This window comes from Ciconia boyciana, chromosome 1, assembly GCF_034638445.1.
Source record: "Ciconia boyciana chromosome 1, ASM3463844v1, whole genome shotgun sequence".
NCBI lineage: Eukaryota > Metazoa > Chordata > Aves > Ciconiiformes > Ciconiidae > Ciconia > Ciconia boyciana.
Window position 1 is genome coordinate 198,341,411 of NC_132934.1, and position 71,305 is coordinate 198,412,715.

The following is a 71,305-nucleotide window of genomic DNA, read 5'->3' on the forward strand; positions in this document are numbered from 1 at the left end:
GCTGTGGCTGCTGAAGACTATGGATGGCTGACATATCATTTACTGAAAAGATCTTTGAGATTATTTACGGGTGACTGGATTGCTGTCCTTAACACAAGGCAGAGCTTCAGACATATAGTTAAATGTAATTTGTGATTTTTAGTCCATGTTTACTTACATATTGCATGCACATGCCTATATTTGAACATCTTAAAAAAATGAAAGCCCCAAAATTGTGAAAATTTTAAATGGCATGTATAGAGTGATTTCTATCAAGTCATTTGTCAACAAGTTCTTCTGATCCAACAGGCCACAAAGTGACAAGATATATTGGCGTATCAGGAAAACAGGACTTGTCAAGGAAAGAGTGATGCCTTCGTAGTATGATTTTAATAACTCATGATGGTCTATGAATGTCACCACTTGAAAACTTTAAGTTCAAGACCATGAAGTCTGCATGTTAGTAAAAGAGGTTAATTTTTTATAAAAACTGTCCTACTGAACCATTTCGAATTTAGATAATAGTCATGAAAACAGCAAGACTTATATAGCCCATTCTGCAACCTTTAAGCTAAGTTTCATCACGACTCTGAACTACTGTGCAGCACACGCAAGATTTTTGTGCGCTAGCACCCACACAACTACAATACGGATGAGTCACTGCATGTGCAGCTTGTTACTTCGTTCTTGTACAGCCTAAAACTCTAACCCCCAACACGCTTTTACCAGCAAGTTCTTACTTCAGTAAGGCCTTTGACACAATTTCCTGTAAGATCTCCACAGAGAAGCTGTCGATGTACAGGCGGGATGAGCAGTGAGGTGGATTGAAACCTGGCTGAACGGCTGGGCCCACAGGGAGGTGATCAGTGGCACAAAGTCTAGTTGGAGGCCAGTAGTGACCCAGGGGTCAATACTGGGTCCAGTCCTGTTTAACATCTTCATTAGTGACCTGGATGATGGGGCAGTTTACCCTCAGCACGTTTGCTGATGACACCAAACTGGGAGGAGTGGCTGATACACCAGAGTGTTGTGCTGCCATCCAGAGGGACCTTGACAGGATGAAGAAATGGGTTGACAGGAACCTCATGAAGTTCAACAAGAAGTACGAAGTCCTGCACCTGGGGAGGAACAATCCCAGGCACCAGTATATGCTGGGGGCCAAGCAGCCAGAAAGCAGCTTGTCCAAAAAGGACCTGGGGGTCCTGGTGGACACGAAGTTGAACATGAGCCAGCAGTGGGCCCTTGCCACAAAGAAGGCGAATGGTACCCCAGGCTGCATTAGGCAAAGTATTGCCAGCAGGTCAAGGCAGGTGATCCTTCCCCTCTACTCAGCACCGGTGAGGCCACGCCTTTGCATACTTGACTGGAGCAGCTCTCCTATGAGGAAAGGCTGAGAGAGTTGGGACTGTTCAGCCAAGGGAAGAGAAGGCTCAGGGGGATCTTATCAATGAATACCTGAAGGGAGGGTGCAAAGAGGATGGAGCCAGAGTCTTCCCAGTGGAAAGCTTCCTGTCACCCAGTAAGAGGACATGAGGCAATGGGTACCAACTGAAACATAGGAGGCTCTGTCTGAACATCAGGAAACACTTTTTTACTGTTGAGAGTGCCCGAGCACTTAACAGGTTGCCCAGAGGTGGTGGTCTCCATCCTTGGTGATATTCAAAAGCTTCCTGGACATGGTCCTGAGCAACTGGCTCTGGGTGGCCCTGCTTAATTAAGCAGGGGGATTGGACTACATATTTCCAGAGGTTCCCTCCCACCTCAACCCCTCTGTGATACTACAACAAAAAGGACCATCTTCCAGAAATTTCCTCATTCACGAGACTCTGGAAGACCAAAACTCTCCGTGCCATGAACAGAGGCCTGGGTAACCAGGGAATGCCTTTTATTTTCCGCACACCTACTGCCATCCACCGCGGGGCCCAGGACAGCTCCCTCCTCAGGGCCAGCTGCCAGGCAAGCTTTCACGTCCAGCACTGAGCTCCGTGACTCCCAGCACGACAACCACAGCCCCGTCCTCCTCCCCGAACCTCACAGAGAATCCCTGGGGCACTGCGGGACACAGCGTGGCCCGGTCCGTACCCCTCCCGCCAGTCCCCGCCAGCCCCGCGGTCCGCCCCTCAGCCCGCCCGCAGCCACCCCCGCCCCGCGCACCGCCCCGCCTCCCTGCGAGAGCGCCTACGCGCCCGACTGCGCATGCGCGCTGCCCGCAGTGCGGCGGAGACGTAGTGTCCCCCGCCCGCCGCGAGGGGGCGCTGCAGGGAGTCAGCTCCGGCTTTGCCCCGCCCCAGCGGCTGTCCCGCCCCGCCCCGCCCCGGAAGCGTTTCTAGGTGACGGCCGCCCCGGCCCGGCAGCACCACGGCGGGCGGCGGCCGCAGCTGAGCGGGCACCGCTATGGAGCACATCCGTACCACCAAGGTACCCTGGCCTCTCGGGCGAGGCGGTCATTCGGCGCGGGGGGGCCGGTGGCGTTGCGACGGCGTTGTTGCCGGTGCTGCACCGGTAACTGGGGGGGTGGGGAGGGCCTGTTCGGCTCGGCGAGTCCCTGCCCCGCCGCTGTCAGCTGTGGGCGAGGGCGTTGTTGTCCTCCTTCTTCCATTTTGTAGCTGGTGCCTTCCCGCGAGGGGCTCTGGGGCGGTTCGTGCCGCTCGGGGTGTTCCTGGGCCCCAGTGGGGGCAGCCGGCAGCGGGGGTGCCTGGCTCAGGTGCTTCCCCCCGGACCCGGCCGCCGCAGGGCGCCTAGCCGGGGGTGTGGGGCCCGCCCCGGCCCGCTGCGGCGGGCACTGCCCTTCTCGGAGACTTCTCGGCTGGACTCCCTCTGAGCCGCGGGGCTGGAAGGGGTAAAAGCTCCCGTGGGGAGCTCGGTGCGTGCTGCACCGGTGGGACTCCGCTGGAATGAACTCTCTCGTTAATAAGGGGAACAGCTAAAAATTCTTCTGGTGTAGCAAGGGCTGTAATGCAGGGTGGGGAACAGAAGAAGCCAGCTGGGAGGACTGCAATTGGTGTTTGTACTTGGGACGTGGTTCCATGCAGCTCTTCCTAATTTTGGAGACAAATAAGTTGTGAAAACAACACTTTTTTTTTTTCTTCCTTCCTTTTAAAGACTGTGTTGTTAGGAATGCAAGCTATCAGTATATGTGTAATGTGTTAAGCTATTAAAAAAAATTAGGTAAGCTGCATTTGACATTTTAGACTTCTGATTTTTTTTTTCTAGTTTTAGTTTGTTAGTTTGTCTTTCCTCTGTAATTAAGATGTTAAAAAAAAAGACATAAGTTGTCTTTTTGTAAATAATTTTTAGGTAAGTTTTTAAGTCACAGCTCTTACAGAATTAAATTTCTAACAGTATTTTTCTCATCTTGCTCATCAGCCCTGACTGCAAGGGCTACTGAAAACACTGTCTGTCTCTGTTGGGTCCTGGAAATTGTCAAGTGATTAGTTCCCTAACCTGGCAGTCTGACTTTAAACTAGATTTATAGATGTGTGCAGAAAAGGAGTGGTTATATTTCAGCTCCAAATAGTAGGTTTATAACCAATAATTATATAAAGGAGCAGGCTTTTAATTTTTTTTAGTAACAGCTTATATAATTTTTATATAAAATGTATATAGCTAGTTTTATTTTTCATATATATTTGTATGTGTATATATGAAACAGGACGAAGGTCTCTGGTGAAGCTACTCTTAGTGACACTTTAATTTACCAGGTGGAATAATCTTGCACCAAGCTGACAGATTGGAGATAAGGTTTCTTTATCAGCCTATTTACTTATAAACCTGAAACTCCTTGTTTGTGAACTTAATATTGTATTGTTACAGTCAATAACTAACTTCAAGATAAAAACTAGACTAAAACCAAAGTCTCTTGATGATCTGAGTAGTTTAAGTTTCAAACCTGAAATTGAGACTAGAAAGGGTATGGGTCACTGGCTTCTTTGCCTCTGCAAGTGGTTGTGTTTATGCATGTTTTTGGGCCCCTGCTGGGGAAAAAATACTTCATGTAGCAACATAACTGAAGAGAGAAACAAGCTCTGAACACAACTTATAAGACTTACTACTTGAAGCAATTATTTTTATAATTAATACAAAAAAAGTATCCATTTGAAAAATGTCGATTTCATGGCTAGAAATAGCATGAGGTTTTGGTTATAATTGTGATGCTTAGCTTTTTGTAAGCTGTTGGTTTATTGAATATCCAGGTGGATTAAAATGCATATATGCTAGATGGTAATAATTATGAGTATTACAGTTATAAGAAGAAAGAAAACTAAAGTACAGCCTGCACTGTGGGCCTTAAAAGGTCAGTGCATGTGTAGGCTCAAGCTGGATCTTGTTCCAACTGTTCTGAGACATACCTACCTTTTCTAATCTGACAGCACTTCACGGTTTTTTTCAATTTGTTTTATTAAAGTAAGAGTGAAATAAGCTTGAAATAGCAGTGCAGTCTTGCACAAATTAACTGTTGTGCAGGGAAGCTGTCATCCATAGGAGAAAGTGGTGAAATAGGTTTTATTTCTCCGCAAACTTCAGTTTGGAAATACTGAAGTTAAAATTGTTTTATAACTGTCAGCACAGCTACCTGAAATAAAGTTTAGTTTTTTGTGAAGTTAAACTGTCCAACAGATTTGTGTTGAATAAAGAAATGAGGTCAATTTAAAAATCACTTCTGTCTGAGAATATATACTTACATAGCAACAAATGATGAAAACCAGCTCACAATATGTCGTAAGTGGGGGTAGTGGTGAAATTACAAATAAGAATATTGTGGTTTTGCAACGAAGCTTTAAAACTAAAGACACCTTAAAAATATTTGAAAGCAAAACATAGTAGAAAAGACTGGAATTTCTTCAGTCAAATCTGTTTGTATATTTGAAGTCAAATCTGTTTTTGTGAAAATACTGATGGGTTTTCTACTAGAGATGGAAAGCTTTGCTTAGCTTGACTGCTGAATACTAAACTTATGTTTGCAAGCTTGAGACTTAAATGGAGAAGGGAGACGTAAATGGAGTCTTAAATGGAGAATTCGCTCCTTTTAATTTCAGCAAATGTCATACAAAGTTGTAATAAGAATCTTGGAATTATATACTGTAATTGTTTTTTGTCTTGAATTAATTGTTCTAATTTAATCCTTCAGCTTTTTAATGCAAGATTTCAGAGGTATAGTTTCAGCCTTCCTTTCTGTTCCAACTTGTCTCCTATATTGAAACATTTCTTTGCCTGTTTTGCCTTTAATCTGTAACTCGTAATCCCAATAAACTGTTTGGTGACTCTTTCACTGTAAATACTCTATATTACTGAGGTAGCTGTTCAAATTCTTACTGGTGTAAAAACTCACTAATTTGTTAGTACTAGCTACTGTCAGAATATCACTTCTGACTACTTAAATGATCTTTGTTTACAGATGTGCTAAAACTCAATAGCAGTATTCAATGTCTTAATCTTGTGAACCCATTCTCTTCAAAACTGATGACTGACTTGTTTTTCATAACTAAGGATTTGCCAAACTTTACAATTAAAAAGCAAAAAAAAAAGTGTCTAGCTGAGCACCCATTAAAGCTGGCTTGGGTCAAATTTAAATGAACATGTCATCTATGGAGGCTGAATCTAAACTACATTTCAGTTGTCTTTAAGAACAGTATATCTAGAACTTAGCTTTCAGAATTCTTGAAGACTTTACCTGTGTAAGAGGAAGCTGGAGCACTAATGCCTCTCCTCAAAAAACATAGAAATACAGCTTTGAGCATAACTCTCTTGCTACATGGAGGAGAATGGAACTTTGCGTGCCAGGATTTTGTGGGTTGTGTTACTGAACAGAACTGGAGCAGTTTCTGTGCACTTCTCAATTTGCTGGGAAGGTTCAGTGCCAGGTACCCCAGTTGCTGCTGCAGAGCTGCCCAAAATGACTTCTGCATTTTGGCTGTGCTATATTGATTTATGCTTCTCTGTATCTGAGTACTGATACCTTGCTGGTTACAGCATAATGTATTTTGAGGTACTGATGCATGTAGCTTCCAATTTTTTTCTTTCTAAACTGAAATCTAGAATATCATAGTACTACTGGCTTTTAGTAGATATTTGTGTTTCCTCCATTCTGTTTTGTATGCATTAAATTGCTTTTCTAACTTCCAAACACAAAATTAAGCCTTCTTAGATTATAAGGAATACCTGAATTGAAAAGAGTGTTTTGAATTTGAAATTGAAAATTAGTGGTTTATATGTGCTTTTAGTAGATAAATACGTTTGTATATATGAATTAAAAATGGCTTAACATCAGAACAGTAGATGGTGCTGGTCTTGCTGGTGTGGAAGTTTTTGGAGTTCCACCATGCATTTAATGGCAGTAGCAGCAAGCCTCAAGTGTAAGAGTTTTAACTTGGCATTAATGAGGCAGTGCTGCCAAGATATAGAGGAATGCATGGAGATAAGCCATTCCTACATTCCTTTCCTGTTGTTGCACACAAAGAATCATGTAAGACAATGTTGACAGAATACGAGGAGGAGAAATTTGCCCTTGCAAGACTCAAGCTTGAAATACCTGCTTAAAATGCCAGCACAGTCCTTGAATTTCTAAGAGATTGTTATAATTATTAGTTAATAATTATTAATGCTTACATTTAATTAGAATTTATTTTGATTGAGGGAACGTTATGATGATCTAGATTTTAAAGTTGGGGATGATAAAAAGACAGTAGATAACTAAAATTGAAGTCAGGAGGACATAATCTTCATGGCTTTGAGTCTGCAGACAGCCAATGAAGCATGTTGCTGTGATGAGCTGTTAATTCAGTGCTGGCATCTCAATAACAGGAAATTGTTAGTGTGCATTTGCTCTACTTCGGGGAAGCAGTCTAAATGCTTAGTAATTACTCATTCTTAATTATTTTTTAAAAGCTTGATATCCTGGTCTCTTTTACTAGTAAATAACCATAGTAGTTATGTATATGGAGTAAGTATTCTGATGAGCCTAGCATTGTGCCTTCATTATGCACTTTAGTATCGAAATGGGATATTTTAACTAGTCAGTCTTCTCGAAGCTTATGTGACCACTATTGTGTTCCTAATAGTTTGGCCCAAATAGCCTTATGTGTGCTGCGTTATGCTTTCTACCACTTTCAAAATTATTGCACAAACTGACAGAGCTTTTGCAAAGTTAGGATTTTGCTTTCTACAAAAAGCAAAAATTAAGTTTTGCTCCCCCACCCCTTTTTTCTTACAGGTAGAGCAAGTGAAATTACTCGATAGGTTCAGCACGAGCAATAAGTCACTGACAGGAACTCTATACCTTACGGCAACTCATCTGTTATTCATAGATTCAAGCCAGAGAGAAACGTGGGTAAGGATAACAAATGCTTGTGGCTTAAAAGCATAGGTTCTCCAGATGCATTTGTTCTTCCTGATCTAAGGTTGAATTTGTTTACTAAAATGTTCATCTAAGTTATTCCCCATGTTCTCCTTGTTCATGGTATCATAATAAGTTAATGATTTGCAGATTGTACTCTTGCATGACACTGCTGTAGTTGAAATCAGGTAGTGTTGAAAATGTTCACTTCTCTTCAAGCTGCTGTAATTTCTTCTATAGCCTTCACATGTATTCCTGAGTCAATGTGTGGTGGTTTTCTTTAAACAACTGACTTGCACCACAATTCAGAGGCAGGAGTGGGAGCCTGCTAGGTAGTTTAACACAGAAATTTTAAACCTGATGCTTAACTTACCTTGTATTTTAGATCCTGCCTAGGTTAAATGAGACAGCAAAATCCAAGATCTAGGCTTTGGTGAAATATTAAAGATCCCATGCCCTTTTTTAGAGTGGTAAACAGCTGTTTCTTCCCAAGTGTTCATCTCCAGAATAAAAGAATTCAGAAGGGGCTGCAGCTTCTTGATGACCACTACCAATGTTGTACAAAGTTGGCTAGTACAGTAAATCCCATTAGTTTTTCTGCTCAGTGCCCTGGTGGCACACATATGGACATCAAGTTCTGGCTTCTGCTATAGCCCGGCTACCTGACAGAGGTCAGTGCCTTAAGTCTGTCATCCTCCAGGATGAAATCTCATTTCCCTGATTGTGGTTAATTTTTTTTTCTGTAGGTGTATTTTTTTGGATTACCTTTAATCTTGTATCCTGGTTACCTCACTAGATGCCTCAAGAAAGGTTATTTTTCTGTGATTTGTTCATGGATACAACGTACAGTTTTGTACAAACCAAATCATTCCCCTTTCATACAAAATGGGTTATTGGGGAGAACATGATTCAGAAGCACTACTTGTCTCCCTGTGCATTGTTAAAAGGTTTCATTTTGGGGAAATTGAACGTGCACTGAATATTGCATTTTTGTGATGATAATGCAAGTACCAAGTATAATTATGATAATGTCTCCAAGATACAGTCTCTTTGTAAATGCATATTTGGCAGCATAGCTTTCAGATGCCTGTCTAACTCTGATCAATATTTAAGAGGAGATTATTACTTCAGTGAGGTAATTGAAATGCTATCAAGAACATCTTGTTCAGTTGAGGTAATGTATCTATGGCTTTCTTTCCATGGTTGATCAGCTGTTACTTTCCCATGTATTTTAAATTCTGTGTAGAGTTGCCAGGCAGATAAATCTATGAAGGGCTTTTGTATATCCATTACTGTGACGGTCTTCTGTTAAGAGTGGTTGAAAGGCATTTAGCTGAGAGACTTTCATGTCTACATAGTGCAATGGAATACAGGAGATTCTTATCTACTGTTCATTCTATAGATGTTGAATACTGGAATTCTAAAATTTTCACCATCTTCTGTGTCTTTTACACGTTGAGTTGCTTTCCCTGATTCACTTTTTTGCCTGAAAATTCTGAAGTATGTTCCTGCAGATCCTTTAAAAAAAAATTTAAAAGCAGATGGCCTGTTTGGACCCTGCCTAATTAGATGTAAAAGTGTCAGTTAGCAAAGTTAGAAGAGGACTGAACAACCCCAGTGGAATTTGACTTCTTGATTTTTTTTTCATTTAGAAGGATATTTACTGTCTCTTACAAACACTAGGTAACACCTCAAAATATGAGGCAAGAGAATACTTAAATTTTGACAAATTATGGTATCCTGACCAAAATGCCAGTCTTGGATTTCTTCTTCTAAGTTTATCTTTTTATAACTAAATGATTGACAAAATTAGTAAAAATCCATATTCAGCATTGCTTAATGTGTCTTATCTGCTTTTGTAAATAGTGTGCTGTTCTCATTTTTCATCAGCGTTCTTACGCTGTGAGTTCTTGTATGCCACAGATACTACATCATCACATTGCTGCAGTGGAAAAACTTCCCTTGACTACTTCTGGCTGCCCCCTTGTCATCCAGTGCAAGAACTTCAGGATAGTTCACTTTGTTGTTCCCAGAGAGAGAGATTGTCATGACATTTATAACTCTTTGCTTCAGCTGTCAAGAACAGGTAATACTTCTAACTGCAAAAAACTTTTCAGTATATGCCTGGATAACAAGTTGTTGTTGGTGGAGAAATCCATGTCTTATATATGTTTTTAAAATGTGCATTTTGTAAAAGTCTTTTAAATGGATTTGGTATGTAAGAGAATTTTAATGATTAATACTTAATCTGCATACAAATTCAGAAGGAGTGTTACCTGGCTTTTGTAGGTCACTGATGTTCACTAACAGAATGCGAGAATCCTGTTTTTTCCATTTCTAATGTTATCCCTGAAATAGTGAATATAAATGCATATAGTCTTTCTTAATTTGTGTGTTCCATAGATAAAATGTTACTAAGCAAATACTAACTTGTTACTAATTTCATGCAGTTTCAAAAATAAAGCTGAAATTTTGATGCTAAAATAGCACTACCAATTCAGCTTTACAAGAGACTTCTGTCACCTAGTATGGTCTTTTGTGTTTTCTGATTTGTGTTTAGAACATTGTAAAATGTTGTAATCTGTGATATGTGAATAGTGTATCAGGAAAAACACAAAATATTTTGAAAGCTTTTTTGCTTTAAAGGAAACTTTAAAACTTATTGCTTTTAAAGGTCAGTAGATGTACATTTCTGTTCTTACCTCCAAAAATTGTTTGCTCTTTTAGCTCTTGTGAAGTCTTCTAATAATTCTGCCTTTTGTCTTGTTTAATTTTGTCAGTCTTCATTTTGTGAATTCTTCTTTGCCCTTATGGCTTTAGAAATGTCCTGGCTGAAATGGGTCAAGCACACTCAAAGCTCTCGTAACCTACCTTTAACTAAATATCTATAATTGTGTCAGTTAACAGTATGATAGTTGCAGAATAAGTATTTCAGGAGTGTCAAGTATGTATTTAGTCTTGCTTCTGAGAATCTTGAAGCCTGAAACTTTCTCTGCAGTTTGGGCAATTTCAAGACTTGTCAACTGTGCTACCTTTCTCTGCTCAGACATTTTTGGGGGACAACTCATTACATAGTTCTATTCTTTACCTTTTAGCAAAATATGAAGAACTGTATGCCTTCTCCTATAATCCAAAACAAAATGAATCTGAGCAAGTCAAAGGCTGGCAGCTTATTGATCTAGCAGAAGAATATAAGAGAATGGGAGTGCCAAATGCTAACTGGCAGTTGTCCGATGCAAATCGTGATTATAAGGTAAGTGTTGTAATGGAAACATGTTTTGCTCTGCATTTGTTTCTGCTTTATCCTCTGACTCTAGTCCTATAGAAAACAGTAATACTATGAAATCACCTGGCTTGCAGCATAAGCAAAAACTTGCAGGTGGAGAGAGTTAACTCCTTAATCAGTGTGCAATCTCACAACTTCAACTAGAAAGTTTTTTTCCAAGGCCTCATTGAGAGAGTATGTGTGCATGGATGCATATGTTCTTTGGGATTGTTTCTAGAGTGTACTTACCTGTTTGAAGCCCAGCCCCAGCAATTCTGGTGCTCTGCAGCTCTGTTATCTCTCTTAACTGAGAAGGATTCTATTTCAGCATTTGCAGTGTTGTCTGTGGGAGACAATGGCTGTGGTGGTGCAGCTGATTCCCAGATTAGATTTCATCTTACTTTATAATCTGCAAATACAAGAAAGGAGGGAGATAGCTTCAATATTTTATTTGAAACACATTCTTAGCATTTCTACTGAAGAGTCGCATTCTTGAGAGGTGAATGCTAGTATAGCAGTGCTTTCCAGCAGTGCTTCATTGTATAACTTGGATACCAGTTTGTACATCTTTATCCATGGCTTGTCTCCTCTTCTGAGCTATTTACATGTGTATAGAGAATCATGTTAGTGTTTATCCTTTGTCTCTTATTTCACCTAACATCTCTCAAATTGGATGCAATAAAACTCGTATAGGCTTTGTGCCTTGTACATAAAATTATTTTTGTGTATCTGTGTCTTTCAGATTTGTGAAACCTATCCTAGAGAACTTTATGTTCCTAGAACTGCAAGCAAGCCCATAATTGTTGGTAGCTCCAAGTTCAGAAGCAAAGGAAGATTCCCAGTGTTGTCGTATTATCATAAAAATAAAGAGGTATAGTGTGTCTTCCTCTTAATGCAAATGTGCTGAAAAGTATTTCTCAACGCTTGGCAGTAGTTCAGGGTAGATAAGAAGGTAAGTACAGTGACTTGTATGAGGATGGCATAACTCATGATAACCTTAAATACAGCTGACACTAGTAGTGTCTAACAGGATGCTGAATTAAGCTAAGCCAGTTTAAAAGAAATCCTTAAGTAATCAGTTGATAATCAGTTGAATCTCTTAAAGTTTTCAGAAACTGGCCTTAAGATAACTGAAGATAGCCTTTTGTAAAGGGATCAGTCTTCCTTGATATATCAAGAATAAAATCTGTTAGGTCAAAATGGGGGTTTAAAAAAAAAAATCCAAACCCAAAAAACCCACCCAAAACACTGAAAGAATAGAACTGGCTCTTTAAGGAGGAATTTGCAAGGTAAAAAGAACTAGAGGATGAAAAAGATTTTGCAGGATTTGGTAGAGTGGTGTGAAGCAGCATCTGCCTGTGTCAGCTAGGGGGTGTCTTTGAAGGGAGAGAAGGATTGTCACATTGCTGAGTTGAAGAGTTTATGAAGGATGAGTGTTAAGCTACTAGATGCATTTGGAGATAATTATTATTTGGAAGATGCACCTGATACCTTCTGAAATACAATATATAATTGAAAATGACATGATGAAAAATACATTAGATGATAACATATTGTACTTGCAATAATAAAATCCTACTTGCAGTAGGAAAACCAACCATAATTCACTTCATACCAAGAGAGTAACTTGCTTTCCTAAACTGTATTTTTTCCAGCCTACACTTTTTTGAATTTTTATACTTGGGGAAAGTCTATGTAAACTGGTACCTTGCCCATGTAGATGAGCCTGAAAAAAATGTTTGGATAAATCTTTAGATTTAAGCTGTAGGTACTGTGTTTGAAGATCTGCAAGTGATGTGCTTAAAAAGTTGGAACACCTAAACTTTTTTTCAGTTTAGTGCTGTTATCTGCCAAATGAAACAATTTATTTCAGTGTCTTTTTAGAATTAAGCAAAGCATTTCAACTACAGGTATTAAACTGATGCTCATTTGTTCTTTGTTTTCCATGGTAGGCTGCAATTTGCAGATGCAGTCAGCCTCTCTCAGGTTTCAGTGCCAGGTGCCTGGAAGATGAACACATGTTGCAAGCCATCAGTAAAGCAAATCCTTCAAATCGCTATATGTATGTCATGGACACCAGGCCAAAGGTACGTACTTCAGGTTCTACAGGCTAGCCTCTCTTCATGAACATTAGAGTACAGGGATACAGTGTAATTCTGAAAAATTTGGAGTTAAATATGACTCCATCATGGACAAAAATCTTCTTTAAAGGTACGATTAGGCCTCTCTAAGACATGTAATTACTTGCTTTCTTAAAGAAGTTGAACACTTCTCAGGACCCAGCTAGAATTCACTGCATGTGCTAGTGAACTTTTGGGGAGGTGTATTTAAAAATATACTTAAAACATAGTTAAGAAGTGAATAGTTGGGTGGGATCCAAGTCATTGTAACTGTTTGAAATTAAATTCATGAAATGGTAAGCTGTGTTGGGGTTTCTTTTAGAATGGGAGGGAGTACTGTGTTCTGTGAAAAAGTTTTGTGAAAACTGCTATTGTTGTCTGTGTTAGCCAGGAAGAAGTAGGGGAAATTCTGTTGTAGCACTCTGAGGTAATACTTCATCGCTGTCTAATTAAATTGAACTATGTTGGGGTTTTGACCTGTGTTGGAATGTGTGGGGTAACTTTCACTCTTTAGACCCATCTGCATTTAAATTGGTATTCATTTCACTCAAATCTCTGAACACAGGAGCTGGAAAACAAGGATGTAAAGTGAAAATCCTACACTGTAGGATCTGCACTTACTTTGAGCAGGGTTCAGCAGTAGGTCAGTCTGACAGACTGAAACTGAGCCAGCTGTGGTTATTTTTATAGTTGTAACTTTTATAGCTGCAGCAATTTATTAGCTTCTTACTCCCAAAATTGACATTTTTAGAATGCCTGGAAAGCACATGTATAGTTAAGTCTGGGTCTTACTCTTTCCTTTTTAGGTTAATTATTTTTGTAGTGTCTTTGCTCAAAAACGTTTGGAATTAAGTAAAGGTGGCTTGGTGGCAATATGGAGGAGAGAATAGGAAATTATTAAATGCATTATTCAGATATGTCAGCTCTAGATATAGACTGCCTGTTGCTTTTTATGTACCATGCCTTTCTTACACTTGAATGCTTTCAAGTTGATTTGCTACAAACTGTTAATTTATTAGAATCCGTTTATAGTACGTGCTCTTGTGTGTTTCTTTTTTTCCCCTGCAATGTATTCTATTGAAATTACATGACTTTTCTTTCTTAATTTGAAATTTTAATTTCAAGTACTGGTTTTCAGTGTTTTTATTTTGCTCTTTTAAGCTTAATGCAATGGCAAACAGAGCTGCTGGGAAAGGCTATGAGAATGAAGACAACTACTCTAACATTAGGTTCCAGTTTGTTGGCATTGAAAACATTCACGTAATGAGATCCAGCTTACAAAAACTTCTGGAAGGTACGTTCTAACTGTGCTATAATAGTGTATTTGAAAATTGGATATTTACCCAATTCTCCTGAAGTCTTTAATAGCTTACACAAACTGTATTGATATTTCTATATTTTATTCCAGTTCTATGTTTAGTACCAGTTTGCTGTGCTCTGTGGTAATGAATTACCTTAAATCTTTACCTTTAAACTGTAAACCCAATGAATGGAGTTTTGAAGAAAATTGAGTGGCACATATGCCTTGGGTGAACTTGATTAATGTGTCAGTGGCTTGTGGGAAAGACTTCTGTGTTTTCCAAGACATGCATACACACACATGTAATATAAATACACAAAATAGTGTGTGTCTATACATACATTTTCATATATAGAGTACTGATTCTTCAAGGAACACTTAGTTCCACAGATTTCACAATAAGCATATGGTCTATACAAAACTTGAGCTCTTTGGCCTGGTGAGCCACATCTTTGTGGGTACATCTTAGAGTGTTTGTAGAGAGGGGGGCAGGGGGAGAAGTGAAAAACCTCACTGCACTGCTGCCTCTGCCCAGTGGTGAAAACAGAGGCAGAAGTCTATTAAGTAGTTCTGCTAATACTTTATGTAGGTAAACAGCTGCAAACAAATTTAAGACGCTCTGTGGAGTGTTAGTACTCTGTGGAGATTACAGTGGCAGAAGTCAGGCTTCCACACCTGACAAACAATACATGTATAAGTGCTTGCCTTCTAGAATTATGCAAATATTTCCAGTCCTGGAGAAGGCTTACACTTGTATGGAAGCCTGTTTTGATGAAGATGTTCTGGCTACATTGGTCAAGAAATCTTGCAGACTAGTAGTGTAGTCTGACTTCACTCTCATTGAGCCTGTAACTGCTGCTAACCTATTCTTCGGGCACTCTGTATGGAATACTACTGAGCTTTGATAATATGTATTTTTGTGGTTATTCCTGCATGTACTTTATTGATGAGAAAGATGAGCAGTGTGAGCCTGAACAGTTTTTAAGTTTTGCATAATCCCTCTTTCTTTTGCTAATATCTTCAGTTCCAGAAATCTAGCTAATAAATCTTGATTTATTTTTGAGGCCTGCTCCTGTGTAATAATGTCTGATACAGAAATGTGAACTCTGCAGACTTTGTATTCCTTCCATTTGACTTGGCATCCCACCACCAGTACTTCCCAAATATCTTTCTGTAGCTTTCATTAAGGATGGAATATGTTTTAGGTTTTCCTTGTGTGGAGGATTGGTTTATTTAAACTCGATTGAAACAAAATCATGAGTAATGTCTATAGTTGTTCTCCAGATCAGGTTTTGGGGTAAATGAACAGAGTTGTTCTACCTCTGTTCAGTGTGTATAATTCACTAGAATTTTGCTGAATGCCAGTCTAGAAGTAAAAGCATCTTTAGGAGTAGGAAGGACCCTTAAAATTTAGGGAGGTGTGTAATCATTGACTCTTCAGACCCCTGTAGAAACGTGCCATCAGTGTGGTGATCAGGAAGGAAATGCTATGAAAATGGCACTCTCCTCATTTTAAGCTATGAATCATTTAACTTCTATGCACTAGCTTCTCCTGGATGTACTGAACTGAACGTTCTTAAATAGGAATGTGATACCAGCGACCCTATCTGTTCAAGAGCCATTGTAACTGTCCTTAGTTTTATTTATAACAAACAACTGCTATTCATTCTTCAGCATGTGTCCTGCTCCTAGGCTCTTTGTCTATTTGCCTGATTTCCTTCAGAATCTAACGATTCCATTTGCAAGCAGAATGTAAGACACAATCCTTCCCAACATCTTTTTGTAATGGGACTACACCATGGAGCATGCTAGGGGGATTTACAGTCTATTCTTCATCTCTGATTCAGCTGTTTTTAAATATCTTGCATCCAATTAAACAAAACTTTTCTAGAATAGTTTTCTTCAGTGTGGACATGACTCTGCTTCCCTGATGGGCATACTGCCCATCTATACAACACTAATGGAAGAATCTTCACATAGACTAAATTTGTGGCTGTGGTATTCAGTATAAAGTCTGGTTTTTATATATTTAAAAATATAGTATTACATGTCAGAAAAGATTGAACTCTGATAAGCAAAAAGGTTTTGCATATGTTAAGAAACAGCATTTCTGCAGGAAATATTTCTGCAGCTGCTGTAGTCTGCTGCTATATTTTGATGATGGAATTGTGTTAACTAAGGGGGTTTTGTGGGTTATGTGGAGTGTCTGTATGGGGGATGGGGTTGTTTGGTTTTGTTTGCTTGTTTAAAAACAACCTCTGCCCCCAACCCACTGTGTTTCAGTCTGCAGGTTCTAGTCTCTTGAACTGCTGCCTGAGGCATTGCTACTAGTGTGTGTAAGGACAATCAAGCAATGGAACATTGAAGTTTTGGGGCTCACATGCATGCAGGGCATGTGTTTTTATGATGGGATCCATATAGCCAAACCTATCTTGACTGATTGTTATTGTGAAGTAGCTAAATGTCTTGGTGGTACCATAGATAATCTTTGACCTTTTCAGGGACTGTAAGGGACTGGAAATGATCCCATCCTCACTGCCCCCTTCACCACCCCCACCCCCACCAGCCCCCCCCCGATAGCTTTTGGCTGTGGAGCCTTTTTATTTTCATTTGGGGTCCACTAGCTTGGAATCATGGAATCGTTTAGGTTGGAAAAGACCTTTAGGATCAGGAAGTCCAACCGTTAAGCTTGGTAGAAAGTAGGCTTCTGCTGTGGCAGAGGCAGGTATTTTTGTAGATGGCAACATCAGGTATCTTCTCATAGAATCACACATATCTGAAGCTATATTAGCTAGTGAATATTATTGCCAGAAGCTGTTTTATGTTTGGACAGTAATGTAACTGTGAGTTGCTACTCAAAATGGTACAAGAACCAGGTTATCTGTCTCATTGTGAATTGGTAAGTGTCCGTGTGAGAAACTTTCAGTCTGCCTCTACACCTTTTGCTGCTATGCTGTAAGGCAACTTTCCTTTAACTCGAGTTCTTCCCTGCCTTCTCAATTGGTGGTATTATTACAGGATCAAAGTATACTTGGGAAGAATGGTAGAGATCAGTCAGAATTGTTGTATGTCAAGTCTGGAGGTAGACAAACCTTGATGGTTTTCAGTTCATCACCATGTCCTTGCACTGCACTCACTTTATTCTCCTAAGCAGAGTGGAGAAGGTGATGAAACTCTGGTAGTCTGACTACTCTGAACTGTGTATATGGTCTGGATGCAGCTACTTCCTACTAATAGTTGTAACTTTCAAGTGTTTGTGGTAAGCTTTTGGCATTTGTGTTGCCTTCCTTGGTAAGGCAAGGGTAAGGGTCCCTATTGGGGATAACCAGTGTATTTCCTTTGAATGTTACTTGGTCAAAAAGACACGAAGATCTTACTCTTGTCAATCATGGTTACTGTAGTTCTACAGAGTTGAATTTTGGATGGAGAATGTTTTGTAGTACCCCTCTCTTAACCATTTGAGTGGTGGTTTTCTGGAAGATTTCTAATTAACTTACAACATAGGGCATTAGAAACAATATACAATTGTTCTTCTTTCTCCATTGCAGGGTATAGGTAGCTGCAACTGCTTCAGGCTTTCTAACTCTTGGTTTCTTTCAGTCAGTGGCATGAAGGGTTTGTCTGTCAATGACTTTTTGTCCGGTTTGGAGAATTCTGGATGGCTGCGTCACATCAAAGCTGTGTTGGATGCTGCTGTCTTCCTAGTCAAGGTAACTTGCATGCTGCTTCTTTATTTGATGGGAAATTGACTTGCTACCAGGTGAAATTATACTTAATATTATGTAATGTGTAAAATTCTGCAATTGACATTTTTGGAGGTAGAAGCTTAGTATACACCAATACATCTGATAACACTGTTTTAAGTGTTATGTGTTTCTTTATGATTGGAGATGTTAAATATGCCAGCTAATGTTTTGGGATGTTTTTGAATGCTGTTTGGTCACCTTATTGGGTGACGAAGGGATTCTTATACTCCATGGTTCTTTTAGGTATTTATGAAAGGCGTAACCAGTTTGGAGGTGGACGGAACAAACTTACTTAGTGTACCCTGAAAAACAGAACTCTTGGGGCACTAATGGCAGAGAAGCCAAACTGGCTATGGTGACTTCATTTGGCAAGGAAATGGGACTCTTTATGAAGATTTCAGAGGAACAGTTGCCTTTGCCAGGCACCTGTGAAGCCAAGGGCTTGACTTGAGGGAGGCTGGGTGAAGAAAAAGACCTGGATCTTTGTTTTTACTAGGTGAAATAACAAGGAATTACTTTAGTTAAAAGTGGATGATTCTGCTAAAGATGACCCCCCAAAATATCTGGGCTAACAGGATTTGAATTCTTAGCTGAAGCTAATAAGCATTTCCTCTTCCTCATCTTTTGTGTAGTATAATGATGAACAAGTGGGTATCTTTAATGATGTGTTTGTGTTGGTTTAGTTTTTTAACCTGTTTGGTCTGTAATGTGTAGTCTACTTCTTTCTTAGTATGCATTGCAAGGGGTTTTTAAGTTTAGTTTTATAAGGGGTAGAAAGAGAATTGGGAACCACTGTAGATGTTATTGTTACCTTGTGCAGAGGTGGTAGTGGACTTCCTTTTCTTTATAAGGAATTGTCTGTACGTTCATGGACAGCAATTTCTAGCTTTCTGATAGTATCAAATCCTTCCCTCATAATAAACATTTTTCTGGCTTTGTTAAATAAAATGGTCTATGCTGTGAGTTTGGGATAAATATAGCTTTTGTATTTATTTACTAAATTTTGACTTCTGTCTAGAATGGAACATTCACTAAGAAACAACTGTGTTTCACAGGCAATAGCGGTTGAGAGCGCAAGTGTATTAGTGCACTGCTCAGATGGCTGGGATAGGACTTCCCAAGTTTGTTCTCTTGGAGCTCTCTTACTGGATTCCTATTATAGAACAATCAAAGGATTCATGGTAAGCAAGCTGTTGCATTGTTGAGTTGTTCCTTGGTAAATAAAGCATGTAAAATGTTTGAGTGTGAAAGGGAGTAGTGTAAACAATGATGCTTTTTTAAATAGTTACAAATACAAAGTAAGATTTGCAGTATACTGATAAATCTTTCTTTTAGAAATACTTTGCTACTAGGAAGAACCATTTATTTAAAATTTAAAAAACTGAAATACAAATAGAGGATTTCTTTAGGCACCCTGCAGAAATGTTGCAATGATTGCCTTTTGCATCCAAAAAAGCCCCTTATCTATGACATACAAGGATTCCGAAGTGCTTATGTGAGATAGTAGATGTACTAAATTATAGCAGTTCTGTGCTTTTATCACCTGTCCCAAAATCAACATTATTAAAATCTGAAAATGACAACTCCTCTGGTGACAGAGACCTGAATATATTTAAGCAATCTAAATTTCTTCATCTTCCTGTAGAGAGGAAGAATAATTTCGGTATGATTATTCCAAATTTTAGAGTAGGAACATCAACAGTGTTCTGCAGTGGCAATACAAGGTGTTATGGGAATTGCTGAAAGACAGTACATAAAACTAGCTCCATGTATTGGTTAGAACTAACTGCCACAAATATTACAAGCAATGAAAGTGAAGTTGAGGAGGAATTAGAGGATTCATTTCTTGTGAATAGTGAAAATGTGTGTAATCTTTAGGGAAGTCATTTAATCTTTTTGGTTTTTAGTCCTCACTGTCAACTAGATTTCTGGGAAAACTTCTGCAATGGGCACGCAGTCCTGTGTTCCTTTTGGTGCTTGATACTGTGACTGAAGTGATAAAACAAGCTAGTGTTGATATTAACAAACTTATTGCTGTAAAATGTTACAAAGATTATATTGTGTGGTTTTATGTAAACTATGATAGCAGGAATGCAATACTAAAATTTTTCCTATATTTTGCAATTTTTTGCAAGTTGGTTGATAATCTACTTACGTCATACAACATGAGTATGCTTAAAGTGAGCCTGGCTTAACGGCAGTCATCGGATTGTCAACTGGCTGAACTTTTTTACTAGTTTTAGAAATGTGCTTTGAGAATCTCTTGTGAAAGACTTCCAAGAAAATAAGGGAACTATGAAGTGACAAATAGTTTGACTCGTATTTAAAATACAATATATCAATAACCTGTGGGGTTAATGCTATAGATTTAAGATTAAGTAACATTTTACATGAGATTGTTGTATGTGGTTTTTTTTTACCCTCTAGGTCTTGATAGAGAAGGACTGGATCTCTTTTGGGCACAAGTTCTCTGACAGGTAGTTCACTCTTCCAATACAGTAAAATGTATACAGGGAACTGAATTAAGTATTCTTAAAACCAAAAGACAACTTGTGGATGTTAAACTACTGCAGTGTTGCTAGAAATCTTGCAATGAGTAAGCTATTTTTAGTAGGCTATACACTTTGTGTATTGCTATTTATTCAAATACCTATTGGATAATTAATTTGTTATAGACATACACTTCTACTGCTACTGGTGCCTCACTCTCAGGGGTCGATGACGGCAGCTAGGTCTGCACGTATGCATAGACAGTGCAAAACCAATCTAAAGCTATGTTTCAGTTATTTAGGCAATATAAAACACTTAGTTTTAATATATTTAAAAATGAGTTTACATTTAGGTTTACTTTAAATGATGAAATCACACCTACCTTTAGAAGTCCTGTATGTTAATAGTTCTTTTTTTCCCTTGATCTGCATATCATCAGCTATGACAATAGCCTTGCTGCTATTTACTGCTTATTAATTTGCTTTTAGCTGGTATACTCCAAATGTTGACTATGGAAGTAATAGACACAAAGAAACTTAACTTTCTTATATTGCTCTTCTGTACTGAATACAGATGTGTGATTACTTACCAGTAAGAAAAATAGGTTAAATATAGACTTATTTATATTCAAAAATTGCCCCAGTTCTCAAAGTTAGGCGCTTAATCTCCAGACTAAAGCTAGTGTCAGATTAATGTGCTGTCATTTAAAAACAAGTGCAACTGAGACTTTTTTATTTCTAACTTAAATTGGTTTCAATCTGTTTATGGAATCTTTTTCAGGTGTTGTCAGTTGGATGGTGATCCAAAAGAGATCTCACCAGTGTTCACCCAGTTTTTAGAAAGTGTGTGGAATCTGACTGAGCAGTTTCCACAAGCCTTTGAGTACAATGAAGCTTTCCTTCTTCAGATCCATGAACATGTCCATTCATGCCAGTTTGGTAACTTCCTTGGAAACTGCCAAAAAGAGCGAGAAGAACTAAAGTAAGCAGACATATTGTAATGTGTCTTTTGTTTATTCTGGCAGAGTAAGAACTCCTGTGAATCTTCTTCATTTTAGGCTCTGAATAGAAATAGAGACGGGGCTGGTATTACTGAAAATGTTGAGCTGCATCAGGGAACAGCATGCTTTTGCATGCTGAAGACAGTCTTTCTAATTCTGGGAGAAAATCCCATGCTCATTTTTCACAGGGAAAGTTAAGGCTTCTTTCTCCCTCTTCCTGCCCGTGGCCCCGCCTCCCCCCCTCCCCCCAAATAGGTAAGCTTAAGTTGGAAGTATCACTTCATTCCCTCCACCTATCTATTCTTAGGTAACCTTAAAATTCTTGCCTGCTCAAGACTAATTACAGTCAGTTAGAAGTATTAATAGAATGTCTCCTAATGCTTTCAGTTGGAAAACGTCTGAACTTGTGTAAAGTTTTCATCAGTTCATCTTTGTCTCAAACTGTATTTTAAAAGCATTTGTTGCAACTAGGCAAAACTTGCACAACATAAGCAGTAATACTTCTAAAACTGACAGTTCTATCCAACATTAGTATATGCCAGGAAGAAGTTGATTTTACTAAGAGCTTTTAATTCAAGATTATAAGTATTTCTGGTAACTTTTTTAAAAAATTAAGATTGATTTATTATGAGTTGAACTGCTGCTGTCTTTTGCTTGTAGTCAGCGTCTTGACATTGATCTCTTCTTGCTTTAAGATTAAAAGAGAAGACATATTCCTTGTGGCCGTTCCTTCTGGATGAACAAAAGAAATATCGGAATCCTCTGTATAATCCAGACTTTTCTCCAGAATTAACTCTTTTGGAGCCTAATACAGTATCATTCAATTTTAAGTAAGTTTATATCATATATAGTATCTCTTCTTCAATTTTGTCTTTATCCTGCATGGTTAAAACTGTCTGCTTCATGCAGGTTTTGGAGAAATATGTACCATCAGTTTGATCGAAGTATGCATCCCAGGCAATCTGTGTTCAATCTTATAATGAACATGAGTGAACAAAATAAACAACTGGAGGAAGACATTAAAGAACTGGAAGCTGTAAGTATTACAAAATAAGTGTGTGTACTTGTGACTTGTTCTTCAAATTCACATTTATAGTCTGTAATAGTGCTGCTAGCTTTCACATGAATGTCACTACTGTCTGGCCTAGCACTTATTCTATGTAATGTTGACTTTGACTTTCACTGTATGCTTCTATGCTGAATGCCAGACTACGCAGCCAATGTTTTGCTTTTAGGCACAATTTATTTTGCTTTACTGATGAACTGTATTATGTAAAAGTGCTCCTACTATCAAAGCATTACTGAGGATAGCTTAATGTAGGTTAAATTTATGTGAAACTTATCTTGGATAACAAGGTACCCATCATAGCTACAGCTGTGTTGCTAAACCAAGGAGACTGAAAATGTTTTATTTCCATTATAGCTACTAAAATGGAAGCAGTAAGTATTGTTCTTTTAACTTCATATGCAGGTGCATGCTGTTGTAAGTCACCATAATTAAGGGGCATATACATTGTAATGCTTATTGGAAGACAGGGCTAAATCCAAAGATCAGATTTCTATAAATGACTTCTAGGTGCTACAGTAAACAGCCAGGAAAGACTGAACAGTGTCTCTCACTTTTTTCTAGTATGACTTAATCAGTGGCTTTTAATTGATACTTCATTATAGTCAGTTAAGGTGCTGAAACTTCAGAATAATACCTTTTAAGAAATGCAAAAGTTATCTAATTATCAGTTTTACTTTTTTGTGTGGCTAGAAATGGTAATAACTCCTGTATGTTATGTTGGGGGGCAGGTGGGAAGTACAATTTTTCTAGGAGGAAAGATTTTATTAAACTGATCCTACTGTAACGTAATGAATGCAGGTAACTTAATCTTGAACTGTTTCAAATCTTAATTGTGTATTTAAAGTTTTTATACAATTGAAGCAGCAAGATAAACTCAAGATGAAGCAAGCTGAAGAATAAGCAAGATGTAAAGTGAAGTCTTGGTTTTGAATTTTCTAAAACCTTGGTCCAAGGTGTTAACTTCACCTGAGCCCACATTTCTCACTTGAGTGATGAAGGGATGTAGTTATTTGAAATCTTGATGTAAACTTTCCTACTGCTGTCTCCATCTTCAAAAAGTTGGTGTCAAGAAACACCAAAGTCTTCTGGGCTCAGTCTCAGTTCTAATAGAGCACAAACACATCAACAAAAAAGTTAGTTCAGTTAACTAGTTCAAGCTCCCAGTTACTGGCTGAGATTGTTTGAGGTTAAAGAAAAAAACAACAAACCCTTAATCCAAGTCTTTCTTCTTCTCTTGCTCAGTGGTTGCAGGATAGGTCCTTTCCTCCAGTCCTGCTTTCTAGTTGACATCTTTCAGTGTATTCCTGCATTTGAACAAACTGTATTGGCATTTTTCAGATCTGAAGGAAAAGTCTTTTACAGGGTTTTTAGAAAGGACGTAAGGGCTTATGTATGAAACTGCTCTTTGTCTTTAAGAGACTCGTGGTCTACTGCAAGCTCCCTGCTTGCTAATAGTACCAAGGCCTGTCTTCCTCTGCCTGTAATCCAGAAAGTATTCCCATCTTGATAGCAACCAAACAAGGGGCAAGCCTGGAAGAACCTCTCCTTCTCTATGGACGTTGACAGGCAACTTTTCTCCCTTCTGCTCAGCTGCAAGTTTTAAGCATACAGTGCTTGTAGCATCTGTTGTAAACTGTGGGGAAAAATGTCTTGCCCAATGGCCTAACATTTAATAATGCTGTTACATATCTAAACTAGGGTATGTAATACAGGGTTCTGCAGATGCTGGGTTAGCCAGCAAAAGAAGTGGATTCACTTCCTTTCAAAGCAGAGTATTATCAGTAAAGCAGTCGTGCTCAGTGTTAGTAACTATTCTCTATATTTCAGAAAATAAAACGGAGAAATGGGCAGCCAGATGCAGTCCTTGAGAAGGAACATCAGCAGTCTGCTCATCCTGCACCCATAGCACTGAAGACTCCTCCGTGCTTCAAGAAGGAGCAGCCACTGATCCCTGTGAATGATGCTGTAAGAACTATAGAGGGCAGCAACACAGCAGACAATCGCTACAGTGAATTTGTGGCAGAGTTCTCAAAAGCTGAGCCTGCTGTTGTCAGCTTGGAGTACGGAGTGGCCAGAATGACCTGCTAATTAAAATCTGGCACTGTGCTCCTCTTCTAGACTGACTGAATTAAGAGATGGATTATTTTGAGGATGGGTCTGTGCTGCATGACCAGAACATGATTTGTATATTGGCAAGTTTTGTTAACGTAGACTAGAACAGCATGCTAGTTGTCAAGTGTTTGCTGTTCTTTTAAGGAAAAAAAGTGTAGTTGTGTTTTAAAAGAAATGGGGGCATTTGGTAAGTAGTGACTAAAAATCAAGGAGTGGTATGTCTTTGGACTTAAGTCAGTTTGCACTAACTTGATTCAAACAGTAATATTACTTTATTCAGTATAGGAAAACACAGGTGGTCTTTCACAGATTGATTTTATTTGGGCAAGAACTTGAACTTTCTATTTTAGGAACTGAAGCTACATGTATATATTGCATATGATATGAATATATATACCCTTGTTTAATGTCACCCAGTACTAACTTTCAGTGTATTAAGTGCCATGGAAAAGTATGATATGTTTCAAATCATAAATAGTTGGCCTTAAACCTGTCAGATCAATGATATTGTTGTCCTTTTACTATTGCAGTCTACCTGGCTCTGTTTACATTGTATTTGCTCAAATTGTTATTTCGTTAAAACAGGACTGAATATAAGGAATGAAGCATGCCTAAACTGGCACAGCCTTTTGGCAAATAGTTACATGAATGTTAACTTATCACTGAAGACTGTTCTTTCTTCCAGTTCCTCTATTGTTTAAAATGTAATAGATTGGCCTGATTTTCTTCTCTGGTAGCTCAGTAGATTGAGCATCATTGAAGCTACTGGTTGTCTGACCTTAAATGTTTTGATTTGTGGCAAGGTATTTAAGTGTATAGTAAAAAGAGTAAAATATGTCATGTAAGAAAACAAAACTTAGCCAATAACTGAATTGTCAAGTTCATTCAGATTGTTTACTATGTGCTGTGCCAGTTGTTCAAGCTGCAAGAACGGAAGCAGAAGTTTTGGAAGCATAGTCTACTGACATCATTCCCCGGTACAAAAAAAGTCATTCATGTGTCCTAAGCTCATGAGAAACTGAGTGCCTCCGAAATCTTTCATAGAAAATTTTAGTTTTTAGTGAAACCCACTTATCTTGTAAAAACTTGTTCAACCTCTGCATATTTTAGGTAATTTCAGTACAGTCTGGAGATTATGTCACTGGGGAGGGGACAAAAACTTATTCTAGCAGGATGTAGTAGAGATCGGATGCAAGAAAAAAGGGGGAAACTTGCAGTTTGTAAGCTTAATTATGTATCTCTAACTTTCTAGTAAGGGAGAAGGTTTTTGCTGAAGTTTGTCTCATGATGGATTTTCTGAGCAGGTAACAGGGAAGAAAAATGCTGGTGCCCGGTTCTTAAATAGCGATATAGATTATAACTTTGGGTATTAAGATCTGTAGGTATGATGTTAGATTAATGCTACTGACCTTTTATCTCTGGATTTAAATCATTTTTGGTTACAAGTGAAAATGAGTTTATTCTCATCCTAATCCCCGAAGTCTGTTTTGTTAAAATTACTGGTGTGCCACACACAATTTGACATAATTGGCAGCATTTCCCTCTGCACCATATTGGATCCAGGAATCTATTAACAAGGCCAGTATAGGTCATGATCAAGTTGCACTTGTGAAGCTGTCTGGGAGAAATTAACTGTGACTCCTGTATTTGAGTATTAATTCACCCATTTCACTATTTGTTTTTTTAAAGTCTATAAATGTAAATAAAGGTTCAGAAGTATTTTTATTCCCAAAGATATGAGCTTAGTGTCATCTTTAAAATACATTATTCAGTAACTTAAATACATTTAGAATTTCTCCACTACAGGTTTTGATAGTTTCACGTTTGCACAGTGGTGCCTTACAGGCTTGCAGCAAGAGAGGGTTTTGTGCCTTGTTACTTATTGTCTCCTCTTCTCCCTCACCTTCTGTATCAACTTGGTTCTGTGGTTTTCCTTTGGAAAAACATCTGATATACGAAGCTTGTATTGTATCACAGTAGTGACAAATTTATCACTGACAATATAGGCAAGTGTTACCAATTTGCACTTGTTTGTTTTTAATATTTAGCTGCTCTGGTGTGCCGTGTACACTTTTCATATTTATTGTTTAGAGTTTATAGACTCGAAGATTATATTAAGCTTTTTTGCAAATATTGTTGTATGTTGTTTTTACTTTAACAACCATCTGAGTAGCCCTGTATACAAGGCTTTTAAAGAGAAGATCTGTTCCCTCCCAGTGCTGTTAAAGTGAGTTTATTTCAGTTTTCAGGCCCTTTTTATTGGCTGAGTTTACTTCTTAGCAAAAGGAATCAGGATGCCTTTTTATTTTAAATCAAGGTAGGCATGTTAGGTCAGCTTTAAAATGCCATAAAACTATCTGCTCAAGCACTGAACCTGTTTCTTCATCAAAATATACAATACTTCCTGATCTGAAGTAAATATTTTATTCCAGTTTAATATGTGAACACAGTTCATAAGGCTGTTTTGTAGAGCAGCCTGATAAAGTCCAGATAGCTCTGCCAACTCAGCCCCCAGGGTCACTAGTGAGAAGTTCCTGCAGAGAGGCAGCTGTCTCTTCTCATTTGCTGTTTAGGCTTAAGCCAAAACTACCTAAAGCACATGGGACCTGTGGTGAAGTAAATAGATGGTAGCAAAGTGAGCTCCAACAGAAAGCTTGGCAGGATGGCCAGGACTCAGCACAGTGGGACTGTTCTGTGCCCTTGAAGGGTTTAAAAAACATCAAGCATGTTGACTAAAAAACTGTGGCAGAAGCCTTCTGGGAGCAGAAAGAATTTTCTTATTTCAGTGGATGAGCTTTTCTTCATCATGAACATGCTGCTTCAAGAGCAGTTAAAATACTGAAAGGTACCTGGTACAGCTAAAAATAATGGACAGAACTCTTTCTCTTTCAAGCTGCGGCATGAATGTGTAGCTGGTGCACTCACTGGTTGCTTGGGAATATAATGTCCCAGATAGAGTTGCTATAGTTGATTCTGCTCCATTGGTTGCAAGACTTTGGCACCTGTCAATTCTGTGCTTCATCTTGAGAAGGTCTTGGTAAAGTCTTTGGGTTTCTGTTTTGTGCTGCGCTTGATCTCTTTTCCAATCTGAATGCTATAAAAGAGAAATGATTCCTTTTATTTAACCAAGCTGATAGTCTCACCTGAGCAACTAAAACTGATTTCACTTTGTACTCCAGGCAATTTAAAAATACTTATTTAACTAAGACCAAAAGAGTTGGGCTTATTTTTGGGAGGCTTGCTATTGTCATAATGTATTCTTCAATACAAGTTTAAATATCCAACTGTTCTGTTTTGTAGGATGACTGCCAAATCAACAGACTAAGAAATTAATTAAGCAACACTGAACTGAGCCTGTGCGTTTTCCACACATGTCCAATTACTAGTGACCTAAATCTAGGGCAAAAGTCTGGAGAGTCCATTTAGAGAATTGGAACAGCAGTACTTCTGTAAAGCCACACATCCCTATGTGGAACAAATGCCCTAATACAATGTTCTTTTAGAGGGAAAGCTATTGCAAATCAAGCTGTGACAGTTTTATGTGTCTCTTCCTCAGGATAAGCACACTGGAGAATGCCTTGCTGGGAAAGGTGATGTGTTCTTCCTCTGTAGCTGCTGTTTTCCTATGGCCTTTTGATAAAGTAACACATCAGCAAATCTCTGAGAACTTGCTACTCCTGTTCTGGTAAACTAAGTACATAACTGGATGCACAGGTGGGCTGAAGTGGGGCTGGGGTAGCTTGGCTTAACTACTAGCCTCTTAAGGAAGTGACATAAGTAATATGAAGAAATTTGATGTTAAAATAGCACAGGGCACATGCTATCAACATCTGTTCTTTAGAGTCCTGCCCTGCTCTTGAGCAAGTGTGGCTAGCATGAGGGCCTCACATAAGCATGATGATTGCTTTCTAGTTAGTTTAAAGATGATCTGATTTCAAACTAGATCATTCCTCCACGGTGGTAACTTATAGATCTTCAGGTCAGAACCCAAGGGTTGCTCTTAAAATTCTTGTTTAGTTGCTAATAGTTCTAAGCCTATAGCTGATCACAGACTTAAGTATACTGGTCATGAAACCTATATTAACCTTTAGGATTAGATCTTTAGATTAGACTGAAGTCTGCTTTGACTTGCTTTCACCATTTATGCCACACTTTCCTCCAAGTGTTGCTTATTGTGGTGCTTGATACCTGTCTTTCAGATGTGACAGGCTTCTTAATGCTTTGGATGTTTCAAAAACCTGGAAGTACTGCAGTTTTCTTCCACTATCCTGAAGGCTCCGATTAGTGAACCGTAGGGGTGAGCTTATGTTTGATCTAGCTAGCTTGACCTGCTGACATGTTAAATAGCACTGAAAATCAGCACGGCATCATCATTCAATGGTGCAACTTCTGTATGCACAATAGGCTTAAGGAAGAAGATGTAGCCAGGACCCTTGTCACAGCATATAGCAAGGAACAGGACCCTGCTGGGCTATGACTCATAAAAAGTAGAAGCAGTAGAGCTGTTTTGATGTCCAGCAGCAGCTCAGGGACTTGAGGTGGAAGGTCAGAGGCATGCTGCTTCTGAGATCAGTTTCCAGGTCCCAGAGAATTCATTGACCTGGTCCCTTAAACGCTCGTAGCTGAGCAACTTGTAGCTGGCATCAAGCAACAGAAAATATATATGGATCTGTGTTTCTTAATCTACTGGCTTCAAGTAATAAATGTCCTGGTGGTGACTTTGAAATTGGGGTGCAATATTTTGTTTATTCTTGTTTATAGTTTAACTCTTGAGGTCAGTTGTATACTATTTATGGTTAAGTGGGATTATAGTTTTTGACACATACTGTAAAAGTCTTTCCCATCTTAATGACAAGGTTAGCATGTACATATCTCATGCTTTGTATGCCTGCACATATTTCTGCTGAATGCTTTTCTTGCAAGTAGGCAGCCTTGGTGAAGTCCCATGCTGCCCCACGAAGGCATTCTTCATTACCTAGCATTACAGATTGGTTTCCTTGCTCTGTCTTACTGTTGCTCTTCAATCCTGTAGTTTGTCTTTACGGCTGTCTGTTGGCAATGTCCCTTGACAAACATCTTTCCATCAAAGAAAACGGGTTGTTTGTTTTCCTGTCTCTCAGGGATTTTTACCCCTGAACTAGTGAACTTGAAAAATATTGCTTATTCTCCCTTTCAGGGCTTCTGAGTGCCTGTTGACTTCCACAGTCAGTTTACTTACACATTTTTAACTTCAGAACTGGCTACTTAAAAAAAAGAAAAAATTATTCAAATGTTGGGTGTGGCAAAGGGAAAGAAAACTGTTTTCATTGTAATGTATCTGGAAAGACTGGCTGTTTCACTAGCATTTATTGCTCTGTAATGCTCTCTGTAAAAGTCATTTATCTGTGTGCTGGGATCATGCTTGATGTATATTCCTGAAGAAACTTTAGCAAATGGAATTTTGTAATAAGTATTCTATTTGTATGTGTTTTGAAAATCCATAAAGCTTAAAATAAAATGATCTTGATATTGCTAATCTAACTGGGCATTAAATAGTCCATTTATAATAGCAGTGTATGAACATTAAACATTGAAGAAAATTGTCATTTCATGGATGAATGTTACCTGATACAGACTCCAGAGTACAGAAATGACTTGGCCTATTTATTAGTTTCTTGAACAATCCTGTAACTCTTAGATATGGGACACTGGCTCAGCTTTGTGTTATTGACTCTGGACTGCTGGTCTACTAATTACAAACACTATTCTGTGCTTAATTTAAGAGTTAAGTGTCAGGAGAAGAGCTCTGTGTTTACTTAGCATTACCATTACTCCATACTTGGTAATCCAGATTAGTGTTTTCAGCAGCTCCAACAAATCTGGTTAGGAAATTGAAATAATTTTCTGAAAATACCACCTTCTCTTCTCAGTGAGTTTCCATTAACTACTAAGAACTGTTTTCTTTCTTAGTTCTGAGGCTTCTTAGGACTACATAGCTATATTCTTCATTTAGTAAAGATAGCAATTGTTTTTTGTCATGGTAATAAAGCTCTGCCTAACTACTACTTGCTACATAATGCTCAAGCTTCTTCCAGCAGCATTTTGCTCATATTTACTTCACCCACATCCAGCTCCATCTTGATCTGCACTGAGAATATGGTTTCTGTTCATAGTACAGATGGAAGCGAATGTACTGGAGCATTGGACTATGCAATGTTGTGATCTTTATTACAGAATGGGACCCTCCTGCTGTAGGTAGATGCAGCTTAAAGGGCACTCCTCAATCTGTTGGAGGCTTTTGAGTGGCTTCCTTGCAGGTAGGCAGGCTGTATGCTGGAACCACACTGTGGGAGAATCTGGTTAGTACCATTAGAGGAAAATGTCAAAACTCCTGCGAAGTCATAGCAGTATGGTTTAACCATGCGCCACAACAATCATAATATCTGTCCGTTGGGTTCTGTAGCCAGCAGCAGTAGCTGCTACATGAAGTGCAAGAGCGTGTTCATCCACATGCGCTTCTAGTGCATGGATGCTACTGGATGTAGTGAAAGTGCAGAGTTTCATATGTGCATACATAAGTGGAGGGAAAAGCAAAGTTTAACTTCAGTTCTTACTATAGCCTAGAGGCTGGTTAATTTATTTTATTGACTTAGTCCAGGTAGCATTCATTGCCTCACTTGTCTATAAGTACAACTTGCCTAAGTTTAGGTATTACTTGGAGTGCGCATGTTTAAACTGAGGATAGACAGCATGTATGAGAATTAGCTGGCTACTGTGCAGAATGGTTGAAGAGAAGCAAGTGGGACATAAACTATATAAAGGCAAAAATGGAGATGGATACGTTGTTCTGGACCTTTGTGATGGCCACACTGGGCTGTGGGGAGGAAGGGCTGATATTGCAGTGGCTTGAGGGCTTTGATGATGGCTGAGCTAGTTCCAGAATTTGATGCAAGACAGAGTGATCCTAAAAATGTTGCTGTCTGTGTTTATTTTCCACCCCTGAAGCTGCCCTGGGTAAAACACTAAAGGTGGCTGTGTTATTGCAAGAGTATGGCTTGGCAGAGGACAGGGCTGTTCCCTGAATATTCAGGAGTGTGGATGCTGTTCAGAAATGTTCCTCAGCTGTGACAGTAGCTGCTCTGGCTGAGTTCCTCTATGAAAGCACAAGACTGCTGCAGCTTAGTGCTCTGAGATTCAGGCGAGAATGCTTTGGTTGGGGGAAATGCTATCAGTGACTGGATCCTTTATTTTCTAATCCCATTTTAAGCTTTTCATAAACTTAGTTTTAGTAGTATGCTAGTAGAAGAAATGATTCTTAATAAGCCAAATGCTTGCATTTCTGCTCACTTGCTGGACTTGACATGTGCGCTGTTTTTCTTATATTCTAGGCTATCTAGTGACTTGCAAGTGTCCCATTAGTCAACAATATATTCGAGAGGTTAAAGTGTGACTACCATGATAGGATAATAACTTTGATTACTTTTTTCTCTCAAATGTGATAAGGACAGCACATGAGTAGGAAAAATGTTCCAATTGCTATTATATCATTTATTTGAATGGCTTTTAAATGCTCATCGTGGGTGCAAGAAATGTCAAAGGAGACTACTGACAGCTGTTACTAAGCATGCTGAAAGGGAATGATTAGTGGAAGAAAAAGGATGAATGTTTATGCATATGTTAAATCAACATTTAAGGAGGGTTTTGTTTTGTAACTCTACTTCGAGTGATTTAAATCCCAGTGTGAATGCAGCTAGAATGATAGAGGTGTGTGGTTAGTAGCGTCTCAAAAGAGAAGTGTAAGCACTCTTAGTGCCTGATGTGGTGCTTTATCAAGACAAAGCTTTGTAAATATTAATCTAGTAGTTCTTCTTAACAATTTTTATGGTGAGTTGACTTTGGATGGTAAATGCATTTTGAGGCAGGAAAATGTAAAGGGGGAACATGGAGCACAACTGGATGTAACCATTGCTACGAATTTTGTGAAATATGGTGCAGACGAGAACACTGAGGTTTTGGTAGCTGTCAAAAAAATTGAGGCTGAACTGTGCTCTAATTCCTTTGCTGCTGCTTATATCCCATAGCACACAGGTCCATCCACAGTGCCAAAGGACAGCCTGGGAGAAGAGAGATAAGTGGTATCTGGGTATTTGCTGATATGAACCAAGAAAAGGAAAGGAGAGCTGCTTCCTAAGCAGAGATCATGTGGAGGAGATCACATACCAAGAGCAGGTCACGAGGCTGTAAGAGAATGAATGTCTACTTAGGCTGTTGCAGGAGAAAGGCTGGTCAGCTGGAGTTCAGCAGTGGGGAAAGGGTTAGCATTAGCAATAAGAACTACTTTTAATGTATTGGTGCTTGAGGTATTGTAATGTATGGAGGAACTGAGCTATTTATATAACCCCGTAACTGAGTTAGTTATAGCCCTAAAAATTCAAATTCCTGGGTCTCGGTTTGGCTTGTTCTATTTCAAGATGAGAATCCATAAGTAAAAATCTGCTTTGCTATCCTGAAGTCTTGCCAAAAGTTTATTTACAGAGCACAACTTGGCAGAGACTGCTCTCTTATCTGTAGATTTGCATTGAGTCCTATATGCTCTGTTGTGGTTAGTGCTCTTGTGGCTATTCAGTTTCTCATGATTTCTGCTATTTTCTTGCTTTTTCTCTCTTATCTACCTATATTCAGTCAGACTCCAAGGCAACTGAGGCTGAGAAGAGCTGCTCATACATAGCTGCGGAGGTCAGCCAAGGGACAGTGGTTTACTACTGAGCTGCTTGTCTTGGTAACAGCTATCCAAGTCAGCAAGGTAGAGAACCACCATTTGGGATTTCTAGCAACAGTACACCATGCTTGGTCTGAGCTGCAGAGCAGTGCAGTAATTTGGAAACTGGTGTTATGGCAGGGCTGCAGAAGAGCTAATGACCTGACCCTGTTCTGAAAAGGGCCATTAGGCAAGTGCTGGAAGAGCAGCACTTCTGAGCAGCACTTCAGGATGTGAAGAGTGTGGCTCTGCCACTGTGAGGACTAGGGAGAGCTGCTCTGATTTACCACAATTAAAAAGCATTCTGAAACTGTGCTGCTCATGCTCAGTCTATTGCTTTGTAGGCTTATTAGTGTAACAGATAATGGGGTGCCTTTAGTGTTAGTTAAACAGGCAGCATGTGTATTGAGGACGTGCTCTTTCCCTGGGGAGGTTTTTAGAAATTGGTAATCACAACTTAGAAAGAGCTAAGGCATCTCAGGTCTTACAAGGTCAAGGGAACTTGGTTTTCTAGCAGGGTTTGAGCCATTAAACAGAACTACAGCTACACGACTGAGTGAGTGTCTACCAGCTCCAGAGAGTATTTGGGCTCATTATTAAATCATGTTTACCTTTTCCATGACTTTTCCTGTTAATTCCAGTTTTCAAATTAAGGAAAAGCTCCCCTCCCAGCTCTCTGGTAGAGGTTGGGCTAAACTGAGTTTTCCACTTTGGATAAAAAATGTTCTGTATTCGGCTCCCAATTACTGTATGCTTTGTAGGAGGAAAAAAAAAATCCAAGATATTCCTGTGTCTGTTGAATAGTTTTTGAATTAAATGTAGCACTTTGTGTAAAACATCTTTTTAATCCATATAGGTTTAAGAAAGAAAAAAAACAATTACGACATCTTTTGGCTTAATTCTGAAACTAATACTGGGTATTTGGTGTAATTTTTAAACACTTTTCTTTATAGTGGATTCACACTCCCTGAAGGGAGTAAGTAATGCTTCTCTGAAGACAATATAATGAACACTGTGACCTCAACGTTTGCCACTTTGTTAGGAATGGGATGGTTTCCTGCATGCAAGGATTGTTTCAAAATGATCCATTGTCTCGAAGATGTTCCTACCCGGATGCTCTGTAGAGGCAGTGACTCATTTTGGTTGAAGGAAGTGATGTATTCACAATCTCTTGCTTTTTCCAATTATTTTTTACTTTGTTGTGAAAGATTTTTATTAATATCTATCAAATAATTTAATCTATGATAGTGACATGTCTTTAATGAAGCAGCAATGCTTTAATTGCCCTTTCTGGAATGTAAGTCTTCAAATATACTGAAGGTTAGGAGAGGGAGCTGTCAAGCCTTTTATACTCTGGTTCATATTAACAAACTAAACAAAACCTCATTTCACTTTTAAACCTTCATTGAGGGTGAAGGGCTCTGCATAGAATGCATGAATGACATGCTCATCCAGCTGCTTACTCTTCTTTAGGGACCCTGGCTCTCTGGGCATACAGCTAAGCAGGATGGGGGTAGGTGGAGCAGAAGACAGCTTCTACAGAAAAACCTCTATGAAAGCTAAGTACACCTTGTTACTAGAACGTAAAATACTTGGAACTGGTCTTTATGGTGACTTGAAAATGGAAATATTAGCTACTGTTAGTCTGAGTTTGAGAGGCAGCTTTCAACACTGTGTCTAGTTCCTCGTTTTTACTGCCATTCAAGTGACAGTGTAATTGGAGTCATGCACTCGCTGTTGTCCTTGTCGGATAAGCTTTTATGTGCCATCTAGACAGAGTCAGAACTATGGAAAGAGCCTGAGGCTACTTACATAATGCAGTTATGCTGCTGTTACATTATCATTTTCAGCTGCAATGCTGAAAGTACCAATAAATCAAATTACTTTTTTCCTTTCTGTAGTACAAAGATAACAGCAACTGCCCTCTTACCTTCTTTCTGCCACTTTTGTAGACTTTAGTATGTAGTTGGTTATGTTTTATCAGACTTTTAGTTGGATAAGTTGATTTCTGAAAAACAGATTTTATTTAAAACTGAAAGCCACAAATATGGCAGGGAAAGCCATCTATATAACTTCTTAGGAAAGATGCTCACTGATTATTTTTTTATCGAGTCCTGTAAGACTACAAATAGGACTGAAAACCTGCAGAATAATGATGAGGTTACCAAACAGTTCATCAATCCTGAAATTCTCAGTCACTTCCAGAATAACAGATTTGTACTGGCTAGAAGAGGTGTGTGGAATACAAGTGCATTTCGCATGAAAACTTGAGCAAGCAAGTAATGTTAGGTTAGTTGTGCAAAGTATTTTAAAGTTGCATCAAGAGATCCTACCACTAGTTTAATAAAACAGAGGCAATGCAGAAATACATGTCAAAGCTGTAAATCATAGAAAAGCAATGGAAAGAGAGATGAAATTAGTCTGCCCACTTGAGCCAGTATCCATGTAAATTACTAAAACCCTTGAGCATTCTTCCAGTGAACCTGAAGGAGGAATCACAAGCTGCTGGCATGTACCCAGGTCCCAGTGGCACCCGGTGGGATTCATCTCCAGCTTTATGTGCCCACTTCTGTGCAGACATCACCTCTGAGCTGGTCACCCTTGGCTCCTTGCACAGATGCACAGCTGCTTCTGCTGCGCAGCTGCCCTCAGGCTAAGGGGCACATCTGAAATGGGTCGTACGAACCACATGGTGAAATGCCTGTTTCAGTCATTTGACAGTGCAGGGAGCCTCGGGTGACCCACTCAGTCATGTGTGAAGTCAGGCACTGTGAGTCACGTCCCTGCTGCTTTTACAGGTTAAAAGTCTAGAATTTGGAGTAGCTCAAAAACATGCCTGGGAAAGTAAGGGTTGCTGAAGGAGCAAGGTGCCTAGATGTTGCAGTGGTTATTTGAATGGCAGCGGCCTCCAGAGCAGCACTGGGGAGCCTTGCAAGGCACCTGGACACACTGTTCTGTTCGTGGAGAGTTGGGGGACTCACAGGACACTGCTAAGAGACACCAGAGACTGATGTCTCAGCCTACTGGTAGCAGAGCTTGGGCTGCAGCCCAGAGAAGGGTTTGCCTGGCTGGCAAGAGAAGCTGAAGAACAGGATTCAAAAAACTGGTGTGCTGAGCAGGGAGCTGGTTAGAGACTGCCAGCAAGATAAGCTGGTGCTTGGTGAAAGAGGCAAGGAGGTCAGGTGCTCTTCTCTCCTGCCTTTTAGCTATTCATGAACTGGTTAGGAGTTGCATGTGAAATGGGAGCCCCCGTTTCATTTTCCTCAGGGACCTGGGTGGGTTCAGGCAGATGCCTGGCCTCTCTGGCAGGGCTGTCCTGGCACTTGGGCTGCGTGCTGGGCTGAGCAGGGTTGCAGTGGAGCAGAAAGCATGAGAAAGCAGCCCCCTCTCATCTTCAGTCTCTCCTTGAGCCTCTCTGTGATGACTAAAGCTTGCTGTGGAGCACCATGTACTTTCCATCCCCTCAAGGAAGTAAAGCTGGCCTCCAGCTAATTAATCAAGACACATGAAGTAAAGAGAAGGAAGGGGGCATAAGGGGGGTACTTGGGCTAAGATGACCATAAAACCCTGGTCTTCAACTTCCTGGCCAAGTGCTCTGACCACTGTCTGGGTCTCAGGGGCTGCAGTGAGATTAGCTTGATAAGGGGAAGGCTTTGAATCACAGTCCCTACCCCAAGTAGGGAGACTTGAGCCTAATGGGCCAGAGGAGACTAATCTAAATGGATGCATGAGCTGGGTCTGAAAAGGGGAGTGTTTCTGAAGTCTGTGCTGTGAGGATGTTGCTGGGAAAGCCGAGCTAGAACTGAAGAGCAGGTTTCTGCAGAGCTTTGCAATGCTAGAAGGAGATGCGCTTTGTGTGCTTAACCTGTGATGTCCTTGAAGCCATATTGCTCCCCCATACACCTGTGTTTCCCAAAGGGCTCAGTGATACTCGTGTTGGATCCTCGTTATTTCCAAGGCATGTTCCAGATGTCTCACAATACCATAGGTATACCAAGGTCTGAGGGCAAGCAGCAATGCCTGTAGTTGAATACATTGAACTGGGAAGTGGAAGAGTCTGTAGTGCTGACTGCATTGAGGTGCTCCTCGCTGGTGACGAAGCCTCATGTGGTGTGTACAGGTAAGGCTTTTATTCCCTTGGGTGCCTAGGAAATCCTTCTCTCCTCTCTCAAAATGCAGCGTTTGAAACACACAGATATAATTTGCCATCTCTGTGATGGCCAGCAATTGTGCTATGCACTGAAGATAGTATTTTGTTATCTATTAGTTTTGGTCTCTGTGAAGGAGATTCACTTCCAAGGTAAGTGTGGAATAAAGTAGCAATTGGTACAGCAAGCAATATTTCCTTTTTATGTGGCACAAGATGTGGCCAATCTAACAAAATAAATGATGTGGATTATGCGACTTGCTTTCACCAAAGCATCTTAAGTAGTTCGTAAATATTCCTATACGCCAGTTTCTTTAGGCAGAGCAAGCAAAAAAACCTTATTGTACCCCAGCTCTCTGGAAAAACTGTTAAATTACTAACGGATACATGATTCAGAGAAAGATATTTGGTTTCTTTTAGAGATATTGTAATAATTTCCAGACTGTAATAAACTGAGGATTAATTCTCTAGCTTTTTCAAATTATCTCTTATGATTGTATGGAGTAAGAAGATGGCTTCATAGTTAAATCTGGAACTTTGGGAGATGTGAGTTGGATGGCAGGGTCTGCTGCAGGCTCTCTCTGACCTCAGATAAGTCTTTTAATCTCCGTGTTACTCCTGTTTGCCTGTGGAAAACTGAGATAATACCCTCTTTTCATCAATTCTCCCTTTGGTTTGCTTAGATTGCGATCTATTCAGGTCAAAGATTTAGTCTTATTTTATATGGCATTTATATGGACCAATTTCACTGAGGCCCCTGAAGCTCAATCTATAGATAATACTATTAGAAAACAGAATTATCTGGAAAATATCTACAATTAATCCATGATGAGGTACTAAAATCGCAACAAATAACAATTCCTTCCAAACTGCTTAAAACTTCTATCAAATTGCAGAATGGCAATATTATATCTAGATGATTAGAACAACAGCATACAGCTGGCAGATGAAGGTCCCCAATGTTCGCACAGTCTGAATATTTTATGCTAAAGTGCTGTTTTTACTCTAAGATGGCTGGTATTTGTTATGTCTTAACATCGTGTCTTAAAGCTTGTAAAGGAGAAAAAGTAAGTTTTGCAGAAGCTAGACAGTAGCATTCCCCCTTATTACCAGTTCCAGCAGATCTATCAGGTAAGAAAAAATGCTGAAGGTAAGTACCAGTAAAAATATTAAATCTTTCTCTTCTATTAGCTTGTGAGGCAAAACTGAGGAAGAATAGAAGAACTTCACATAAAACAAAATTCTGAAGTGAATGGAAGGTCAATACATAGTTTTAATGCATTAGCTTTCCTTTGTAAACAGAAGAATTGAAATTGTTATATCTAGAGACCTTGGAGAAACCGGAAAGTACAAAATTAAGCAGTAGTTAATGATGATGAGAATAATAAAAAATTTTCCACAAAGCTGTTCAGAATCAGGTAAATAACATCAAGGAGCCTGATTTCTCTGCCTTTGGTGAAGCAGGTACCAAAACTCTTGAGTTCTGATTATCCTGCTCATGGGAGCTGCCAGCTCCTCCTGATGGGTTGCGATGTTGAATGTCCTCAGGCCTGGCCTCCTGCCACAGTGCCTTCCCCCAGCTTGCCCAGCCCATCTGTAGCATGGCTTTAGTCATCTCTCTCCTGTGGCACAGGGTAGCTGGGACAAGGGTATGGAGTGCATATATAAGTGCTTATGTCCAGATGTTAGATGACAGCATTTGAAAGTCCTCTGGATTCCCTTGGAGATGATGCTTGAGAGATGTTTCTAGGTAGCCATCCATGTAACCTATTTTAGACCTCTACCTCACTTCAGATTTCTCGACTGACTATGAAGGCTGAATCATGACTGAAATAACATTTCTTCACTTCTGTAGGATAAGTGTGTGTGAAAGTATTGGTCTCCCAGGGGCTAAACCAGCGCCAGGCTCTTCTGCTGTGGCAGAAGGTGTGTCTTGGGTTGTCCAGGATGTGTCTTGGGTTAGTGCCTGCCTTTGCTGGCTCCCTCAGTAAAGCCATGTGTGCATTATTTTGCCTGTCCTCTTCCTACGGCCTCCTATGAGAACGTATGGGCACCCCCCAACCTTGCCCCTACTGCCATGTCCTGGGACTCCCTGCAGGTTCGTGGGAAGGGCTAAGGGGCTCTCAGCTTTTGGGGAACTGGGCCTGGATCCTCACTGCTGTGTAGGTGAGCCCTGGACAATGTGAAAGCCCTGGTTTGGGTCTACATGGCAAATAAACCTGTATCTATAGCGGGAGGGTTTAGGCAGAAACATGCACAGGGATGCAGGCTGGGACTGCAGTGCTAGCTGTTTCCCAGGAGCCCGTCCTCCAAATAGTGAAAGAAAGGGGATTTAGACATTAAAAACCCCTGAAATAATGATTTACAGATAAATCTTCCTAGTCTCTGTCCTTACTTCCTTTGGGGTGTTGTCTGTTTGCAAGGCATTACACATTTTAATAATGTCTAATCTTAAAATCCTTACTTTTTCACCAATGGAAATGAGTGTGGTGGTCTTGCAGCCTTCTGAGCAGTTGCAAAAGCTTCAGTTCCTCTCTGACACACTTGCTCAGGAGAGGTCCCAGTAATGAAATGCTGGTGGTGTTTTCTGAACACCTTCACTGCTTTTAATGAGTGCTGCTGCCTCCTTGCTTATGCAAGGACAAGTCCATGTGCACAGTTGCAAAAGAGGAGTCTAATGGAGAGAGAACTTCAAAGTTTCAAATTATACACTTCACAGAAATGTGTAATTCATACTTAGGAGAATTGTGTACAAATTCTTGTTGCATTGTATAATTTGTGCATATGATCTCCTGTAGTTCCTCAGTGAATGTCTTTATTCTTTTTCTTATTAAAAAATAAAAAAGGTTTTTCTGTTTTCTCATTTTCCTGGAATTTGCCAATTGTTTGTAATCGCACTTGTCTTAGATGTTCCCTGTTTCTTGCTGAATGGGGCATGCCTGAATGGGGAACATGAGCAATTTTTATCTTGGTATGTGAAGATTTAATGGCAAAACACCCGAGTCCTTTGCATGCGATAGTTTGCTGTGCCTGATGGCTATGGATTTATAGCGGTGGTAGTCTTACAGATAATGTCCTGCTGCTCCCTGCACTAGTTTAGTCATCTTAAGTGCTGTTGGTTACCCACAGCTCTCACCAACTTGAAGAAGCTTTGTAGGTGTGCAGTGCTTTAGAAACTGAGACCTCTTAAGGAAAATAAATAGGGACTCGATTAGCACTCTTCAACATTGGTGACAGCTAATCTTTTTCTTTGTCTACTGTTTTTTTCAACAGCCTGAAACCTTACATCTTTGCTTTAATAGCCTCTAATTAATGCATATTTTCCTCTATTACTAGCACACCTGACATCTCTTCATGTAGTATCTAAACATGATCTGTTTTTCATGTCGGCAACTGACTTTCTCATTCATGTCATGTATAAACCAGTGCAGGTTCGATCTCCAGTGTTTTCATCAACAGCTTACAGTATACTGTGCCCTTTCCTAATATCCTTAATCTCTGCTTCTGGCAAATAAAATAGTGACCTACTTTGGCTTTTTTTCTGAAGGCAGAAAAATAAAGTGCACGTGGTGGAGCAGCAGCTGCTGTTTCCTGCCAGCAAGCAAAGAGCTGTAGTGCCCCGGTTCAGAGCTTGGCTAAAGCTGTCCTTGCTTTTACATCCCCCTCTCCCCCTTCCATGCACGTGGGCACTCACTGCAGCCCTATCTCTGCTGGTGCTGCTTGGGTGCCATCCCACAAGTCTGGACAAAACGGAGGAGAAGAAGGGGTTGCCTGCAGCTGAGGATGGGTTAAGTACAGGGCAAGTGGACTCAGGGCCTGCGATCCACTCTGTTAGTGCTCCCTGATGCAGTGCTGAGTCCTGCTTGCAGCGCTGGAACTGTGCCAACAGCTCCTGATGCTATACTTCCTCTGATCTCCACCTGAGCTACCACTTATTTGGAAAACACGTGGGGAGTAGGGACCAATGCATTGCCTTCACTTTGCAATGTGGGGAGAAGGGGGCTGTCTTTCCCATGTTCCCTCCCCCGCCCTTTCTGCAGTGGGTGATGGTGTCAGTGTTGACTCACCACCCTGCTTGCTTCATGGGCATCTTCCAGTACCGCCGGAGCTCCAGTGTTTCACAAGACTGACATACAGTGATGAGAGCTAGGCACCAAAATAGAAAATCAATAGTATGCAAGCAGTCTCCTCCCACATGTGCTTTTGAAAATCTCCCCCACAACCTTTTGCATCAACACTAACCAGATTTCACCTATAAATCTGCTACACTTAATCTCCCTGAGTACCTCTCCAGCACTCGTCTCTCATCCCCAACTTAAGCTCCCTTATTGACAGATGCACACACACAAACAACTTTTCCCCCCCCCTCTCGATCCTCCATTGTTCAAAACCAATATATGAGACAGCTCTGGCAGGGCTGTACCCATCCTCTTTGCACTCAAAGTAGCGAACGGTTCAAAATGGAAGGATGGAGCTTTGCTCCTGCCTGGCTTTCACAGAGCTCCTTGCGAGAGGCAGCCAGGCAGCCCGAGGTCTCGAATTTGGGGGCTTATGTGGCCACCTCCAGCTCCCCTGCAAAGCCATGGCACGTATCTGCACAGTTGCACGGTAGCAGCTGGATGTTTTACCCTTGGCTGGCTTTAATGCTGTCTTCAAGTCATTGTTTCAAAGCTGCCTGATGCAACATCAAAGCAGCAGCCCAGACAAAGCACATTCAGGCTGGGAGCTGGGGTGGAAAGAAGGAAAATTTGCAGCAGAGTGATCATGCAGGCTGTTTTTTCTTTTGCTTCAATGGGAGTGAAGGGCATGCAGGAGACCTGCTGGCAGAAGAAATTTTATAGGTGTGAGCCTGGCTAGTGAGAAAGTCCAGCCCATCTCAGAATGCTGTTAGCTGCTTTTTTTTTTTTATTGGCAAACTTTTTTAGTACATATTGATTGGAAGTGTTGGAAGGAATATTTGGACTAGGGTAACAGCATGAAGAGTTAACAGAGTATCTGAGATAAATGCACTGGCTCTTTCATGTGGTAAAAGAGATGAGTAAGCTGAGAATCCTAACAAGAACTAATCTCCATTGCAGATCTTGTTTAAGAGATTAATTATGGAATATTGTAGACCTAATTAAACACATAATCAAGGGCAAATAGGCACAGCCTTACACCAACTTACAGAAATATAAAAATTGTTGTGCTGGAACAGACCGTGTTTCTGTACTTGGAAAGCAAGAAACAGCCACAGCCTCTTACAGCTCTCCCATAGATGAAACCAATAACAGCAAGAAAAAAAAGGTCTCGATACATTAACCTACAAATTCTATAGTAAAGAAAAACTAATGGCCTTCTACAGCCACAATTGCAGTGAGTTTTGTGAGTACCAGGAGGTCTCATACTAATTATTTTTCCACTTGCACAGCATCATCAATTTAAGGAACCTAAATTACCATAAAAACATTAATTCACCTTATTACTAATCTGTTGAATAGCTGGAGAAACAGAAACCTGAGTACTGAAATGATGTGCCTGTGTTCTGCCACAAAATTGGTGAAAGAGAAAGTAACATAAATTGAGAGTCTTGACATTCAGCTGTTCTGTCAAGATTTAAGGATTTAAGGAAGTTACTTTGTAAGCATACAAAAAACCACCCTGGGGGAAGTGAAATCACAAATTTAATTGAGACAAATAATTCCAGGCTGCTCTTGTCAGCTGGCAGCTCTTGGGTTTGAGGTTTTGTTTTTCACTGAGCTCTTGTGAATTCCTTGTTGACTTTCCAAGTCTTTGCCACTCAGAAAAACTGGCAATTCTGTATTTTTTAATTTTTTAATGAAATTGTCTGTCACAGACACATCAGTTTGTCTCTCTGAATTCTGCAGTTACTCAAATCACACATGGCCGTTGAATCAATCATATCCTCAAGCAAGGGACATACACGTATATGTGTGTGTGTGTGTGTATTACACATTAGCTGTTTAATTTCAAAGGGTTTCTGATGCCCTTTTCTGCTCCAGAGAGAACTGGTGTGGCTGCCTTTGCAGTATGGGCATGCTGGTGATGACTTTTCCGTCAGTGTGCATGCTGGAGAAGCTGCTGGCTTTGGTTACAGACGTCCCGGCTCCTCTCCTTTGAGTCGCCCCAGGTACTGGGGGACTGTCTCGGGATGCAGCACTGCAGCGCGGCCGTTTCGGCCTTTCGCTTGGCTTTCCAGCCCATCTGGTCAATGTCTGCGCCTTTTGTCAGGCCCAGCCTTTAGTCAGACTTCTGTTGCACACCGGGTTGTTCTCCCCTGCCCTTCGCTTGTTGCTCCTGGTTTTCTCTTGCTCTTGTTCCTGTTTTATAACTGGCCCATTTTGGGTACTGCATTTTATCCTCTGCTCCTGGAGGTGGTCCTCAAAAAACGTTGTCCTTTCCTATTTTTTCTTTACTGCCTCAAAGAAATAAAGGTGTGTGCTACTTTTGAGGACAAGAATATGAAGCGTCTGTGTTTGAAAATAATGTTGAACACAATGTCTCTCACCTGCATGTGTGGGAAGAAAAGAAGTGAACAAATCACCTGTTACACTCAACCTTTGAAGAGTATCAAGGATAACTCTAATTTTACAGGGTATATTTTTTCCTCAAGGAATTTTTAAAGGACACAGCTGAGAAATGACCATAAATAAGGAAGTGATCAGGAACAGAAATCAGATGAAGGGGTTTTACCTGGGACTTCTTGTGAAGCTCTGCCCCTTCCCATGCTGCCAGATTCCTCTCTTGATGGTGTTGCCTTTTAACAGCAAGAGGAAACTATGAGATAAAGATCTGGAAGGGCCAGAAGATCAGTAACTGGTGAGATGGACTAGCTCACACCAGTAACGATGCCTTTGCGGTCAGACATGGCAATAAGGACGCCAGCTGGCATTTGGCTCATGGCAGGCAAACCCAGGAGCCCTTTGGGTGTTAGAGAGCACTCAAATAGTCTTAGTTCATGCAAAAGTAGGTATTTTTTTCAAGGTTAATTCACTTATAAAACAACTATCCTGGCCAGATTCATTTGCCCTTGCCTGGAAAGGACAAAAGAGAAAGGCCTAAGTGTTTTTTTCCTTCCTCTTATCTTCACGCAACACCATCTGCAAGTTCAGGGATATTTAATTTCCTTGCTTTTCAGCCACGCATGGAGAACGGTGTGGAGTGAGGGTCTCAGTCACTTCTCATGGGACAACGCATCCGAGGGGTGCTCCCCTCCTGCTCCCGCCACGGCAGCAAGTGCCTCCTCTGTCTGGGAAGCAGCAGAGGACGGGCAGTATTTGCAGCCGGGAGGTGCCTGCATGAACCTTGAGAGGGTTCACTCCTCGTCAGTCCCACCTGTGTTAGTGCTGGTGAGACACCTCTGGAGCAGCCAGGTTTGGGGCTGACTTTGTGTTGCAGCACCCATGGCCATTCCTGCCTTCAAAACATTATTTTGGACTGCTGGCTGCTCTGCCAGTCTGTGTTGCCTGCGCTCCAGCTGTGTTTCCAGCTTTGCTTTGCAGTAGGTTGCTTTTCAGCACAACCGATACGCTGATACCATCACAAAAACGCAGGCACTAAGGCTTGGGCAGGGTCTGCCTGCGCCTGTGATCTGGCCTCCTGGGGCATCGCTTGCGTGTGTATCAGCCTCCGTGTCAGCTTGTGCTACAGCAGCCCAGGGTATTTCCCAGCTGAACTGAAGTCTATGTTATATGTTAGAGACAGAATACAAGGTGTTACTTCTGCATACTGTATTTTCTGTATGGCACAGCCTTATCATTTTTCCATCCTCATCCTTTGCTGCTTTTTAAAAAAAATCTTCATTTCTTAGCCCACCTGCTCTCTGCTCTCTCCTCTCAGTTCGGTGCAGAGCCACCGGAGCCCATGGAGGTCTCACGAGTGACATTGGCTGAGCTCTGTCTCCTCAGGACCTTCTCTACCTCCAGCTTCTTTTCCAGTTTATCCCCAGTGGACTACAAAGCCAACACCACTCTGGTCCCACTTCCCATGACTCCAATGATCAGGTACCTTCCTAATTAAGCAGAGTTTGTGCATTTTTTATTTCAATAGCAAAGTTTTGCAGAATCAGGCACAAATGTTCCTTTGCAGCGATGCCGGTAAGACTGGCATAAACCAGTGCCCTTAATGTACGTGTAGCCACTCCAAGGTGACTAGTGACCGTTCTGCTACTGAAATGGGGAAGACGGCTACTGTGGTTATCCTTCATGCTAAAATCTATGGCTTTGTTCAGCTTTCTAGCAGAGTGTGGAAAAAAATTGAAAAGATATCATGCTAAATAGGAGAGCTGTCTGTGAGAGCTGTTTCTCCCCAGAGCAGAACAGACTGTCTTGTGTCATTTGCTGCAAATAAAATTAGTGGCTAAGATTTGCAAAAGTGAAAATGTTGATGGCAAGGTGGGTCTTGCAGAGCCTCTGGGAGCGTGGGGCTGTATCCACGCACACGGACCAACCCCAGCATACACCAGCTCCTTGCACTTTGCAAGATGTCAGGAGAGATTACTGTTTCTGTCCCAGGGTTCAATACAGTTATTTGTATATTTCTGGAAAAAGAAAAAAACAAATCAGCCATTTCTATTTTGACAACAGTGGTTCATGATACACTTTGTGTTCTAGAGGAGAAACAGAAAGAGTTTCAAAAGCCTGCAGTTCCCTGGTGCAAAAACTCAAGAAACGTGCTCAGAAATAAGTCTGTTTCACAAACACACGAGCCCCCGTTTGTCCAGCTGAACGGCTGGGGACTGGGCCAGCGCAAAGGAGTTTTGCAAAGGTTTTTTTTTAATCCTGCTAAAAAAATTGTTGTCTTAATAGGACAGTAATCCACGTGTGCTGTAATACTGGTTACTAATTAAATCATTTTGAGACTTAGAAATGCAGATAAGGCAAGCAGGGATTAAACTGGTCTGGTAGTTTTAGTCTCTTTAGGAAATTCCCAGTTGAGTTTTTACAGAAAACTGCTTAAATGAGCACAGAGACAGGAAAAACACCTTTTCAGCAATCACTGTTTACTATATGGAGCCTGAATATCTCTAATAGTGATGTCTTTGCACACATTAAGGGAAAAAATGATGCGATACATATGAAGTCAGTACTTTCTGTAATTCAGTAATATCCAATCTTTTTTACATGCGAGATAAGCCCATTCTTCCTCCTTGTTACTGACAGAAAGTATCAGCCTGGGACGAAGACCCAAAACTGATAAGCGTGAGGTGTATCAAACACAACCCCAGAGGCTCCCGCAGGTGCCGTGTATAGCTTGGGCACAATGTGCCTTACTAGGAAGGATGCATTTGGCAGCTCCCTCCATGCCATCCATGGCTCTCCTTTTCACTTGGCTGCTTCTCCTGGAGGTGCTTGTCTCCCCTTGGAGAGGGCTGAGGGGCTGGGATTAGAGGTTTTCGCTTCTCCTGCAGTCCTCATGAGACCTACAGGAAAGGGAAATCCTCTCTTGGCTCCGTGCGGCACCTCCAACCCCTTATTTCCCTGACTCTGTGCAACAGGAATCTCCTTGGTGTTCCTCAGGGGTCTCCAGCCATGGGGAATGGGAGCAGCGGGGAACCAGGATTTTGGGAACCGACTCCTGAGCTGACCCAGGGCTGGCCACAGTGCATCCAGCCACCCTCTCCAGCATCCCCACACCAAAATGTATAGCCTCGCTGCTTTGCTCGGTCTTTGGCTCAGGCTTTGCAGAGCCTGGCTGAGTTCTCAGTTAAGTCAGCCAGTATTTTTGTATTATGACTTTGATTTTTGGTGCTTTCATTTAGCTGTTTATTAAGATGCGTAAATGCAAATGTAGGCACTTAAGTTATGGTTTATACATTGTCTAGATCTGTACTTCTTACCTGAAAATGTGTTGATGTAAATTACTGGCATGTGCAGCTTTCTATATCTCTGATGGAACTGTCTTACACAACCAGGTCCCTGGGGTTCTGCTTGATCCTGGTGTTACAGATGTGGTATAAAAATAGCTACATTTTAAAGCCCTGCCTTTGTAATTTAGCCCAATAGTATGATTGTCCAGCTATGGGTTATAGCAGGAAACCCTCAGTAAAGAGAAACATACTGAACAGAGATTCGTAGTGGCATGCTCTAGTTTCTCTTTCAAACAAGGAGAGTGAAAAATATGCTACCAGTGTGAAATGAAGGCAGATGGAAGTGTTTGATTATTGCTTCCTGACATTTTAAGAGTATTCTGTGCCATTCTTGTTCTCTTTAATTCTTCTTAAGTATAAAAGAAACATGACAAACTATACACAAACACCTTATTACAAGATACTAATTTGCCATCTGATGCTAAGATACTTAAAATTTTCAGAAACCTCTCGAGAATACTATACTCTCTTAACTGGTAGCAGGTTAATGTATTTCCTTAGTGTAAATGACTTTTCACTTTTGATGTTAAGAGAAACTTCTCTGGAAATCTCTCTCCCTAGCTAGAAGCAAATAGCTTGCAATGCTTTTTTATAATGAACATCCATAATGTCCAGTGTACAAAAAAAAAATAAGACTCTTACAAGAAATACCCTATCAATACTATAAATGATTAATAGAAAAGCATCATTCCCTTAAAATGCTTCACCATATTTGCAGTGCAAAAGGCAAGTCAGATGCTGGAGTCACACCAAATTTACACTAGTGCTCTGTGCTACTGTGTTCTGCTCTATCCTATTTTATATGCCTTCCTATCACTAAGGGCTTTCCGATTGTTCAGTAAGGGAGCCAATTGATGTGATTTGGTCTTTTTATTACCTTTTCCCTTTTATTTGTGCAATGGAGTCTTTTGGTAGGGTTGGTTTTCTTTAGGATACACAAACCTATTTATTTACACTGGAGAAAACAGAGAGAGAGAGTGTACCTTGCACTTGGGACGGAGAGTTGTAAACTGAACCTCTCCACTTCCCATGGGACTCCATTCCCGGAGCAATTGGGCTCACTGATTTCCCAGGACACTGAGTTGAGCTCTTTCCGAGAGCTGCATTTGGGTCAGCATATTTAGGTTTTTCACATGCCTCTAACAAAGCTCAAACCTTCCTGCCTCCATGAGATAGCATCCTACCTCTGCAGTTAAAAACTTCCTAGAGAACTGAAGAAGCACAGATTTAAGCTGATTCAGAGCAGCTTTAATTAAAACTTAATTAAACTGATTCAGTTTTAAACAACCAGGAGATACATGCACGATCCACACTTAATTACCGTAGCGCAGCCTAATGCCCTCTTCTGCGCCTACGGGTGTTGGGCTCGTGCTGGGGGGCTGGTGGGGAGGGCTGTGGGGTGCAGAGCTCTGCCGGGTGCTTGAGCCCTCCGCTCCTTTCTCTCCTTGTCTGCCGCTCCCGAGCCCTCCCTGCCCTCTCCCCACACCTTGCTGAGGCTCGGCTGCTCCGAGCAAGCAGCTGCAGAGCGTAGGGAAGGCAGGCGGGGAGCCCAGTGCCACCCCAGCAGGGCCACTGCCGTGCTGCTGAGAAAAAGCTGCTTGTACGGTCACAGGGGCAGTGGAGGCTGGTGGTGCCCGGCACTGCCTGCAGCCATATGGCTGCTCCAGGGGCTCCCTGGCACAGCCCCCAGCAAATCCTCTTAGTTCAGCTTCACCCTCTTTCTTGCCTCTTTGATGTCAGTCTTGTCTTGGTCCCCACTCCAGTCTCAATTCCCACCGCAAGCTCTTGCAGCCAGACGGTGGTTGTGCCCCCGGAGCCCTCGTGGCCCGACCATGGCTCAAGGATGGGACATTGAGGTCGTGTCTGCTCTCTGCACAGGGTCCTGCCTGCTGGTGGGACAACAGGCACGAACTGGCCCGCATTTGTGCCATTAAACCCTCTTGCCCCCCAAGGGCTGCATCCAAACTACCTTCCCTGCTGCTCTGATATCTCTCATAGGCACTTAACTGAGATGAATGGGCCTAAGGAGAGCAAAAAGAGCATTTTGTAATGGGGGGCACTGCCTGGTGACCAGGAGCAAAGACCAGGAATGAAGAACTTAAATCTGCTGCTAACATTGGTTCTCCTCTTTGATACCTCGATAAGGTATCTGTCTCCATGTGTCACAGGCAGACAATAAACACAAACCTACTTTCCTAAGGCTGTTATGAGGATTTTTGTTAAAATTTAGATCAAGAAAATGAAAAGCAGTAAATAAAATGTTCTTATGTAGAGTGGAAGTAGGTGCACAGCCTTATGTACTAGGAAGGGTGCGTTCACATTAACAAGAGGTTGTTGCAATTTATTCTGTTCCTCAAAATCTAGGTAAGAAAACAAAAATCCCTGCTGATCCCTTTTCAGTTTTGAAGCAGCACAATAAAAAAACATCTGCTAAAGCTAATGACTGCATTTGCATAGATTACATGTGACAATCCAGCACACAACAGGGTGTCCTGCCATGTAGACACCAAGCCACAAGGGTGATGCACTTCTTTGGCATTTATTGCCAGAAGTCAGCTACACTTCTACAATAATAGCGTCAGCTCATTTCCAGGAGGGCTTTGGCTAACAGTGCCAGAGAAAATTACTGATTACCTCTTCTTTCCCAAGCTGAAAGGTGTAGGGCTCTCTCCTGCCAAGTGTGGAGGAGAGGTGGAGGAGGGAAAACAGCTTTCATGATGGCACCCATCAAACCCCCCCGGCTGCGGAGTGGTGGGTGGAAGGAGTCCGATTCTGCTGGGCTCAGGCTGAGCGAGGCTGAGCCCTGTCCCCTGGCAGCAGGGGCACGGGGCTGGCTGCAGGCGACGCAGGGTGGCTGTGCACAGCCCCGCTATCCACCAGGCTGAGGGAGGGCTGGCGTCTGTTATGGGGCGTCGTGGCTGGATGCCATGTTGAGTTGGAGGGGAAAAAACGGTTCCTTTGTGTTTTCAGCACAGTGGTTGAGTTTTATGGCATCGCTTTGTTATTCTTGCAGTGTTGGCTATGGACAAATGCACGACGACAATTTATATCCTAAGGCAAACTGGCTCTGATATGGTGCTACTCCTTTTCGCTTTGCTTAATTGGGCTAACAGAAAAAGACAACAGCTACAATGGTGGGAATGAAAAATGCCTTTGCTTGTCCTGGTTTTGACAGCAATCAGCCTGACAAGGGATTATCAATTGATCTGAGGTGTTAGTGAAGGATGCTGTTTACTGTCCGTTTATCCCCTTTACTATTTCATACAATTGCACTTCAAAAAACTAATATAGAGAGTTATTTTGGGAGAGAGTAAACTCTTAGGCATGTTTAAGTAAGACCAGAGTGTGAAAAGGAGAAGAATCTCTCCGAAAATATGTTTTAGGAATTCTGTGTGTTTAGATATGTACGTATGTGTGCACATGTGTGTCATGAAGTGAGCAGGTAAAAAGAGAGACTGGCCATAGGCACATGTTTTTGAAAAAAATCAGGTCATTTTCTCCAGCTTGTGCTTTCCAAGACTGCAGATCTGACAGTCACAGGGTGCTTCCTTCTGGCCTGGTAATCCACGAGTTCAGGCAAAGCTCTGCGACCACCTGTCAGCCTATTTTTGTGAAGCTCCATGGAAAAACTCCACAAAAAGGACGGGATGATCTTGACTGTCCCATTTGATACATATGACATCTTTTGGACTGGTGCATGGGTTTCCCATTGGGTTTTGCTGGAAGGAGGGGACGATATACCTTGGCCAGGAGTCAAGAGAAACGGGCTTTCCCCAACCAGCCGGTGGCACCAGGCAAACCTGTGCTGCTGGTTTCCAGTTTGCTTGCCCCTGGCCCTGATCCAGCACCGTGGAGCTTGGCGGGAGTTTTGCAGTTGTCCTCGGTAGATGCTGAATCCAGCTAGTGTGTGGGGAAACACCACTGAGCAGGGCCCTCCAGGTGCCAAGGCGCTGGGAGATGCTTGCTCTGCATCCTGGGTACCCTACCAGCCAACTCAAAGGGCCCAGTCCTACGTCTCTTACACGCTCCTTGTGCCAATGGTGCTTCCCTGGAAACCTGTTTTGTCCGAGCAAGAAGAAGAACAGGAGTGGAAGCCCCAGTGATTAGTCCTCTTGGTACTAATCTATTCTTAAACTGAATGGTACTCTTAGATATTTTAGTAAAACTGTCATAAATCAACACCCACTGCTTCGTTTTTCTTAGTGATGAAAAAAAAGGAAAAAGAGAAAACTGAAAAGCTGTCCTTTAGCTGACATTCAGTTTGAATTGATCGAGTGATCTGCTGTCAGAGCAACAGCTCTTGTCAAAAATAGCCCTCTGGAAGAAAACCTCTGGTGTTATTTGTATCGCGTGTACCACTCAATGCTCTTTAGTGAGAGCAGGGTGTCAGAGACCAATATTAAAAAGAGAGCAGTGAAAGTGCCGTGTGGGAAACGAATCGCGTGCTTCTCAACAAGCTGCCAGCGTCCCTATGACTGTCTCCAGCTAACGAGCTCACTGATGTGTATCAAGGCATTATTTTTAGAAAGAACAAGCGGGGTCAGATTTCTTTAGAAACTCGCACAGCTCTGAGGGACTGGTACCACCAAAATCCAGGCTGCACCAAGCCTTTCCAGTGGTGTAACTTTGACCAGAGTCCCTGTCCTGCAAACTCCCGACCATCTTAGTAGCTCTCCTGGTGCAAGAAATAGGCATTGCCACGTGCGCATACATGGAGCAACGCACATGCTTGCATTAGAGATGATGGAAAACGTTTTATTTCTGTGTAACAATGTTTTCTCCAAATGGAAAAACTGAAAGCTGAAAAATGTTAACTGATATTTTGGGGAAAGGGAGGAAACAACTTAAAATCCATAAATGCCGAGACATTTGGAGAGGGGCTGATCTGAGCAAACATAGGTGTTTTTCTCTGAATGTTTAACTTGGGCTCAGAGCTTTTAGGATAAGATCTACCTCATCCACGCTTAAGCTGACGTGTAAAACAGGGCAAATAAATTGCACCCTAAGAATACCTATCTTTTGCCACATTAGAGAAAGGGGATTTAAGCTAACTAGCTGAGATGTAGCTGTTTACCCTGCAGCTGGTTAAAGCATGGGGAGAGGAAACCTACCCTTCGGTTTGAAACAGATGGAAACCAGTGGTTCTTACAGGTTTGCAAGGCATGGCCTAGTTTTGTATAGCATCTTATATTCAACCCTTTTGGAAGCTACTGAGATATACCCTGTTTCAAATGTAAAATATATACTGTCTATCTGCTTAAGAGCAGCTCATATAGGAGTAGTTGCAGTTTTGGGGCTCCTGAAAAAAATCCCGACAGTGAATTCTGTCATTAGTTTTGGAAACTTATCCTAATAAAAAGCACATTCTCTCCTCTCCCACCATGTTCCAAGGCCCTGATTTACTTCCAAAGCCTTTCAGTAATGCCCTTGCAGCTTCTGTTTCACAAGTGCTCAGGTTTCTTTTCCCTCTTTCTCATTTGGCCTCTGAGTCCTTCCACCTGAGCCCAAAGACTCCACGTGCTACCAGGGTGCTGGCACCCAACCGCTCCAGCTGATGTTCTGCCCAGGGGCTGGTTGCTTCATACACGGTGAAATGAGGGGAAAGAAAGAAAATGAGACAGAGCAGTCCTGAAATCAAACTAATAATGTATCTTTCAGTAATTATAACAAAAGGACTTTTTTTTTTTAATCTGCAGCAGCTGAATCTAGCAATAGCCTTGATGGTGAATTTGAGAAGTATTTCTTATTTTAAAAAAGCACAAGTAATATGACCACATCTATCTAGGTATCCTATTTAGGGAGGCTGAATCTTTAATTAAGGGCCCGATTCCCATTAAAAGTGGACTTTTACATCCACTAGCACTAATCAGAAGTATTTCTGCTGAAGTCAATGGAAAGGTGCGAGATAGTACAAGGCTGAGGAAAAAACTCAGGCATCCCCAATGAGATGAAAAAATTTTTGGATGCTTACCTCTCACTAAAAATGTCCTCATCCTTCAAAAATAATTCTCATCTGTTTGAAAAACACATTCTGACCCAGTATTCCCCATTGTCCCCCTAATCTGCTTACACTCTTCTTTGGGCTTTTAATTAAAGGTAGTGGGCAAGACCCATCCCTCTGGTGGTACTATCGTCTGTCAGGTCTGCTGGGACTGCACAGCCAGGATGTTATTTTCATTTATTTTTGAAGTAGAAAAACTTAACTAGAACAATTAGAAATATAAAAAATGTTTTTATGATGTCTGGGATATTGTGAACATCCAAAGAAGAAAGCGAATGGCTGTACACCCACGTAAAAAAACATTTATGGGATATTTTTTTAACATTTCTCTTTTCAGTTCAGTAGATGGAAGAAAATAAACTCTCTGCATTTCCAGTAATTACAGTGCAAGTAAATCTGGGATTGGGCTGGGTTAATTCTTAGAGGTTCTATCTACAATGTTACAGCAGGATTAATCTAGAGGTTTGGGTTTTTTTTAAATGCAGAGCGCTAGGCCACTAGCATATTATTAATTAGAAGTAAATCTGTCCCTTGGGGGACTACATGCACTGCCTGCATTTTTAATTCATATTTAGCTTTAAGACAAATTATGGATATTTTCCCCTTTCAGTTTCTCAGTTGCTTCCTTATTTCTCTGTAATCCTTTTGTTTTGCATTGGGAAGCACAGCTGGGTAACACAGAGATCATATGCAGACAATTGATTTTTTCAGTCTATTGGCTGAACTTGAAAACATTCCATAATTTTCTTTTGGGTCGATCTCGTGTTTTGCTTCATTTTGGGAGGGTTACTCTTATTTTTCTATTTTGCTCTTTGAAACAGCCATTTATACAGAAAAGTTGTTTCAACAACAACAAAACCCCACAAAAATCTTGAACAAAATACTATAACTTCATTCTCTCTCAGCTCAGATTCTTTACTTGATTTCAGAAACCCCACAATTGGTTTGCTCAACCTAAACATCCATTTCTTGCTGACGATTTTTTTTCTATAAAATTGCACCTGGAAGGGATGCTGTGGCTGACTGAGTAATAAAAGAAAACCTCATGGTGGCCACAGGATTCCTTTCACTGGCAAAGGTGTTGTTGACCTTTGCTGCAAGGGTATTATTGGTGAGAACAAGAAGTATTCCTCCATGTGAAGTCCTCACTAGCAGATCTCTGGTCTAATACAAGTCTTCCAGGCTCGTGAAATGGGACTTCCTCCCCTTCTGGTGAGACTGGGCCAGTGTTTAAACACGTGAAAAGTCAGTGGCTGTTTTTTCTTTCCTCCACATTTATGCTGCCGAAGGGCACAATCATTTACCTGTTCAAGAATCTGTACTTCTGCTCTCATTTGGTGTGATTTCTTGGAGATTAAGAGGACGTTTTGGTTACTTAAACGGCACCATTCTGCGGCAGGCACTTCCAAATTCTATAAGTTTGCGGGATTCAGACATAATTTTCTGAAAAGAGAGTCCAGGTCTCTATTTTGAGAAACAGGTCTTGTTCTGCTCTGCATACACTTCCCAGTACTGCAGCTCTTCAGCCAATAAAACAAAGTAATGACATTTTACTATGTCCTAGCAGATTGGAGATATACTTTACAGGGATACATGTGCGTCTCCGTCACGATGGTCCTTGCTATCTGTGCATTACACTGATACCAGATTTTCCCGGTGACAGTTTTTCATGTGTTAATCAGGCAGTTTCTGGTGAGCATGAAGCCTGTGCAGAGATGACAGTCTGATAGAGTGTAGGAAACTCACTTTGTTCCTCATCTTCTACTTGCCACTCTTTATGCTTCCTTCCACATATCACATTTTTTAGATTCCTTTAAGAACCTTTTCCCTGAGATATCCCGAAGTTTCTGCTGCCTGCGAGGGAGGGTCAGCCAGGCTCTGGACATGCTGAACTGCACATTTATGCTCTCTATGCCTCTAGAGCAGCTGGGGAGAGTTTGTTTTGCTGAAAAGGATGTGGAAAATGGCCTGACCTGGGAAAACGGAGGGAGGAGTAACAAAGCGAATGGCCCCGAGGAGGTCCTAGCTGCTGCTGCATGGGCTGGAGAGGGAAGAAGGAAATATGCAGTAGTAGAGGACATGGATCTGTTGGGAGGAAAACGCAAACAAGTGGCAAATGTTAGAAATGCAGACGCTTCTCCCCTGTACCTGTATGAGCAGACACTTCCCACTGATGTATGTTACAGCAAGAAGGTTCATATGGAAAATAAGAGGGATTCTTTAATCCCCCATTTCTTTTTCTAAAATTTTTTTTGCTGTTTTTAGCTGTTCCCTTTTTTTAGTCCCAGTGGTTCCGTAAGCAGATCTTAAGGTATCAGCAGAGATCTGACATTACTTATGTCTTCCTTAATGAGCCCATTGATTTTGTAATCCAGCAAACAGTATCTCTTCTATTTCCTGAAACTGTAATGCATTGAAGAGTGTATCTGTGCAGCAGCACACCTAACCATGTAAGAAGAAACTGCGGTGTTTGAAATAACTGTTCAAGTAGTAGGCCTGTTTTCCCTGTGAACCTGTTACTGCTCTGGGCCTCCCTGTACTCATCCTTAAATTCTAGACCCTGGCGTGATAATTATCTATGGCTTTTTAAAAGCCTGCTGACTTTCTCCCATCACCAGCCTGGGTGTAGATACGGGCACTGTGCCAGCCCAACTCTTGCAATTCACCTTCTGCAATTTAGATTCACTGCTTATCATTAGGAAGACCTACTAGTTTTAAATTGATGTCGTGTCTTTGCACCCCATGAATTATATATACACTGGAGTATATTTGATGGTAGAAACACAGCTGTAGAGAATGCTAACCAAAAAAAAAGCAAAAAGCCGAAGAACTTCAGCAGAAAATGAGTAAACTCTGGCTTAAAACTGAGCATATCCTGGGTACTATGTTGAGAGGGCTGCTCCTGACTCTCTGGAGTCACTGAAGCTACTTAGAAATGAAGCATGAAGTGAAAAATTCCTGCAGAGATTTTCAGACACCTCTGTTCTGTCACCCTGTGCTCCGTGTTCCCGTTCAGTACGTGAGGCAGCCTCGAAACACTGCAAAAGTCAGGGCCTTCTGTCAAAATGAGGGCCAAGATGGTTTGCTAGCTGCCACTTCCATCACTAATTCATACTTGGTGAATCCTAGGGTTTTTATTCAGTATTCATTCCGTGCCATATACTGCAGTCTCCGGGGGGACTGAGTGCGTCTGCCTGGTGTAAACGCTGGGGAAAAGCAGGGTGAGGCTCTGCCTGCTGGTTTGTAATTATTGTTGCTGCTGTTTCACCTGATGGCTCCAGCCACGGTGCTGCCCCGGTGGCTCCAGTGCTCAGTAGGGAGGGAGGCTGGGACAGGACTGCGGTGCCTGCGGGTCACTGGAGAAGGCACCCTTAGCTGAAATGAAGCAAAGCAGTGGCTTCCTAAGGATCACAGCACAAGCCAGTGGTGGAGCCAAGGCTGGGAGCTGAACCAGCAGTCTGTGACAGGAACCCTCCGTAACCAGCCCAAAAAAGGTGTAGGGTATGTCCAGGGAACAAGGAGAGGATAGCCCTCACTTCAAAGTCCTTAATTTCTATAAAAAAGTGTATACCTATAAATGCTACATGTTTCTTAAATTACCTTTTCTGAATAATTTTGTTATATAGTATTTCTTGTCTGTTTTTCTTTATTCATATTCATTCCAAAGACAAAAAAAATCCCCTTTCAAAAACATTTCTTCCACAGACCCTTTTCGATATCCCCTTCAGCTGGAATAAACCCGCTGGTGTGGCTGTGCCGTGCAGCTCGGCACGGGATCTCTTCCACCGTGTCAGATGCCCCTCGGGCTAAGCCAGGCCGAGGGGACGCTGCAGGAACAGCTCTCCCACCGCAGCTGCTCAGCTGCCCCTTGTCTGCAGGTCATCAGGAGCTCCCAGCTGATTGTGGAGTCTCTCTGTGCTTTTAAATTACAGCTCCTCATTTGTTTTCACTTTGCAAGGTGTCGGTCAGCCTTTGTTCCCCCCTTGCCAGGAGGACAGAGTTAGGATGTTTTTCACTGTCAGATGCAGACTTCCATTTCAGACCTGCAGAGATGAAGGGAAGCCATAAAGAAATCCCTACCGTAGTTCAGGGGACTGAGTTTTAAACCTCTGAGAAAAACAGTAAGTAGTAGGTATTGCTTACGTAGGCTTTGCGCAAGCTTCCTAGAATGTAAAACCAGAAAGAATAAAAGAGGACCACATGGAAGAAAATGTCTCTGGCTCCATTTCATCCAGCACCTCACCATCCTTTTCCAGAAACCACCCTCGCTCACCTTGGAAGGCCGTTCACACAGCTGATCCCGTATCCCTTTACAGTTTTGCAATAATGACACCATGCCATTTGCTTCCAGGGGAAATCCCAGCCAAAAGCAGGGGGAACCAAAAGGGCAAGGGAACGCCACTCAGCTCTCTGTGTGAAGTTCCCACTGCACATGAGGACATGGGCACAACAGATGTGGCAGGGAACATTTTCTCCCAACCTCCTTGATTGTACAGCACTCAGGTGTCCAAAGGTCCCTAGATGTAAGAGCTATTTTGCATGACTATAACCACCTTTCAGCATTACTCTTCTTCAGTTAGAAGCTGGTGAACGTTTTGCCTAAAGCTTTTCCTGTTGAGCCCTGCAAGGGCAGGTTGACCAAAGCATGTCATGAGTTCATGATGCATCCATAGATGTCTTCAGGTTAAAACAAAACAATAAAATAAAAAAGAAAAGAAAAAATGGGAATGTGTCATTTGTCACTTTCAAAATTCAATGCTTTAATATTTCATTTTAGAATGACTATCCATTTCCAGAGGTACTTCAAGGTTATTTAAATCGTATTTTAAAATGTGCAAAAAGGATTGAAACCAAATGTGTAGAAAAAACCCTCAATTTGTCAAAACATTTCTGAAGTAGTAATTTCAGGTTGACCTCAAGTCACTTTCCTCCATTAACACTTGGATTTTAAGTTGACTGAAAGACAAGCTGAAAGTCTACCCCTTCCGTCATGGCTGCAGATATTCACATAAAAAGAAACAGGGCACAGTAACTTGTCTGTTCCATACAGCTGTGAAGCATTAAGTCATCTGTCCTCTGCCTTTTGTATCTCTGTATCATCTTCCTTTGGACTCAATGCTTGTAAGAAGAATTGGTGAAATATAAAGGATTGGTGAAATGTAGCAAAGCACCAGTATGAAAGTGCAAAAATTGTTAAGTTCAGCCATGTGGCCAAGTCTTACTTATTAGCTGTTTTGCCCACTTTTTCCCAAGATACATGACTGGGTTTTGTTCTTTCAAATTTCCAAAGGATGCCTGGCTCTGTGCATTTACATTTGCACAAGAGCATTTGGTATTTTCTCTTTTTTATCAAGTTTCCTTCACCTGCCTAAAGAGCAGAAATATTACCAAGTGATGGGGGAACTCATGATGTGGCAGAACTGTTTCTTGCACAAAGGTGAGCAACTTATGCTATGGGTCGAGGTTCTGCTCTGACCTCCTGTCTGCATGGCTTCTGGGAGCTGGGCATGTTTATGAAGTGCACTCTGTAAAATGTAACTCACTCCTTCTCCTCCAGCCAAAATCTTGGCTTCTGTCTCGTCTGTCCTTTCCTCTGTCTCTTGCAGAAGGCAGGAGAGACCTGTAAGTTGAATGATGTGCTCTTATTGCTCCTATTGAACGCTAGTAATTGTGAATGCAAATGGCACTTTTTATACATGAACAGAAAAAGGACTAAATTCACTGGATAAATTATTCACAACAGATAATTCAACCTGCTCTCGTGGGAGAGTGCAATGAATGTCTGATGATGTTAAAAAAACCCCCACAACTAATTCTTCCAACCAGTGAAGTCAATGTCAAAACCTTTTACTGACTTCAAAGGGAGCAGAACCTAGCCCCAAGCCAGAGGGCCCACATACAACTTCTCTTTAGTGGTTCTCACTTGCCTTTAGAGCTAAAACCCAGGCAAGCGTTTCTGTTTTGAGGAGCCCAGACTAATGCTGTATAGCAGAGTCAGGCTGCCAGGGCACATGCATTATTACAGCTCCGGTTGAAAGCAGGTCTGCTCTGCAGCCGTGGCACAGAGCATTGCCCCCAGGCTGAAGTAACGCAGCCTCAAGAGAGAGCCAAGGCAGATGTGCTGTCTAGTGAGTTTGGAGCTCAGGGCAGGTTAATTTGGCTAGGTTTGTCTAGCTTGGGGAAAAGGAGGCTGAGGGGCGACCTCATTGCTCTCCACAGCTTCCTGAGGAGGGGAAGTGGAGAGGGAGGTGCTGACCTCTTCTGCCTGGTATCCACTGACAGGACGTGTGGGAATGGTTCAAAGCTGCGCCAGGGGAGGTTTAGGCTGGACATTAGGAAGGATTTCTTTACCGAGAGGGTGGTCAAACACTGGAACAGGCTTCCTAGAGAGGTGGTCGATACCTCAAGCCTGTCAGTGTTTAAGAGGCATATTTGGACAATACCCTTAATAACATGCTTTAACTTTTGGTCAGCCCTGAACTGGTCAGGCAGTTGGACCAGATGATCGTTGTAGGTCCCTTCCAACTGAAATAGGCTATTCATTCTATTCTATTCTATTCTATTCTATTCTATTCTATTCTATTCTAATTTACTTTGCATCTAGGATAGATTTGCAGCCAGTGAGGGGGTTTGTGGAAAGGGTGCCACTGGCCACCCCAACATGGTTGTGCTGCTGGCCATCATCCCCGGTGGCAGTGCACCATAAGCATGATTTGGGGGCTGTGACCGTGTGCAGTAGATGTGGGATCTAGGAAAAGCCTTGCTTGGGGGCTGCCGCCGTTCTCCCCCCCCTCCGGCAGGGGAGGCGAGCGGAATGAGGGCTGGGCTATGCCCCGGCTCGTGCCACCGATCCCCTTCGGCTGCCGGTGCTGGGGACATGTGGCCTTGGGCACTGGGCAGAAACAGGGACACGGGGATGGTGCGAGGCGTCCTGGCAAGGTGGCAGAGGGGGAAGCGCGGGACAGGAGCGAGGCCAGCATCCTCCTCCCCTGCCCCGGGGGTATGTGCCTCCCAGGCTCGGGCCGGCTATCCCATCCCTGCCGCGCGGTGTTGCCGCCCGCAGCCTGTCGCCCCTCCACCGCCCCCCGCTTTCTCTCGGCGCTGCTGGTGCTTCGCCGCGCTTCACATCGCCCGGCCGTGGCCGCGCAACGCCCGTGGTCTCAAGCGCTGCGTGACAGCGCCGGGAGGACGCAGCAGCGGTGCAAAACGCTCCTGGAAACAGGAGCTGAGCTCCGCCTGCCCGGGCGCCCGTGCGCGGAGCCGCGGCACCCTCCCAGGGCACCCGCGGGCCCGGGTTTGGGTGGGAGAGGGGAAGACGAGGCGGCGCGAAGCGCGACGGGGCGCCGGGCTGGGCGGCAGCCGGGCGAGGAGCGCGGGCGAGGAGCGCGGGCGAGGAGCGCGGGCTCGCCCGCCGCCACCGCCGCCGCCGTCCCCCGCGGGCCGCCCGGCGGGTGTCGGGGCGGCGTCGCCCTCGCCCCCCGGCGGGTGCCGCCCCCGGCGCCGTGCGGCCGGCAGCGCGCCCAGCCGCGGCCCTGCCCACGCGTGCGGCGTGGGGCGTGGGGAGCGGCCGCAGGAGGAGAGGGGTTAAGTTATGTAAGCCCTCTCGGGGGTGGAGGCAGGGGCGCTGCCGGCGGAGCTGCGGCGGCTCAGGTTGATGCGGAGTGGGCGACGGCGGCCTGGCGCAGGCCCGCGGCGGAGGAAAAGCGGCTTATCCCCCTCCGGGTTGCCATGGAGACGGGCGGGCGGCGGCGGCGGCGGCGGGGCTGTCAGTGAGGCATCGCACCGGGCACCGGGGCGGCGGCGGCGGCGGCGGCGGAGGGGAGGCCGCGGCGGCGGCAGCGGCGGCGGCGGCGGCAGACATGGACTCGCACTGCGACTGTGCCGAGCCTCCGGCCGCCGAGCAGCCGTCGGGGAGGATTAACAAAACCGCCTTCAAGCTGTTCAAGAGGAGGAAGTCCGGGGGCACCATGCCCAGCATCTTCGGGGTGCGGAGCAAAGGCGGGGAGGGGAAGGGCGCCGGCAAAGCGGGGATGGTGCGGAGCCGGACGCACGACGGCTTGGCCGACGCCGTGCTGGAGAGCAGCAAGAAGGAGGAACCGGGCGGCGGCGACCCGCAGAGCAAGGAGGCGCAGGGCCGGCCGGCCGGCAGCCTCGGCGTCTCCCCCGGCAGCTCGGTGGCCAAGTCGCACAGCTTCTTCTCCCTGCTGAGGAAGAACGGCAGGCCGGAGAACGGCAAGGCGGAGAGCGCGGATCAGCGGGCTGGCGGCAGACAAAAGAAGGGGCTGAGAGGGATCTTCAGCAGCATGCGGTGGCACAAGAAGGACAAGAATGGCAAGGAGGAGAGGGGGGAGACCTCGGAGATCCCGCCCGGCCTCATCATGCCGGGGTCTTTGACTGCCAGCCTGGAGTGCATCAAGGAGGAGGCGCCGAAACCTTTGTCCGAAACTCCGGGCGGCGCGGGGGAGACCGGGCTGGAAGCGCCGCGGGAGAAGCGGGGCGGCGAGGCGCACGCCCCGGCCGAGGAGCCCGCAGCGGGAGGGGGGGAGTCGCGGGGCACCGGCCCCCCGCCCGGGGAGGACCCTGCCGCCGCTGGAAGGCGACCCGAGGAGCTCTGCCGCCAGCCACCGGACCCGGGCGCCGGAGAGGTTGGGACTGCGAAGGAGGCGGCCATAACAGGTGACATTCCAATAACGACTATCCCCCCTGTTGAACCTCACTGTGATAGCGGTCAAGAGACGGCAGCCGCCCCTGACCCTTCCTCTGTTGATCCACCCTCAGAGCAATCGATTGATCGTATTTGTTTGATGTTTGCTGACGTGACTTCACTGAAAAGCTTTGACTCTCTTACAGGCTGCGGAGATATTATTGCGGACCACGAGGAGGATGTGGGCAGCGGGAGTGGCGGCTGCGAGAAGAGCACCCCGGGGGCCGGCAAGCTGGGTGCCTCCAAGAAGCACCCCACCGTGCTGGCCTACCAGGGAGGAGGGGAGGAGATGGCCAGCCCGGACCAGGTGGACGACACCTACCTGCAGGAGTTCTGGGATATGCTGTCGCAGACAGAGGAGACCCGGACAGAAGGAGGAGGAGGAGGTGGAGGAGGGACAAAGAAGCTCGAGGGGTTGAAGGAGAACCGAGGTACCGAGGGGGCCCAGAACAGGGCGGCGGTGAAACGTGGTGGCCTCCACCAGATCCCCATTCACCTCAACCACAAAGAGGAGCAGAAGGCCAGGGAGAAGGAGCAGCACGAAGGAGTTCCGAACAGCGATGAGGGCTACTGGGATTCCACCACCCCTGGTCCTGAGGAAGATGGTTCCACGAGCATCCAGAAGGAGACCATTCCCAGGGACAGCTACAGTGGGGATGCTCTCTACGACCTCTACACCGAGCCAGATGAGAACCCGCCAGCAGGCCCTACGGATGAAGAGGTCACCTGCCTGCCACGCTCCAAGCCCATGTCTCCAATAACGACCACGTGCTCACTGAAAACACCCTCAAGCACAGTGAAGGACTCCAAGATACCCATCAGCATTAAACACCTTTCATCGCATCCCGCCAGCCATGGAACAGATGCCAGTAACAGCCATCACGTCGCACACCATCACCTGGCCAAAAGCGAGATGCACAGAACAAAAATCCCCGTCTCTAAAGTACTGGTACGCCGGATCAGTAACAGGGGCTTAGCGGGGACAACAGTGAAAGCTGCCACGTACCAGGACAGTGCCAAAAAGTAGTTGAATAAGAGGTGGAGACCAAGACGGACAGCAAGGTCAGTGTGTGAAAGTCTGCGTAGGAGACCACAGATAATGAATTAGTTTTGCATCACCTGAAGAAAGGCACCTAAAAGGCTTACTTCACTGTACTCCATGGGCCTGCACTTCTGAATCCCTTCTTCCTAGACTGTATGGCCGAATATAAAAAGTCGACTTCTTTTTGAGCACTTTTTTTTACATTTGTATCTTTTTTCTGCAGCACTAAACACTGGGGAGGTTCATTTTTACATGCCTTTTTGGAAGCAGGACTTGGATTATGAACCTAGATGAGCATCCTTCCTCATGCAAAGCAGTGCCATGAGTTCTTCAAGGGAACAGAGTTACAAAAGGAGCGACACGAGAGGTTCTCCAATACACTTATCTTTTAATCATTTCTGGGGGAGGAGTGGAGGGTGGGTGCCTGGCTCCGAAAATGGTGTTTGCTCTGCAAGTTGTTAGAAAAAATGCCAAGCAAAAAACAACCAACCTAACAGGTATTTTACCTGCTGTAGGAACGAGAGCGCTGCTCAGCAGCAGACTTGATTGACTTGTGTGCAGTAGCTAACTAAGGAGTTAGGTGGACTTGTCTAACAGGAAAACATATTTTTGTTTGTCTGTCTGGTTGGTTTTGATCCGGTCTAATGTAAATGGGTAACAGAGACACCTGACATAGGTTCAGCTGTTTACATCAATACTTGTCCAATAATGCATACAATCAGGTTCAGGGAACATTTTACTAAATGCCAATATATACACGCTGTTCACATTTATACAATAACTTGCTCGCCATGTGTAAATATATACATATTTTAGCAGATTTACTCAATGCTACAGATTTTTTATAAAAAAAAAAAAATCACCTGTCTGTATTATCTAGAGTTTAAGCAAGAGTTAGTTTTTATAGGTAGATAATTTTACAGTTCTAAAACGATAGAACTTTGTGTAAGTACCTTAAATTAGAGCAAAACTCTGTTTTGTATGGGCTCATGCATCCCCAGATAAGTAAGTCTGAAGTGCTGATTTTATTCCAGTGGCACGTTCCGTGTGTCAGAGCTGAGGGTCTGACAGCATTGCCACTGCAAACCTCTATTTTCAGGGGTTTAGACAAAGTTGCTCTGGGCTTAAACCTTACAGAGAAGGAACCCAGGAAAGAAACATGTTTTTTAATTATTATTTTTTAAAATATATAAAATTAGTTTTTGACTATTTAAAGAAGGTTTGGGTTCCCGTTGCTTTTTATTTTCATTCTTAATAATGTTAGAATAATTTTACTTTAAGAGAGAAAAAGAAATATGGTAAGCTAGTGGTACATAAAATGGTCTGATGAGCTTGGATCTTACAAGAAATGTATTAATGGCCAGGACATTTTTGAATAGTGGCTACTGTACGTGGGCATTGACAACATTTCAAAGAAATTTAATAGGGTTTTAATGTGCCTGAGGACATATTTTTATGATACACTGAAAAAGCTCCAAAAATCACTGAAGTCTAAAGGTAAATGTTATGTATTTACAAAATATTTTGGTATAAGTATTTAATCATCAGACCACAGTTAATATAAAATATATGCTCCAGTGTATCTGAATAATAATATACATTTTAAAAATATACATGTCTATATTATGCAGAGAATCCTAAATTCACATCACTGAAGCTAATGGGTCTGATCTTACATAGCAGTTGGTTTTATTGTCTCTTAAATGGAAAGAAAAAAAGGAAAATAAATATACAGAATATACATTTGAAGGATATTAAGGTTATAGATAAACCATAAAAAGCCAGGAAATACAATAATCAGAATTGTATATATGTATATGTGTGGTTCCCTGGGGAAATGACCTTATAGTCACAAGGGTAAAATTGGCATCTAGTTATGAAATTACTGCAAGATTGACTACCGAACTGCAACACCCCAGTGAATAGGGAGAAAGTGTTAGTTTTCCCGATCAGTCCCTGTTTTCATGGTTTGAGTAAGAACCTTAATACACTTCAAAGAAGATTATTTTATATGTTTTCTTTCTAACGTATATGTGTGTGGTTTTCTACATGCCTCCTCACACAGACGTGTTGTACATATGCATGTGTAGTCAGAACGCACCTCCTCCTCGCGTACATACACGCAGGTGAACGTGCACACCCGTGCACAGTCGCACCCAGGTGAACACGGCCGCGCGTGCACGCTCCCACACGCCAGCTGAGGGGATGTGCTGTAAATCTGTCTCCAAACACGCTGGCGGTGATTTCCTTTGCCTGAGAAAGGGATTTGCATTTGGCCTGACTCTGCTTGTGCATTTTGGAAAGTTCAAGCTGAAATACCCTCAAAAGGGTGAATGTACAGAGCATGGCATATTATCCTGGTCCTCAGCCTTAAACCTAACATTCCTTTTTCTGTTCTTTTGTTTTCATCTGACTGTAAGGGACACATCTTTCCTTGCATGACAACTCTGCAGAAAAATCATAATTCCCCATTTTGTTTTCAAGACAAATTGTGCAGAGAGATTCTATAGGGTACTGGAAGTTGAGAGGGAGGGAGGATGTGGTGAGCTTGGGGCAGTACCATAAAAACTGGAAGCACTGAGTACAGGCAGTAGGAGTGGTGCATCTTTAAAACCACTAGAAGACATCAGCTACCATCTCTACAGGACTTGTGTGTGGCAAAGTATTCATCATATGCATTTTGTTTGCATTGTGGCATGTCTGTATCGAGAAACCAATAGAGTGACACTAGACTAGCTCCCTGTCACGTAATGACTAACACGAATCGCCATTAAAATGCTTTGGCTTCCCTTCATTTTTCTCTCTCTCCTTTGTGTTCTGCCCCGTTTTTCCTCCGTCTTCTGCATGCTGGTGGCTTCCCTCTCGGTGCTAACCCCCGGTGCGGAGCGGGGAGCCCTGGGCTGGCAGCTGAGCAGGGTGGGAGGGCGGCCGTGCCGCCTGCTGCGGCCAGGTGCTCCCCAGTCGCGCTCCCAAGCTTTCTATCGCATACCCAAGTGTAAGTACATTTTGCAGATCTCTTGGCGGTTCGTTTGGCTTCTTGCTATGTACATAATTTAAGGACAATCATATCCTTAAAAGGAAAATGGGAAAGTAGCTTGTCGTAGGGCGTCAGTATTTTGAATCATTGCGACGTACTGATGTTGATTCAGGGTAATGGTTGTGTGAGAGGAAAAATACAATTTAATGCTGAAATTAACTTTGTATTTATAAGACTTGCTTTTGTCTTTAAGCCATCTATGTTTTTTATTTCGAAAGGAAATAGAAAATTTAATATTTACTAGGGCTTTCAATTTTCATAGAAATATATTTGTATAAGTCCACACAATGCCTAAAACAATCATTGGAAGGAGGTTCAAAGGCTTTCTTTAGACCTGTATTTAATTCCTGAAAGATCCCTGTAAAATACCGTGAGATGCCTGAGAACAAACAGTTAATGGTTTGCTGGATTTAAAGGCTGAGACGTGCGGAGGTAATAGTCCTGAGGCATTCTGTGGTGGTTTGCATTCTTATTTATGTTGCCCTGTTCAAGCATATATTTTCCTTGGCTTTGGTAGGTATCAGGGTAGAAATGGTGTTCTGAGTCCCAAAGATAACATTCCCAATGCTGTCGTTGTTTTGATTTTCTTAAAGAATACTTGTCTTTATTTGTTTTATTTGTTGTTTTGTGGTCTGAATGATGCTTCGTAATTATCAGCTTGTATGTCATTCATAAAGGATTTTATAGATCAGGACTTGGCATTTAGTTATATGTACTCTTTGCACCTTCAGGTCACTACTGGTAATTTTTGTATGTTCTTAGGATATTTCTATATATTGTGTAATGTTTTATAGCTAGCTACAGTGATTTCAGTGGTACACATTCCTGTCCTATATATCAGCACAAAAGATTTCCTTTCAGTTGCATGAAATGATGTTTTTGTGGACTTCTTTTGTCATGATAGAAGTTAAGTTTCCTGTACTGTATGTGTGGCCTGCAACAGACATAAAGGGTCTTATTTTCCCTGTAGTGCATATGCATTTTGCTCTTGCCAGTAATAGGACTCAAACACACGTAACAGATTTCAGAAGAAATTCCATGACTAGAATAAGAAAAATCTATGTTCAGTCTTATTCCATCAATCACCAGCATTTTCTTCATCCACTGTGAATATCCTCACCGCCATTCAGGGTAGTAGAGGGCTGAATTTTAAAAATTCCATGCATAGACATACACTATGAAAATTAATTCACTGATTATTTTTTAATGAGTCTTACTAAATTATTTATCTAAGCTAAGTGAATATTGCACCAAAGTCTTCAAAACGTCTGATACAGATGGCATTTTCGGTAAGATGCTATAAGTGCAGATGAGCCAAATTAACAGGCTTTGCTTAGCAAAGCAAAACCTAGTTGTTTCTTAAATTTGTAGTACTGACTGAGCTTGCAGATCAAAGGGAGCCATTGATTCCGCTCCATGGCCGTGCTCAGAGGTTTTTGTTTCCTGCTCTAATGGACTACTTTCAGAAAGGGCTTTTCAGCAAGATAATGGTATGAAAGAGACAGTTCACAGTAACAATAGCCACTTCCAAGGCAGATGGTTATCTAACAGCCATAACGGCGGGGGGGGGGGGACGACACCACGACGACGACGACGGGGGACACGGACGCTGAGCAAGGTGGCCTGAAAATGTATTTTCATAGTTATTGATATGAAAGGCTGAGGCTTCTGTCTTGGCAAAACAAATTGACACCGACTCAAAAGACGCTGCAGAAATGAGTCTTGGCAGAGTTTACACGTGACAGCTTCTGCAGGGTTTTATTATTTATTTATGTTGGCTTTTCCTTTTTTGTTGTTGGTTTTGCTCTGTTGATGTTTTCATTAGGATGACATAACCCCACGTGTCCAGGCAGAATTGCACAGCAACCCACTCTTCTGAGATTCAATGCAGAGAATACACTGTCAGTTGTCTTCAGTGGCCTGGGACTGGTCCCCGCAGAACATCCCTCCCTTCCATTGAGGGATGGCAGGGACGGGATGATGAGATTCCCTTGTCATGAGTCCACGTGCTGTTTACTGTGAGCTGGGGGTATCTGAATCTGTCTCGCTGTTTGTGTTCAAGGGACAGTTTATTTTTAATCGGACTCAGAAATTTTTTAGCTCATCATTAGCTCACATCTTGTCTTCCCTGTGAGCATCTCAGCTGGGAATGGTCAGCATTGATTTGGTGTTTCCTAGGTCCATTTCTGGTAGAGAGAAATGGAAGAACTTGCCATACACAAAGGAATAAGAGCTATAACCACTCAAGCCACATCTTGGGGACCTTTACTCCTGCAAAAGCAGGTTGTTAAAGCTCTCCCTGCCTTAGAGGGCTTCTCCATCCAAAACAGTGAGTACTATTGCCTGGGACCACCTTTTTTTTCCCACTGTCTCTTGTTCCCTCTCAGCCATACTGCAGTAGCTTGGGAAACTGAGATTTTTGACCTAGCCATCCAGCGCTAGAAAAGAAGAGCTGCTGCCACTGTGTTCTTCAAGGGGGCTCTGCTCCTACTTCTTGGTCTGGAAAAAATTAATTCACCTTCAGAACAAGCTGCAAAGATATTTAAAATGGAGATATCTACTGTGTGATCTCATACACGTGGTGAGGATGTTAAGTGATATTTTGCATAGAGTCAATATATCCCTCCGCTTTCCTGTTGTGGACCATTTAGCAAATCTAGCAGGGAAGCATGTCACTCTTGTGGGAAAGCCCAAAGCTGTTTGTTATGGAGAGTGTGCCCAGATTATCTTTGGTAAGAACTGCTTTTCTTTTTCCTGTCTGTACATATTTAAGTAAATAGAAGCAAAGTTGTAGTGGAGAGAGGAAAAGGTTACGTACTTCCCAGGGCAGGGAGTTTAAACTGCTAGGCTGAAGTAGCAATGGCTAATACAAGAAGATTGCTTTGTCTACTTTAACATCACATCCAAGCAATGCTCTGCAATAGAAGCTAATCCAGCTGTGGCCACAAAGTTAGAAAACTGGCATTTGCCAACATGACAATCTCTTTCCAAGGTCCAGTTCTGCTGTGGCAAAGCTTCCACTGACTCCAATAAGAACTGGAGAAGGTCCTTAATCACTTAATCTTAACGAAATAGGAAGTGTTTCTTAAATAAGTCTTCCCTTTTTTTAAAGATGAACATTATTCAGGTGATTGTGCAGTCTTTTATATTACTGTAGCAGTATTTTCACTGATCTGAATGCAAAACATGACTTTCCATTGTTTTTCCATCTTAACAAGCAGCCACTCCTGCACATAACTCCAGTGCTCAGCATGTTTAAATTACAGCTAACACAATCACCGCCTTCCTTAATTTAACTTGTGATGGCAAAAACAGGACCAGATCCTTTCCAGAGCACTAAAACCCCTGCTTATTGTGTCATTGTTCTTGGGTTTTTTTGATGTGGTAACTAATGATGCCTCCCTTTAATTATTTCACAGCCACGTCTTAAATCTGTTTTTAGGGAGAACGGTATGTAGGGACTGAATGGTAAGAACTTTAACAGATTTTTATTATTTTGGATGATGTTGCATCAAAACAGTTGCTATTTCAGTACCAGGTTGTTTCCATGGGCTTTTTATGCAGATACATTGGAAGCTTTGAACATAATGTGCTCGTAAAAGAAAATTGGCTACATCTGCTTTGAATTAAGCCTGATCTTAAAATGTAAAAGCTACACATCTGGTGATGTTTCTTGGTTAATGGCAGCAATGGGGAAGGTCTGCCCCAACTCACCTGCACCCCGCAAACTGGGGGAGCAAGGCACTGTCTCCGGGAGAATTTGCTGTCTGGCCCTGCCGTGTGGTCCCAGCAGAGGGGTGCGGGGTGTCACCATGTGGAGGTGTCTGCCGGATTAGACAGCAGCAGGAAAAGCCAGGGTGGCTGTGCTGGGGTGAGAGATGGGATAAAAGCAAGGGCTGGACCTCTGGTCCTTGTGGAAAAAGAGACTTAAACATATGCTTATAAAATCTGGCTCCCTTTTTTCTTGCGCCAATGCTAGCATTGCTGTGTTACACTGAGTTAGGAGCCAGAGTGAGTGAGTGCCATGGTCTGGGTGTGCTGAGGCTGGTGCTGCTGCCAGTGGCCTTCCTTTCTGAAGGCAGTTTTAGCACAGGCACTTCCACAAATCCCCTGTAGCCCAGCACCGACCCGTGGCATCTCACTGCTCTTCCCTCCTCATCTTGTTGGAGGTATGCGAAGACCCAAGCCCTTGGCAGGGTGGTGAGCGCTGGCTGCACCCTTGCAGCCCAAGGGCAAGTGGGGAGGGAGCGCAAGAAAACACCGTGCAGCAGCACCACCAAGTCCTAGGTAGAGTGCAAGTAACTTTCTGCAGCACGTGGCATGCTAAAAGCAATGTTATCCTGCTTTTCAAAAGAGGGAGCCGTTGTCTAAAAGCTGTTGTCTAAAGCTGTTGTCTTTGTGTAAAATTGAAGTAAATCCTCTGCTGTGGGACAGATCGCAACAGCTGGACAATATCTCAGTCCACCAGTATTCCCTCTGAAAACAGTGGATCTATTAGCAGTGTCGATTGTTGTCAAGATCGAGTGAAGATCCCGTATTTGGCCTGATCTGAATCTTCCTTGCTATGTTTGTCAGCAGAGTCTGTCTCAGAAAAGCTCTAGTGTTGAGGCTTGTGGCCCTGTTGAAATGGGGGATGAGGTATGAATGTGGTTGGTGGAAAATACAGATTCAGTAAGTCCAGAAAACACAGGATGGCTTCAGTCTTTTATCACAGCCCAACTCTGCTTAAATATCATGGTTGCCTGAGGAAAACATAGCAGGGACTGCTCCACGCTGCATCTGACAAACCGATGTTCCCGGGGGTTTTTTTAAGTGCTGAAAGGGACAGATGTGTCCTGTTAGAAGTCACTTAATCTGTTTCTATAAGATGTGTTATAGCTGATAGATCACTGTTAATTACAATTTTCCCTCGTATTTTTTGTGTCAGCCACCTCCAGTAAGGTAGCATATGACCTGGTCGAGATAATGAGCGAGTAAAGCCAGAACTCCCTGCTCTTCTTATCTAAATGGTTTGCTAATAATCTGGCCAGTCTGTGTACACCAACTTTTCCTGAGTGAAAGCTCAAAACACTCCGGGGGGTGTTTTTGTAACAGACTTTTAGACATACTCTGCTCCTTTCCACCTCTACAAACTTCAATGAGTATGTGTCTCCTTGAATCACTGTATTCTTACCGTATTTACAACCTAACTGATAGCAATAGATGTCTTTCTTCCCTGGCAGTTCACAAGAATATACTAATCAGTGTTTATTATATTTTTAATTCTGTAAATATTTATTTTGGTACTCTGTGTATTTATTGGCACTGATTCTGGTGTTTGCTTATGTGTCATTGTAAATGTTGATGGTTTCAATA

The 71,305-nt window shown here is 42.4% G+C and overlaps 2 protein-coding genes across 5 annotated transcripts; both read left to right on the forward strand.

Moving 5' to 3' along the window:
* Window positions 1–2,281: 2,281 nt before the first annotated feature.
* On the forward strand, window positions 2,282–29,912 carry MTMR6 (myotubularin related protein 6). Of its 3 annotated transcripts, none has more exons than XM_072850476.1 (14): window positions 2,282–2,397; window positions 7,190–7,306; window positions 9,203–9,398; window positions 10,408–10,565; window positions 11,320–11,448; window positions 12,530–12,664; window positions 13,859–13,991; window positions 17,598–17,707; window positions 18,799–18,924; window positions 20,171–20,220; window positions 21,014–21,214; window positions 21,929–22,063; window positions 22,143–22,269; window positions 24,130–29,912. In XM_072850476.1, the coding sequence occupies exons 1-14, from the start codon at window positions 2,374–2,376 to the stop codon at window positions 24,388–24,390; spliced, it is 1,902 nt and encodes a 633-aa protein (XP_072706577.1). In that variant the 5' UTR covers window positions 2,282–2,373; the 3' UTR covers window positions 24,391–29,912. The 3 variants fall into 3 exon arrangements, with proteins under 3 accessions (XP_072706577.1, XP_072706578.1, XP_072706579.1); XM_072850477.1 differs by having other exon boundaries at window positions 9,236–9,398; XM_072850478.1 differs by lacking the exon at window positions 7,190–7,306 and having other exon boundaries at window positions 2,285–2,397; window positions 9,236–9,398.
* Window positions 29,913–61,026: 31,114 nt separating this feature from the next.
* On the forward strand, window positions 61,027–63,794 carry AMER2 (APC membrane recruitment protein 2). 2 transcript variants are annotated; one of them, XM_072854886.1, is made up of 2 exons: window positions 61,027–62,933; window positions 63,137–63,794. In XM_072854886.1, exon 1 carries the CDS (start codon window positions 61,027–61,029, stop codon window positions 62,896–62,898), a length of 1,872 nt encoding a protein of 623 aa, XP_072710987.1. In that variant the 3' UTR covers window positions 62,899–62,933; window positions 63,137–63,794. The 2 variants fall into 2 exon arrangements, with proteins under 2 accessions (XP_072710987.1, XP_072710995.1); XM_072854894.1 differs by having other exon boundaries at window positions 61,027–61,843; window positions 62,018–63,794.
* Window positions 63,795–71,305: the final 7,511 nt, after the last annotated feature.

Coding starts and splice junctions, on each gene's coding strand:
- MTMR6 (XM_072850476.1), top strand. CDS start 2,374: ATGGAGCACATCCGTACCACCAAG. Junction 13,992..17,597: donor CTTACAAAAACTTCTGGAAG/GTACGTTCTAAC, acceptor GGTTTCTTTCAG/TCAGTGGCATGAAGGGTTTG. Junction 17,708..18,798: donor CTGCTGTCTTCCTAGTCAAG/GTAACTTGCATG, acceptor TGTGTTTCACAG/GCAATAGCGGTTGAGAGCGC.
- AMER2 (XM_072854886.1), top strand. CDS start 61,027: ATGGACTCGCACTGCGACTGTGCCGAGCCTCCGGCCGCCGAGCAGCCG.